Genomic DNA, 72089 nt, shown 5'->3' with positions numbered 1-72089 from the left:
GTCATGTCAATTTTTCTTGCAATATTAAAAGTTCCATGATAAACGAAAGGAAAATCTAGATGAAAAGTTTTATGATCAAAATTAAAACTTTCCTTGCGAAATGTTTACACATTAAGGTAAGGTCTCTTCCTTAAATTTCATTCTAATGGACCTTAACCTCACATTTGCAACTTGTATTTCCCTATAGCCAACTACAACGCGGGAAAAAAATATGCATAATAAGTTAGAACAATTAATGGATAAATTTTATTTTCGTCCTCCAAAATCAGATTTTACTTAGGTAATAAGAATGAGCAAATTTACAACGTGTGTTGTAAGTATATCATCAACTCTCAATGTTCCAGAATTTTACTAATAAACGTTATTAGAGAGGGAGTGAGTGTGTGTGTTTTAATTATGTAAAAATTAATTCGAGATATTTATAGAGAAGTTACATGCATGACCTCTTGAAAGATTAACCAAATGTTCTTGAAATATCCAAACCTAGATTAACAAATATTATTTACTTCCACAATTTGGGGAGGAATGTTCATTCATTACAAAAATGAAGACTAGCAAATATTTGCAATTGTGATTACATCACCATCACCAACAACTACTAAGCTCTACAATGAAATTCATCAGCAATGCCAATATAGATATGACAATTTGTGCTCAATTCACGATCAACTAAATGTTCTCTAAATATCTAAGCCTAGATTAAATTTGGGAAGATATTATGATTCCTTCCAAACATGAGTTTAATTGCAATTGTTATTACAGCACAATCATCAACGACTACTAAGCTTTACAAAAAAATTCATCAACAATGCCAATACATATTGAAATGACCATTTGTGATCAAATTCATACTTTTTTAAACTTGAGATGAATACATAAGTTTTCTGCATTCCAAGCCAAAGAAAAAGCATGCACACACAGTCAGTTGCCCGTTGTTTTTGACAGCACATTATGATCACCTCCGTTTTTCCATATCATGCTAAAATATGTAAATTCATATTCTTTGAATCAAGACCCATGAAAATTGCAACTAATTTCTAGGACTCGCTTTTCGCATTAAACAAAGTCCAAACATCAGAAGAACAAAATAATCTCTTACCGAGCACTGGCAATCAAATCCATTTGTCGATTCATCCACCAGTTGGTTTTCCAACCCCAGACAAAACACGCCACTTTACATCAGGGCGCTTTCGCACTGAATAAGATTTGATTCCATCTCAAAATAAACCGTCCACCTTTACGGCAGCACTGATAATAACAAATCAAAAAATTGCTAAAAGAAGAAAATTTTAATAATAACTGTCCTTTCCTAGGTGGTTGGGCCCTCAAAATGTCCCATTTTTTCTATTTTTCTTTCTTTTTCTGTTAGTTTTTGTGGAATAGCCAACAAAACAGAATGGCCGGCTCGGAGAATCCAAAAACACGCAACGAAACCGATCCAATGGACCCAAGAATGCCATGATCAATATATCAGCTCTCTAGCCACTTGTAGAATCATTGTTGTTGATACTATCATCATCTAAAGGACTCTCTTTTACCAATCGGTGAACCCATGATACATCAGGCTCCTCGGCTTTGACACCAATCGAGGACACCTTTCTAAATTTGGATAGATCATCTCTTTGGACACCCCATTCAGGTTTTCCAGTGGGAGAACCCCAACCAGATAATGAAAAACCCAAACCCAAATCACGCGGACTATTATGGTAGCTTTTCTCATGTTGTGCAAAGGCTGATGATGCTTGTGCTGCTGCTGATACCATTGATGGTGACAAAGCAACCATAGAAGGAGATAATGAAACCAGTTTCTGATTGTTTTGTCTCTCAGAATCTGATACCCCGAGAGAGGCCATTCGACCAAGAGACCCAAGGCTAAAGGGGGTTGAAGTATGAATCCGGGGAGAGCTTTGCAATTGTGTCTCCAAGGCAGCTTGTTGCATTTGCAATGCCATTTGATCAACCATGGGTGAAAAAACTTGAGAGTTTATCTGATTTTGCAACTGAGAATGCATTTGCGAGGATCGGCGCAGTTGTTCCATTTGAAGCATCCTCGGTGAATCATGAACCATGGATCTTGGAGAAGACACAATGTCTGGAGCAAATAACTCATCATGGTTAGTAATGGAAGCCTCGTTAAGCCCCATATTCCTATACTTTCCACTTCTGGATACCGCCGCATTTAAACAAGCTTGTGTGGAAAGTGTTCGAGGTGAAAGGCATGAAAGCTCATTAACTAGTTGACAGTCAAAATCGGGCACTTCTAATGATATATCCCGAGCATTCAAAGCCGCTCTCAATCGGCTCGCATGAAAACCCCCTCCAGGAAGATGCAAAGCAGGCACATTCGATGGAGACCAAGTACCAGGCGATGATGGAGACATTGGAGGAGTTGATAGATTCACTTGATTGGGATTATGACCTGAATTTGATGAGAAAAATGAGTTCATCATTAATGTTGATGGAGATCCTGATGCAAGAGGTGGGCTCATTGTTGCCATATCCATTGAAGATGCTGGAGTCCTTGGAGAAGGAATGCTCGATCCACTAGAAATGTACAAAGGACGGAGCTCTTCGGTAGTGTGGGCAAAAAAGCATACTCTCCGAGCACAATCAAGGCCATCTTTACAAAGCCGAGTTCGATATTGAGCAGGATGAAGCCAACATTCAAACACCCCATGTGCATATTCACACGCATCACCTCGACGGCAGGAACCCTTCCGAAAATCTGGACAAGGTACACAGCTGTAATGATACCTTCTTGGATCTCTCCTCCTAGCATTTTCTCCCGGATGGGCAAATGGGCACTCAGTCCAATCATGCGAATATGCCCTTGAACAAGGGCGAATCTTGAAGGAGAACATCCGGAACTCATCTGTCATATAAATGCTATTCTTAATATCAGGAAGTGAAGGATCATTGTTATGCCATTCCTTGTCTTTCTCATTATGCTCAGCTAAGACCTTCATCGCAGCCATATTCAATGCTTCACGAGAGGATGATGAAGAGGGTGAAGATGACCGGGGTGATCCTCTGGCCTCTGGCGAAGATAAAGATGATGAGGACATATGAATAGGTAGAATTTCTCCATCGACCATTGCATCAGAAACCTCATCTAGGAAAAGAGGGAAATCTGACTCTATTCCTTCAGGCACATCTATGTGTATGGGCCGTCGAATAGACTTCACTGCTTTGAGAATGCTTTCCATTTCTACTTGAATATGCCCAAGTCTAGGATGAGTTGCAATTACATCAGCTGGCCTTCTACCCATTGCATCGGGCAAATTCAAGTCTGCTCCAAATTTAAGTAGCAACTTTACAGTCTCTAAAGCTCTGGTAGACCCACCAGCAGCAGCACAATGCAAAGCAGTGCTTCCATCAAAACCACATGTCCTGTTGATATCTTGTGGACTATCAAAAAGATTCAAAATGCATTCGAGAACGCCTAAACTCCCATATAAAGCTGCAATCATGACCGGCGTCCTTTGCTCTAATACCATTTGAGTTTTTCCATTCTGCCTACAGTACCAAGCTCCTACACCATACACCTTGGTTTTATCTTCTTTTATGGCTTGTTCAAAGCCCTCTAAATCATCATTGGCAGCCAATTCAAGTAAAACGGATATGCAATCAGTTCCATCTCGACCCAAAACTTCCATTTCCTTACTCACACAATTGCTTGAGTTTGTACAAGTTGGTGGAGGCATTACATCTTGAACATTAGAATCAGTACTTGTGCTTGACTTCTCTGGCACTACACACATTTCCTTTCCCTCCCACTTGTAGCAAATAGTTCTGAAAGATGAAACAAAATCACTAGCGTGAGATGCATATGGTAAACTTCAGAATTTGAGGCATCCAATCAATACTTATACATAAATAAGAGTAATCCAAGGGGAGCAAAAACACAATTCTTCTAATGCCCCAGGCCCATCCTAGTGTAAGACACATGGCCTTATTGGAAATTTCAAAGGCATAATATCGTAACCAAGTGACCAAGTTACTCAACCTCAAGACCTCTTGTACTCTACTGTACTGAGAGAATAACTCAGCCACTTACCTAGTAACATTTCCCTGTCTTTGAATTGTTCTACGTAAATCTTATGTCCATTTCGATGGCATTTCTTCCCAATTTAAGACTCTCTTCATCCTTCCTCCGCCATTATTTTGTGGTTTATAGACTGTTACTGCAGCAGGGGCATGCCTTCAAATCTTCTGCTCTGATATAATTGTAAAGCACATGGACTTACTTTAACTCAGACTCAAACCCCCCTACCCTGAGTTGACTATTTTCACCCACCAAATGGGACAGTCCTAACTCGAGTCTATCACATAATGATCTGAAAATTGGTTCCTTTTCATGAAATCTCGAGTCTCAATGCTGCCCAGACAGCCCCAGTGGCCAACCATTTAGTCACCCACTTTCAAATGGAGGACAGCCTCATTGCCCTATCTCTGGTTCCATTAATATATGATTAGGTGTATGGTAATAAAGTAAATGTTTTTCCTCGGGCTAGTGGGCCTATGTCTAGTGTAACTGTCTTCATTAGCATGAACTTATATGCACGCTCATAGCATAAATGACATTTGACAAGGTAATGGACCTACCTATGGCCTAATGGAATGCAATAATGTATAATTAGCCGTATGATCATAAAATAAGGGACATCTATAAGCTAACCCGAAATAGATTTCCACTAATTTATATTTATGCATATTCTGGAACATATGGTGGATTTTCTTGGATAGTTAAAAAGCACAGGGTCAAAATAAATTTAATTAAAGTCAATAATTATCTGACTCCGATTTGCACAGATGGAAATTATTCTCCTTAAGATCAAATAAAAATATCCGTAAATTAAAGGACAGTGAAACTAAAGAATCTGTGTAGGACGAAAATGTGAATTTTTTTTCTCCAGAAACATTTTTCCAGTTTCCATGAATGATGTCAAACTACAAACTTGGATAAAATGTGAACGTCTTAACTATCAGAACATTGCGAAGTATGGAAGACCAAGACAACAGATCAGAGAATGAAGAAAATGCAGAAATCAGAAAAGGGGGGAAAAGAACCTCCTTTCTACTTCTATATTTTCTTTTCGTTTTTTCCCCCTTTCTACCCAAAAATTTCCACTCGATCTCTCGTAAAAATGAAGCCTCGCTTTACGTGGGAGAGAAAACACGGAAGGCAAGTCGATTCTTTAGGGTTTATGGCAAGAAATTAAGAAGGAAGAAAATGGAAACAAACATAGAGAAGAAGAGGATGATGATGATGATGATGAGGGGGGAAAAGAAATGGGGGTAAAGAGACAGTGGGAGAGAGGGAGAGAGAAGAGGAGGAGGAGGAGGAGAAGAAGAAGAAGAAGAAGAAGAAGAAGAAGACTAACCTGAAGAAATGGCACAGCTTGAGCTAGATTTCCTTCTCTGTTTCTTCTTTCGGTCCTTCTACGCTGCTTATCTCTGTCCGTCTTTTCGTTCTTCTCCGTTACTGGTCTGCTTTTCCTTCTTCCTCCTTTCAGTCTGTCTGTCCTCCTTCTCCCGCCCTAAATTGCAGCAGCAGAACAGAGCAGAGCAGAGACACAGAGACACAGAGAGGATCGGAATGAAATGAAATGAGATGAAGCCAAATAAAAAAACAATGTATATATTATTTATTATGTATGGAGGGGAAAAGGGGGCCGCTAAAACTAACGATTCTCGGGCCGTCTTCTTTGACGGCGCCCCGATTCAATACATTCTACAGGATAAATAAACTAAGGCAGGCAGGCAGGCGGACGGACAAAAGCGCTACCCCACAAACCCATTCTCCACGTTATTTTTGAGATTCAAGAGGAGAAGGTGGGGAAATAAATTGGAATAGCCTGGCCAAAATAAACTAAAGGCAGGCGATGGACGATGGACGGGACGGACAAATGCTGGTTATAAAACACCATTCTCCTCGTCGTTTTGAGATTCAAAGGAGAAGGAGGGCTAGGCCGGCCAGCCAACCAACCAAGGCATTACACTCCCGTTGCGTGCTCCTCGAAACCTTTTTATCGGGTGCTTTGCACAGTTTCTCCATGTTGTAATATATCCGATCTAACTGTTCGCTCGCGCATTTGGCCATTGGGTTGCTACGTTTTGTAACTGGTGTATGAATCGATCATAGTGACTACAATTAGTTTTTTATAGCCAAGTACGGTAGTGATTATCGCCCAGATTCTGATTGTCTAGGAATAGCCCTTCCACACACTCCCTCACTCAAAATCGTTTGTCCATCTCTTATTGTTTTTTCGTCTCCTCGAGTGGGCCTTGCAAGGCTATGCGTCAATGAGATTTGCTTAATTGGAAAAGCTCCCCCCTATCTTTAGCTTTGAATGACATTTTTTGCTTCTTGTCCATGGTTTTTGAGAGCTTATGAGGGTATTGGAGTTTTTCCAACAATATGCCCGTCTCTATGGTGGCTTTTGTAGTAAACAAGCCTTGTCATCCTCGAACCATACTATATGTAACTCCATGTTATTGTGTGTTTTGGAATGGATCAAAAAGCTCTGCATCAAGTAGGCTTATTAATCCCAAAAAGCTACAATTTTTAGCTTGAGTGATCTTTCTAGCTTACCATCCAAGGTAACCCCTCCTTGTCCATGTAAATCATTGTTAACATTGCCTTTTAGAGATGTAATCAATGTGTTGTTTTGAAATCTTAGTTTGACGAATAACATGTCCAACATTAAAGGTAGGATAGGGAACAGTCAAGTTCCCTTGAGGAGATGCTAATAAGTACAATTAATCTTTTACGTGCCTAATCTCTCATTAGGCAAGGTCTATGTCAATATTTATAGCTTCTCTTTCCTTTGATAGCCTAGATTAGTGGTAGGCTATATTTTTTATTACCCACAAAGCTTAGATTCAAATTCGCATATTCACTTCAAAACCTTTATCAATTCCTCTACACAAAAAGAAAAGTTATAAATATATCTCCACATAGTGGTTCTTTTGTGTATTGGGGGTTACACCCTAAGGGTCCAATCTCAGTGTGTCCACTACTTTACTAGATGCCACTTTGTAGTTTAGAGGCTGAACACGTGCCCTTTGGGTCAATTCTACCAACTAAGCTATAATTGTTGGGACATCTCTCTCTCTCTCTCTCTCTCTTTTATTATTATTGTAATTACCTACCTTACCCTGGTGGTAAGTTGTTAGCACTACAAGCATTGCGTTTTGGGTTCGAAACCCAACTTCCTCGCCTCTCTAATATATACTTCTTATATATCTCTTAATTCACTAGATGCCACTGTGGAATGTACGGGTTGAACCCATGACCACCTGGTCTCCATCGGGCAACCTTACCAACAGAGCTCTCTCATTGTGTTGAATATCTAAATGAGCACATTAGGGAAAGGCAAGGACGACAAAACAAGAATTCATGTTGTACTCAACCATATTGGAAGCCCCCCTAATGGACAACAACCTAACATTGATCCAATTTGATCTATTATTGTGACCAAATTAATATTCAAAATTTCCAAGGTGGTTGATAGAGGCCCATTCGAACATTCAAACATCCATGTAGAAATTGGCGAGACAAACCAACACTCACGCTCATGCACACTGAAAATAGAAATTTGTGCAAAAAAGGTGAATATGTGAGTTGCGAAAAAAGCATGCCCCTCTAGAACGTGTCACAAATGAAGACACCATGGATGATTCACAAGAATGCTTGCAAGGTTGTACTACCTTTCAAGGGCAAAAATATTGTCTACAACATTAGGATGCTCTTTTCTCGTTCCCTCGTCTCTCACTCTCTCTTCCACGCACACGCACACACTGCCCCCCCCCCCCCCCCCCCCAAAAAAAAAAAAAAAAAAAGTTTTCTGAGTATTAATTTATTGCTACACCTCCAAGGAAGAGGTAATGCATTACAATGGCTAGTTTGCTTTGCTTTTCAAGTGGGTTTAAGGAGACTACTAGAAAGTAAGAATAGCTATTACATTGTTCAATTGTAGGGTTGTGGGGAGTGTCACAAGCACTATTGCGATTTTTGTTGAAAAGTGGCTTGCATTGTGTCCAACATCTTAGTAACCCCCTGGACTTCTCAAATTGATAATTCTAAAATTGTTTTGAGTAGGAGATAGGAAATGACAAAATAAGGTTCCATTTAACTTGTTTGCTCGAATTTCGTGTTTTCTTGGTCAAGGTTGGGAAGGGACAAATGGAGATGTATATGAAGAAGCTTAACTAATGAAAAGGCACGTTTTCCTATTAATGAGGTGATTCAAAAGAGGTAAATGAAGTATTTGTAAAAAGTGTGGCAGTTTCTTGGTGACTTACCTATAAACGTTTATCACACATTAATATGGGGCCCCCTAATCAACTTGAATGATAAGTTGTGGTTTGGTTCTTCGAGATGGGAAGGGGAGGGGAGGGTCACAAAGTTCTGTCCAAGGTAGACTTTCCTAGTAAAGGAGGGGTTCAGATATTGATACTAATAGATTTGTCTGAAAGTAGTTGTCATAGTTTATATAATGTTTACTGCCAAAGTAACCTCCCAAAATGCCTTTTTGTTCTCTTGTTATCCTCGTGGATTTTGATTGTTGTCAATATAATAAATAACAAGACTAGATTTCCTCCTTTTCTAGCAAAACCCTATTTTCCATACCTTTGTTCATTTTACCTTTTACTTTTCTTTTAAATCAAAAATTTTAACTATAGAAAAGCTAAGGTTTTTTTTCAAAAACAAAACTCCTTGCGTTAGTTATAAAATTTTACACATGAGAATGTTTACATATACAAATCCAAGTAGGGACGCAATAGTTCCATCTTATGTGGAGGCCCACTGACTCAAGAAAGGGAGAGGGAGAGGACGACCATTGTTGGATGAAGGCTAATGGTTGTTTTTCGACTCCACCGGTTCCACATGTGAGGCCATCCCTCACTAATCATATTTTCTAGCAAAGACATCTCAAGAACATATTGTTAAAGAGCGTGTAACATTCATGCAAAATAAAGCACAACTTATCAATTTGATAAAATTTTACCCCAAGGATCCAATGCCATTGCATTCGACCTCTTCTGGAAAGAGAATTTGTAAAGCCAACTTTTTAGGAGAAAAATATTTGTTATAATCATTCTAATTATCATGCCAATCTGGTCTACTTGTATAATTTCTATTAGCATTTTATGTGCCAATACTATCATTTCCATCGCTCCAGTTGTGGAAAGAGAAATTTTTAAAGCCATTTGTATGAGAAAAATGTTGCTATTTGTTAGTGTATTGATCTCCTATAGTAATCCACTAACAAACCCCAACTTGTCCAGCAGAACTATATTTAAAATTGTCTTTTACGAGGCAATGTTATTGTTTTAAACCTTGTAAAGTGAATGTCTAAAGCGATTGTTTCAAGAGTAAAAGGAGTGGCACTTACTTGTTCTATGTAAGGATCTTCCAAAGTAACACCAAAGTTGTTGAATTGTTTTTATAAGCCCATCGTATAATTTGTTGACTCTTGGGTCATGGAAAGCAAAACTATAATCCAATTTTTTCAAAGGGGAAGTTGTCAGGGGCAAAACAACGTAGATGACTTTGACTAGATTACAAGGTTCCTTTTCTTTTTGTTTAAGAATAAGGATTTGTGATGTTAATTGTGGCACAAATATATTACCCAAACAACATAGTTTCATATTTCATATTGTTCTAAACCCCACAACGAGAAGATAAAGTTAAGTACTCTTTTTTTAAGATTGAAAACAAAAGCAAAAGTAGAGGAACAAAAAAAATGGCATAACTTCTCCTTCAAAAGAGGAAGAGACACAGAGAAAGATGATGAAAAAGCTTACGGGCTAGAAACCCAATTTTGTGATTGAGAGTGAGATTGATATTAAGGGTGGAACTCATCATTCAAAAGAGTTTGCTTGTAATCAACTATTTCATAATCAAACATTACCTTCTATTCTTACTTTTTTTTAAATTTCTCTTATTTCTTTGTGAATGAATGTGAGAGAGGACACACATTGTTGGCATGTTGTACGCATGAAAGTCTCAGGAGTACCTTAATACCACAACAAATTAAAAAATTAGCCAAGACATTTAGGAAGCCCTCCAAACATATTGAAAGGCATATACTTTTTTGGGGATTGACATTTATATTCATGGCATTTACAATTTTAATGTATCTAACAACTTCTTGCACATCCTAGGCACTCGAACTTGGTAGTATCAACATCAAATCCTTTTCTTTGCATCTTCCCCTTAAATAAAGATGTTATGATTAAGACTTTATATAATCTCTATAACACTACTTTACGAACAAGCAATACAAGGTGTTCCAACAAATGTTATGAACCTAATTTGAATAACTAAAACCAAATAGGCATATGTACACACACACACACACACACACACACAAACACACATGTATGTAACTATGCATCTTTGCACACTTGTGCATAGATATATATGTTTGTGTACGTGTATTGCTTATGCATGCACATACACATCCATAGCATCAAATATTTGTATGCATATATTTCATGCATGAATGTGGATATACCATACATAAATGCTTATTTATACATGTACATATGAACATGCTTTGTGTGTGTAGTGGCTAGTCAATAACGTGGTGCTTGTGCAGGTTGAATGTCATGACAATTGTATAATGATTTATACATAATGTGGTTCTACATCCTTGAGGATGAACATCACAGCAAGGTTGAAAAGTAAATAACAAGCCCCTCAGGATTCAAATCTAAGATGAACTTTGTGTAGATTTTTTACGGATTGAAGTTTGAATTCTATCGAAAAACAACTATGTACATGCTTTGTCTACTATGAAGAGCCGTGGGCCTCAAGAATTAAAATAGTCTCACAATTTACTTCCATTTGTCCATAAATAATAGATTTCATAATACTTATATCGCTCATAAATTAGGATCCAATGATCATGACACTATCAACATGATTGACAAATATCTATCAAATACATCAATAAACATGGATACACCATATTGTTGAAGGAAAATGTTTGTTCAGTGATCAATCAAATGTATTTATATGCACTAAGCAATGAATGTGGAGAGTTTTATTGATGAACATTGTGCCTATCATACTCATTGGAATAGCACAAAAGACGTCATATTTCTTGAAGATTCCAAAAAACAAAATTATATTTAAAACAAGAAATGCTCAAAATTTTATGAGGAGTTGCCATCATAACCTTGTATAGTCTTATTACAATATTTATCACATAATTTAACTCAAATTAAAATCCATAATTATATTAATAAGACAAACCTTGTGTTGCAAAATTGCAATGCTATGTGGTTCCCTCTCTTGCTTGTTACAAACACATGTGGCAAAGATATAATTTACAATATTTGAGGATATCGGTTACAAATGTCCCATCCAAAATGGCACAATTTACTATCTAGAGAGAGAGGAACATTTTAATATCTCAATGACACATTTGAGCAAAAACCTTGAAAGAATATAGTTTGGGAGATATGATTACAAATGCAACTTGACACCTCACTATACATAGGTGTCACGAGTAAGGCCCACATCTTAGGAGAAAATAGCATCTACAAACAAGATAAGGGAACCCTTGAAAATGTTCAATTTTTCGAATGTTCTTTGTTGAGGTGGTTGAAAGCACAATATGTTGTCGAGTACTATGAAATGATTGTACAATAGGACAAGCCTTTAAAATGTGAAATGGTTCACTTGAATTGACATTTCTAGGGCTTTTCTATGCAGAGTTATGGAACCTTACCATTATCGTATAAGTTCAACTTTTGTTGTAGAGTGGAGGGCAAGTGATTCAATGTTTGGAATTAAATGTGAAACGGTTCACTTAAATTGAAATTTCTAGGGCTTTTCTATGTAGAGATGGAATCTTACCATTATCGTATAAGTTCAACTTTTGTTGTAGAGTGGGTGTTTTATTTATGAGATCTAGACATTAGAAGAACTTGGAAAGTTGTGATCCCCAAAATCTACAATTGGAGAAAATGTTTAATATTGATAATCGACCCTTCATCCAAATTCTACAAGGGCATGAAAGGCATTGAATGTTGTATGTCTAAATTTACGATACGTTTAGGAAAGTGATGTACATTTTCAATGTTTCATGAGTTCATACACATTCAATAATATGTTATAGTGCACAATCCCAATACTTCATCCCCCGTCATTGCCACCACCTTCCCACCTACCCCACCTCTATTGGAACCGTTAGAACAAAGGTGGAAAAAAAATAAAGAAACAAAGTTAAGTTGTGGAGAGAGAGAGAGAGAGAGAGAGAGAGAGAGAGAGAGTAGAAAACTACTTTAAGTTATTCTAGCTATGAAAGAATTTACAAAAAAAATAAGGATGTTTTCAACTCAAAGGTTGCCCAATGGAGACCCGAAAGTTATGAGTTCAACTCCTACATTCCACAATGACATCTAGTAAATCAAGAGACATGTATGGAATAATAGAAAGGTGAAATTTAAGTTAGGTTTTGAACCCCCAAGATGTAGTGCTAGTAGTGTAACATCTTACCACTAGGGTAAGCTAATTATAATAAAAAATAGAGAGAGAGAGAGAGAGAGAGAGAGAGAGAGAGAGAGAGAGAGAGAGTCATATAAATAAATAAACGAATATGTAACATGTTGTGTGTTGTGCTATGGTCATTGCACGTGTGTGCGTGCTCACAACACACGTCCTACCCCATACAATTCCAACACATCAACAATTACATTCATTAAGAAAAACAATGTGTGCATGTGCATACTTTTTGTATCATTTTAATGGAACTTCACCTATACACTTGTTGGTTCACCAACCCATATTTACATTTTAATTTTGCATTTAAAAGTGCCTTTTACTGTGCATATTCTGCTTTCATATTGCATGAGTATGCTTGTAAATTACAAAAGCATTTGCTCATACAGAAATTAGTTAGCTTTTACGCTTAATGCGTATGGTGCATAAGGTAATCATGGTTTTGTATATTTTGTCCATAGAAAATCATTATCTCATATAATTGGATATATGACATATAGCATTTGAATATACATGACACATTACTTTAATGATATGGCAATTCATGTTTGCATACAAATTGACTAACTAGCATAATGTCGTAACATATTATTAATATGAGCTATATTGTACACATCCATAAACAATGCTAAACATGCATGTGTACAAACATTTCATGTTAAATTGTACCTTCGTATTTAATCAAGTAATGCATCATAACAGTAAACAATATTGGAGAACATATTTGATGGTTCAAAGACTAAATGGGAGTTTGCTTGTTGGTCTTGAGTATGATTTACATATCATTCACCCTCAAAGGCATACCATTTGCTTTACCTCCATGAAAGTCTCAACAAACTTCCAATATGGCAATGTTTATATGTTATGGTGTGCTAATGATGTAACGAATTTTAATCATTTTGTTATGTTGGTCTTCATATCTCCATTACCTATTACTCTTATTAACTTTGGTTAAGTTAAAAAAACAAGATGTTATGTGCAAATCACAAATGACGTGCACTCATTATTATGCTTCTTGAATTAGGAGATGTCATTGTTCAATTGATAGACACTAGAGTGGCATAACAATAAGACTTGCGACGAGCTCTATCCTAACATGTGTCCACCATGTTCACATGGTTGAACATGTTTATTTGCACATAGTAGATAATACACCTAGGATTAAGATTATTATTGTTGAGTTTGGTTGAGTTGGTTTACTAAATCTACTTCCTAACAAAGATTTGAACTAATAGTAAGTGATGCACATGGTAAGTGGTGCATAATTGACCAATTATCACATTATTTTATGGGAATATTTGTTTGGAACAATCCTTCTCTTTGTAACGTAAGTACTAAGAATTGTGAAACATTGTTCATTAAGAATATCATGAACATCTATATGTAGATTATCATAGATTGTGCACTACCATGGTAACTATAGATTTTTTGAATGGATCACACTGTTTAGTATAGGAATATGTTTTAAAATGCATGTTTTATCATCGTCAAAGTTGTTATTAAGAGCGCATATAACAAGTATCCTTCTCAATCACTTTCGTCCCTTAAAAGTGTAATTGAGAAGGGCAAATCCAATGCCTACATGTATGTGCGCGAGGAATGAAAGTAATTGAGAAAGATAACTTGTCACACGTGCCCTCATTACCAACTTTGACGATAAAAAATGTACATTCTAAACAATACTCCTATACTAAAGAGTCTGATCCATTAAAAATATCTATAATTACCATGGCCACGCACAAATCTATAATAATATATAAATACGTGCACACACACACACACACACATACATATGTTCATGAGATTCTTAATGAACAATGATTCACAATTCTTACATTATGAAAAGGATTGTTGTGAATTGATGAGGATCCTCCCATAAAATAGTGTGATAATTTGTCTAATATGTACTACTTACCATGTGCATAATTTGCTATTTGATGAATCTTTGTTAGAATGTAGATTCACTAACCCGACTTAACCAAATTTGATAATAATAATCTTAATCCTATGTGCGTTATCTATTGTTTGCAAATAAACATATTCAACCATTAGTACATGGTATACATATGTTAGGATAGAATTGTTATGCCACTCTAGTGTCTATCAATTGAAACATAACATCTCCCAATTCATGACATTTGTGATTTGCACTTAACGTCTTGTTTTTTTTAAATTGAAACAAAATAAGAGTGTATCATGTAGTGGAGATATGAAGACCAACATAACAAAAAAGATCAATCTTCTTTACATCATTAGTAAACCATAATATATCATTGCGACTTCGCCAATTGGAAGTTCATCAAGGTTTTCAAGGAGATAAAGCACATTAAAACAATTTGTAGTTGTGCTTCAATTGTCAAATTCTATATAGGCAGGTGATTTCCACAATGATGGTATCCAAACGAGTCAACAAGTAATTTAGTGAGAGTTTAACAATGAAGTATTTTTGGTGCTATGAAAAAGACTAATGACCCCACACTTTAATATTCCAACTATTTCTATAGTGTGCTACCCCTTCTTGAGCATAAGGATGTTTCGGGGGGAGATGTTTCCATCCATCCTCATAATCTGCTTGGAGTAGTGTCCTTAATGAATTGAATATAGAAGACCTAGTTGATCGAGTTGAAGAAGTATTTCCTCATCAACCATGAATCTTTTGATTTTTCTTCATCAATTGGACGAATAGAGAGGTTTCCACGTTTTCCATCAGAGGATTGTTCATTAAAACCTTATAATGTAAGATTTGCCAAACTTAATGAATATACCGGGTGATTTCCTACCCAATTGCTGATCCTACTCCATTGCTTCAAGTTCCTTCAACTTCCTATGTACAATACCAATGAGAATGGTGCACAAGAGCATGAGTGTGTTATACCCTTTTTTAGCCAATGTATCAAGATAATTGTGCTCCACATCTTTATATTTTTGGAAGTTGGTTTCATTATTCATATTTCAATAGTCCATCTTGCTGCATCCACAATTGTCATTGGAAGATGCTACCTTTAAGATGTACCCTCACCTCAAGAGGTTGAGCTTCATGCTTCATGCTCGTGACTATGATGCCCTCACTATGCCTATTTTGCTCTTCCGCTTATTTTCTGTTTTCGGTAGGTCATCTTAGTTTTCTTTTCCCGATTTCTTGATTGCAATGGAACATTGCTTCAAAAGCTAACTTTTATAACATCTTGTCCTTCCACTTCCTTGACATACTTTGAAGGGTACTATTTAGTCTTCATCTGTACTGAGCTCCAATGAAGCATCCAATTAGGTCAATTTGTGTAGTAATTGACATGGACATGGTCATTGAATGCGATCTGATCAACATACATATGGGGGAAAGGGGTGCTCAATTTGGCCACACCTCAAATTATGGTAGAAGCACTATTCTAGATAGTGTATCGCATAACCCGGATCCAGATCATGACACCTCAAAGAATTAAATATAAAACATTTGAAGCATGGAAGGAAATGGGACAATACAAGTGGTACTCAAACAAGTGATGTAGTTCAATAAAATAGACCTTGACATCAAGACCTTGCCACCCTTAAGATATAACACACCTCCAAAGATGAAGGAAGATATCTCGCAACTCTTTACCCAAAAGATCTACCCTTACGATATCAAACACCTCCCAAGATAAAAGGATCAAGGTATTGTGGCAAGATCTCTAGCAATTCTTTACCCAAAAGATCTACGATTCAGATGTGACGTTAACAATAATGTACAGGTTGTACAAAAGCATCCTTTGATTAATCTCTTTATCTGTTAATGAATGTTATCCAGATTTTAAGCCAACAATAATACTTTACATAGCAATCCAACGAAAATGGATGATCCAATTCATGTACCACACTCCAGAAGCATTATATCAGTTGTTTTTTATGTCTCTATGAGGAAGCTACTACAATTCTCAAAAATAATACAACCCATGAAATACTTTTTTACTCACATAGTGAGCTGGTATGGGAACAAATATTTACTGATGAGCATATAAAGCTCCACTCTCATGAAATCTTGTGCCCCTTTGCTGATGGTCCAACCGAAAAAGTTGAAGTCTTTCTTGAAAGAAGTGCATTACATAGATGAAGTAGATCAGATTTCAAGACGATCAAGTTCATCAAGGACACTAAGCACTTTAAGTTTCTGCGAGGCAAATGAAGGTACTTTTATGATTAGTAGAATCAGTCATGGATTTGATTTAGCTAGGCATGAGTTTTGTCAAATACTTACTGTAAGATATTCATGAGGTTCATCGAGACTAGTGGTACCAAGGACAACCTCCCTCTTGAGATTAGCTGTAAGTTTGTGCACTGCTCGCAACTGACAAGTATATAATATTGTTATGTTTTAGAAAATGATTACCTACAACCCTATCTACACAATTCATAAGCATATGCTCTCCTTAATTTAGAGATAAACCGTATGTACTTCATCATATCAATACACCCAATATGCAATCCACCAATTATAACAATACCATCAATTTTCAGAAAGTGCTTGTATAGATTTCAAAATTATAAAGACCCTCTCCTTATTGGATTTCCCACAAATTGCAATCTAGATTTCTAAATCCATGCTTTTATGACAACAATCCACCAATTATAACAATACCATCAATTTTCAGAAAGCGCTTGTATAGATTTCAAAATTATAAAGACCCTCTCCTTATTGGATTTCCCACAAATTGTAATCTAGATTTCTAAATCCATGCTTTTATGACAATGCCCTGGACAACTAGCCAATGTCAACCCTGTTAGGTCTATAAATGATTACCTACAACCCAATCTATATCTTTTGCAATGCTAACTGGTAAACTGCTCAATAGGCAACAGTAAAAAAATGCAGTCTCCACGTTTATATTGTCAGAAAGCGGTGATGCAGATTTTTAGAAAACTGCAAATTAGATTTCCAGAAGAGTGGAAATATAAAGCACCAAATAGGCAGAACAGCAAAATACCTCAGAACGTGTAGCTCCACCGATCATAAAAACAAATATACGCTTTCCTGTTATTCTGGGATCACTATGAGCATGTTTCAAAGTTGACTCACTGTCATAAATCAAGAATCAACTGTTGAGAAGCTGATGTGTACATTCTTATAGTGTGAACCAAAGAACTGTGTTTATACATTTATATCGATATATCTTGCTTTTCATCATCAGAAGATTATATATCCATACATATATATGGATGAATGGATGCATACCTTGTGTTTCCATCATCAGAAGACTTTATCCTAGTTGCCCATGTCGATGTAGGTTTTGCAGTTCTCATGGACTGTGCTGGCCTTGAGTTTGTGTTAGTCCTCACAGAACCACTCTCACATGACATAGAACGCAGAACTGCAGCTGTAGGTTCTCTCATATAAGGATATTCATCCTTGGACAGTTCTCCCTTTCCTAAATCCTCAATCACCTCCTGTTAAAGGACATGCCCATTACAACTACAACATGCCACACTTCACCTGCATACAAACAATCATTGGGGGCTTGCTCTACCTGGATCATAGGACAAAATCGAGCAAGATCATACTGTTCATCGTCCTGATTCCTTTCCTTTCTGATACCCCGTTTCTTCAATGCCATAAATTGATATTAGATTCACCATAAAACTTAAAAGAGGAAATTTTAAGTTTTAAGGATCACTCATACTTTCTTTCCCCCAATTTTCAAATGGAAACCAGCTGACTGCTTCTTTGATACAGAAACGCCCATATACTCCATATTTACAACAGGTCGCATATCATCCTCAGATAGCATTGCCAGCTGCAGTAAGTACAGAATTTGTGACAAAATGAATTTAGACTCATCTATGCCCACTATCGTTCTAAATCAAGTGATGTTCGACCAGACAGAAACAACGAACCACGATATAGCAGCACAATGCTGAACTATGACATTGACATAAGGTAGAAAATGCTTGTCTACATATGTGTGCATATTGTACAGTGGTGCATGTGCAAAAATCTTAGATCAGAGTTTTCAAAATTTACTAGAAATATCTATAAAACCAATATCAAAAATAAATAAAAACCTTCATCCACTGGAGTCTTTTAGCTGACTCTAGCTTTTCAGGATGAGAGGCAGCATATATCATGAGAAGACGTAGTTTGCATTCTTTTGTTATGTTCTGCACATAAAGACATCATCAACTATCTGTTTGAATCTTTTCAAGGCAGTGGATATAAGCAACTTTAGCAGCCACATTCAGTCTGTGCACCTGATTTGTTGTTAGTAAATTAATTAGTTCCTTGCTGCTAGCATCACCGAATACCAAGTTTTGTTCAAGTGTGCCAACATCACGCAAAGACCATTCTGAAATCTTGGCATTTATCTTAGTTGCTATCTGCAGAAAAGAAAGGAAATATATAAACAAACAACAGTGTGCCCTGTAACATCTCTGTTGACTCTTGCATCCTGCTTCAAATTAGATTTTGAAATAAAATGTAGCTGCCACTTTAGGACTTACTATGCAGGTCAATACAAATGCTAAAAACAGTGTCAGACTATGTCATACACACAGTATACATATCATTGGTATGTCATATATGAATCTCCCTAAAGACTAGGTACACCCAAGAGTAGAGTAGAAGTACCAGAAATTCAATAAAAAAGAAGTCTGCAAGTCGAGAAGTGAAAATTGGGAGTGTGAATGTGATTAAGAACTAGCTTAAGTACATCTAGCACAGCAGTGGTCCAAATGTTTGAACTCCTGGAAGGATTGACTCATTCATCATCAAAATCAGCATCTCAACCTTCTCCAATAAATTCTTGAGGCCCAGGGATTGAGAGTGAGCATGCATCCTAGGTGTATTTTAACAGACGCAAAAGCCCTTTCAGATGTTTTTGGCTATAAAATATCATCATCAATCATCCGTGTTTCTATACCGTGTCAGAGTATAGAGACCAAATGTCAATCATTCTCCTGTCTCTATGCAGTGTTGAAGATCCCGTAATGTGAGATGCTCAGTTTTTTTGGCCTTCTCAGGATGATAAAATATCATCATCAATCATCCCTGTCTCACTACGGTGTCAGAGATGCACTCCTCGTCAATCATCCTCCTGTCTCTATATGGCATTGGAGATCATCTCTCTGAAGCTTAGTATCTTTGGCCTTCTAGGGTGATAAAATATCATCATCAATCATCCCCCTGTCCCTATATGGTGTCAAGTTACCCAACGAACATTACATATTGGATCGCCCCAATGGAAGAATATTTATGGGGCCTTGCTTCACCCTTAGGGAGATGCCTGTTTTTGACTCTCTCATAGATATGCAGCCCTCAGTTCCTTTGAAAGATAATGTTTACCTATACAGTTCCAAGAACTAGGACCAAAACTTTGGCTGTTGGAAACATTGTGACACCAACTATTCTTTCAAGGTAGAAACTTGGGGACCAAGCCTTCATACCTTTATAGAACAAATAGCTGAAGAGATTTGTGAGGCCTATAGTCTCAATGATTGCCTGCAAAATAATTCCTATCAGTGACTTTGCATTCGACAGATTCGGGGGCTCCCAAAACTAAGGTACTCAAGATTTGCGATGTGTCATCAAAACAGCTGGCAGAACAGGGAGACAATGATTGTTGGCATGCTGAAATGCAATAACTACCTTCATTCCAATATAGTTTGGATTGTACACACTTAGACACGATCAAAGTGGATTGAATAATAAAAGAATGTGGGTCAACTCCACAATTCCTCTTGGTAAGAAGAGGGCTCACTATAAGCCCTCTTCTAAGACTTGTCACAGAATGGATTTATCATTAGGCCCTCTTACATGGATACACACTCTGTAATGCAATAGGGCAGCTCCTGGCCTCTCAAGTAGTTAACATGTAGACATGCACACAAGCTATGGGAAGACAGATCTGCAAATTGTGACATCAGGATGCGGAATGAGGTGAACACTGTAGTGTTTTCTACAAGCTGAAATGGAGATTCTACTACACCTTGAAACAATACTTTGGTCCATCTGCAAGGTAACAAAATATGAAAACCAACAATGCTTGGGACTGGTCTGGCTATAAATCAAGAGATATATGGAAAGAACAAAAGATAACATCTTTTCAAGAGGCCAAAATGGACTGTAAGACCAAACAAGAGATTGCATCTTAAAATGTTGTCTCATCTTTGAGAACAAAACAAAATAAATGTAACTAGGTAAAAAAGTCAATAAAATAAAACGTGACTAAAGAATATTGTGGTCTATAGATGTAAGATTCTCAAGACAAATAGATTGAAAATTTCCTTCAAGAAAACTCTCACATAGGTTTATCGAGAATGGAGAGATCTCCAATGCAAGCGAAACACTTGCGATGAAGGAAGATAATGGCCTTTATCAGTCATGGGGTCATGGCGTACATGAATGATAAATTGCTATTGCCCGATTGTAACCCCTTTGCAATTTCCTAGTTGGGAGCCAACTGTGTAGACCTTGATTGTAGCATGAGTAGGAGTGATGTGGCTAAAGAAAGTGTGTCTGATTGTTCTTTGTTGATGAGCTTGTATGGTTGTCCTCGTATCTTTTGAGTTCTAGCAAGAATAGTTCCAGGCACTGTTGGTCTTCATATCCCATTATGTTGTGTAATGGGCCAAAGCCTTGGTTACAGAGGCAATCGTATCTCCCTCTTATTTCATAAAAAACAATACGATGACAAAAATAGTATTCTTCATATCCTACACCTTGATGACACAATTAGCCAATTCTTTCTTCTAGAGGTATGCATGCATACTTGCCTACCTCAATTTCTAACTGATGTAAAGAGGTTCACGGTTTCCGTATCACATTGTGTTGCAATGCAGAGCAATGTCCACATAAGAGGGCCAGGTGATGAATCCAATCTCCAATGTGTGTAAAAAGTGTGCCTTAATATGGGCTATCTTCCTACCAAGAGATTTTGTGAGGCTGATCCATGTTCTTTCATTATCCAAGTTGATAATATCAGTTTGGATTACCGTATTCTTTTCCAATTTGATTGTGTTTAGATCGGGACAGTCCAAGCTATTTTGGAACAGGGGTGGCGCATTTATGATTATGCCATGTGGCTTGAACAATTTTGCGTTTCAGCACATGAACAAGGATTATTTCTGTGTTCAGCTAGTCGTTTTGATATCGGAGACTGGCTGGAATAATGCCTCAGTGATGATTGGGGGTGCTCTTATCTCCTCCCAGATTATTTTGTTGATGGATAATGATATAGCTACAAAACCTTATCAGCAAAGAACCATCAAAACTTTATTTGGCAGCATCACCAAAACTTTACTTCATGCTACAAGAGTTACAACAGATTGGGAAGTAGCAATGTGTCATGCATCGAGGCCACAACCCAATCAATCCTGTTTTCAGCAAATTAAGGCCATAATCACCCAAATTTGAAGGTGCTTTCCTTGCATCAGAGACTTCATCTTCAATCAGCTTATGCTGAAGATTATTTGAATGCAGAAGGTTCAGTCCATCTAAGCTCGTCATGATAGTTGAATTTATTGTATCTTAGACAGTTCCACTAATCTACTTACATTTGTTTTGGTTTGTTGTTTTCAAAGATGATAAAACATTCTAAGATGTAATCTCCCATTTGGTCTCATGGGACATTTTGGCCTCTTAAAAGTTGTTAATATATCTTTCTTTCTGACTTAATCTATTGTAAGAACAACTATTATCAGTATAATGCTGAATAAACACTAAGTTAGCTAAATGAAAGAAATTATGATGTTAGACGGTTGTTTTACATCAATATGCAGACTCAATTTTTCAATTTGATCGCGATATTGTGGCAATGCTTGCACCATTTTTTGCATGTCCCGAGTTGAAAGTTCCTGTCCATCCCTGTAGTCAACCAATTTTATAGGAATCAGCTTCTAACTGTTAAACAAAAATATTACAGCAAGAGCTGCTATAAACAAATTCAACAATAAATTGGAAAACCAGTGTACATATTTCTAGAAGTCCAAGAACAATGTCAATAACAAACAACACACACAATATGTATTCCCAACTAGGAGGCAATACCTATTGGCACTGGCACACATGAAACACCACATGTGTCTATTTTCCGCCCTCTTGGAATAACCGATGTTGAGAACATCAGACATGAGTATCAGGAATTCCTACAAGACTGTCATAACCAGGATGGAACCATTGCTAACAATTCTTGGAATTCTCTTTGCTCATCTACTCGACCACAGACGCAAACAAATGCAAGATCCAAGCAGCGAAATAAGGAAATAAACTTAGTTTTTCATTTCAGCCTTTGCTTTTTGTTATACCACAGATCATTGGTGACAATTATTGGTCCCATGGATCATTAACATACCATTTTCTAGTCCTAATCCTTCTCTTTGGCATATCATCATTTGCTGTATTCATCAGTTTAGCTTGCTAGACTGCCTGATCTTCAATGTTATATACCCTTGTAGATTAGTCCTAATCCTCCGTATTCAACTTCTATATCTGGAATCTTCCAACAAAGTCATGAAGCCTGCACATCATCAACGACCACTTGCATGTTTGAGTTCCGTGTAGCTAGAGATTACACTTTGATTATACCTACAACTCGTACTCCCACTGCGTGCATGAGATTAGTATCTGGTAGCCCCGCCGTTTGAGATTATGGTAGGGGTCAAGTCTCCGTTGCACAAAAGGAGTGGTTTTTTAAATGTAAGGCCTATGATTCATCTGCGTGCCTTAAGATATGGAAGGGCTCAAATCTCAGTTTTTTGAATATAAGGCCTATGATTAATCTCTGTGTATATATTACTAGGCATCAGCTGTGTTCATCCTAGTGCCCATCATCAATATTATTCATATCAGATCTCAAGATGCCTTAATTATCGCTAATAAAGGTGAAAAGGGTTACATCTAGTGGTCATCTAAGTAATGTTAAGAGAGTTACAAGCTAAAAGCCTGGTCAAACAACACTAAGAACAATCACCAAACTCCAAAAAATAATATCCTTGGCAATTCAGCCTTCCACATCAGAATTTATGTCAACAATATCCAAAATTTCCTGTACTGAAACTCGTCCTGGGGAAGTTGACACTTAAACACCTTCCAGTATGTCTACAATTAGCAAATAATGGGAAATTTTAGTGTCTGTGCATGGAATCTGGATGGATTTAGCATGAAATGGAAGGAAAATCCTGAACAGCACCACACAACTCCTGAAACTTGTTTGAAAATCCATTTGTCACAAGCCACATATTAAAAAACTATGAGAGCTGTTCCAGTCTAGTCTCGATCCATTCTTAAACATCCTTGTAACTGCCACACGTGAATTTCCATCCAATGAACGCAAATTTCCCCATTTGTTGCAACTTGAAATGGCTTATTATCTACTCACTAATAGGAACCCAATCTTCAAATTTGCATAAGAAAATGTGTCACTTTTCTAGCTATAACAGACTAAACAAGAAACTGATCTTTTCGTAATTGTTATTCGAGGGCATAAAACAAAAAAAGGAAGATGGCTGCATACTTGGCCCCAAGTTTTAATTGAGCAGCCTTATTCTTTTCCTTCAAATTTCCCATTTTTTCATCAAGCTTCTTATTAACCTGTAGTTCCACAACATGAACTGGGTTTTAGTTTTAAGTTTCATAAAGAACCCAACTATTTATAAACTATTGAAGTTCCATCCTTACAGCAGCAATATGAAGATGCCGTAACTCAACCCAGACAGGATCATGTTCTTGAAGTAAAACTTCCTTCCGGTCAGTCCTCCCTGCATTTGTTGTAACCTGAGCTCAGAGAGTTAAAAATGTTAAATCAAAGGAGTAAATCCACCTTCACTGAGACCAGAAATAGGAATAGCAAAAATAAATAAATAAATTTCTTTTCTACCTCATACACGTACTTGTTCCCTTCCATATTTAGTAAATCATGGCACATGGCATCATAAGTCCACTCATGGATAATGGGTGCAATCTGCCAATCAGACAAAACAATCAACGAATACATTGAAAACCTTAGATTCATCCAATATATGTGCATATATTACTCAGAAGTTAGAACACACCGGATCAACTGAGCGATCAACAATCAAAAGTTCACAAGTTTCTACATCTGGGTATTGAGGCAAAGTGTTCTTGTATCTTTGAAGTTTATCCCAAAGAGCTGCTGCTAACTTTGTTGGTACAAGATCTCTAAAAGTAGTTGGAGTATTTGTATCTACTGCTGATCGTGCAGCCCTGAACCTAACTATTGGAAATTCCTATATCATTTGACCGAACATTAGTCAAAAAAAACAATTTAACTGACAGAAATAAACAAAGGACAGAATGTAAATCAGAAATTGACAAACCTTTAATGATGCAAAGACAGTTCCAAGTCGAGTCGCAATTGTCCCAAGACATTCATCATAAATTTGGCTACCCTCACTATGCTCCCCAAAAAGTTGTTCTAAAGCTCTTGGGGTGTCGGTTGAAAATGCCTGCAGAGTCACAATAAAACTTGAAATTTTGTTTGATCATGTCATATACCCTCGTCCTAATAGTTTCATTTGTCAGGATATAGAGTCAGCTATTACCTGAGAATCAATTGTCAAGTATTCCAAGTTTACCTGGTTTTGCACAAAGAGAAACAGAATTATGCACTTTTATTCACTCATAAATCTTCACTTCACTGAAATTTTTCTTTAATAACTAACCTCTTGTAGATTGGCGATTCGAGAAAGAACTGCACTATCACTTTTGATTGTCTGAAGCACATCCCTGGATACTGGAGAGCTAAAAAACACATGTGCCCTGTAATAAAATAAATAAATTTATTCACTTTTCTATCTGGGACATTTCAGATCTCATTAAAGGTATTATGTCTCCAATCTTACTTTCTGTAAAGTGGACTCTTTCCAGACAAGTCCGTCTTGAGCTTCTGCACACTAGAGAATAATATGCTTCCATTAATCTGGGATCATTCAGCAATGTCCAAAACATGCAAATTCTTGCAGGTAAAAACACAGTAGTATCACTGAACTACGAAATATATTCTTTAAACCATGCAAAATTCCAACTAGAAATGTTTACATTTTATAAGTACTTCTAGAATATAGAACATGGACATAATATGTTAAGTCTTTCTGTCTCCTGTGTAGAGCCTACATCATCATCGTCAACATCTCTCTCCAAAATCTTCAAGTTCAGTTATTTTTGTTCACACATCTTAAGTTATATTCATAATGTCAATTTGGGTAATGAGAAAAAAATAGCAATAAAATGTGCAACAAGAAGAACCTTTTGGATTATAAGCATATTATATGGAACCTTCATAAACAGCCAAGGAAGTTTTAATATGCATACATGTCATATAAATAAAATCAAGATATTACCTTTCTCTTTTAGGCTGAATGAAGTATACAGCATCAAACGCAGGTAATGGTTGTCTACGTTTGTTTAAATCCTCTACCACTACAGACATAGCAAAATCTCTCTATATAAAACGTAGATGTAACAAAGTCTGCATCAAAGGTCTCTCTGACCTTTTGAAAACATTAATTAACATCTCCCTCTAAGAACAAGCATTTCCTCCTCTCTCTGATGCACTACTAGACATCCCTCTCTTGTCAATGGTCTCAATCAATATTAGACCAGCCTATGTTAGACATCTTTTAAAGACAGAATTATTAGTCTATCTAAACTTCATTTTAATATGCTTAGGTAATGGAAATCTCAATAGACTTTCACTTCACATTTTTCAGGATATAATACACTTTTAAGAAACATGAATAAAATTTTGATTATTTGACACACTTGTAATACTGACATTTCCCTATAGGATGCAAACTTGGGGACCAAACCTTCATAGGACACATTTCATATTGATGATTTCCCGCGTGATAATTAAGCAGCATGCCCTATATAACCAGGGCTGAGATGGGAGCAGATCCAATTGCAACAAAAAGACTATTCCAATCAGTGACTTGTGTATCTAACAGACTTGATACTTACAAAGCAAAATGTATTCAGAATTGGTACTTATGTCATCCAAACAGCTGGCAGAACAGTGAGATATTCATTGTTGGTATGTTAAGCAGATGCTAGCCTCTCTTTGGCATCTTACAATTACATCATCCTAGTTGCAAGATTCCATTCTATTTCCCATCGATGGCAAAGTGAAGACCATTTTCTTGCTTATGGGGGTGGTTTGATGCTTGGTCATCTCATTATCAAATAGCCTCAATCTTACATTTGATGATGTTAGGGGGTCAGCCCTAAACGAAAATTCAGGCGAAAAGCAAGTGGTGAAACGAATCTCTCATATGATCAGAAGAAGAGAAATGTAAGCAGAGAAACAGGAGCAAAAGCAAGGGTAAGTAGTCTGATGTAACATGCTATTAGTGTGGCACGAATGGCCACAATAATCCACATTGTAGGTAATACAAACAGGAGCAAGAAAGAAAGAAGAAGAACAATAGCAAGAAGGAGAACAATCCAAATGAATGAAAAAACAACTCCAAAGGCAAGGAGAAGACTACTATCGTCTCCACTGTTATAAAAAGACATGCTTTGTGCCACTTCATCTGATGATGCCTTTGGTATCCATGCTTAAGGCATGAAAATCAACAAGGGTGATGCCATTGATCTACTATTGACCATACAAGATGCTCTCACATACACTTGGATTGTGGATTCAAGTGCATCCTTTCATGTGCCTCCTATAAAGGAACTTTTTCATCATTTCATGCAGGCACTTATGGAAACATTTTTCTCAACAATAATCATGCCCATTATTGGTGGAATTGGTATTGTGCATTTGACCTTGCACATAGCCAAGAGCTTGCATTGCATGATGTCACCACATATGTACCTACATCAAGAAAAGACTTTTATCTACCAGAAAGCTAGATATGCATGGATATAGTATTGCATTCAGTGGTTATTCTTAAAAATGGATCTGGTTGTAGATGGCAGAAAAGAAGGCAATCTCTATTGTTTTCATTGGAAAAGCTTTGTCGTAAAGTTTTTTGTTGAAGAGATACACTATAAAGCAGCCATATGAGCCAAAAAGAGCACAAAAAACTTTTGTAATGATTGTCAATATGGAAAGCAAGTAAAGAGTTCTTTACTATTCTAACATGTCTCACAAGTAGAATCTCATTGGCCTTCTTCATTATGATGTATGTATCATACTTTTTACCTTCTCATATGTTGATGATTTCCCTAGAAAACTTTGGATTTACTTGTTGAAAAATAGATGTGATAGACAGCCTTCCAGCCTTTCAAAAACTTCATGCATTTGTGAACATTCAGGTAGGTAGAAATTTGAAATGTCTGCAAACTGACAATGGTGGGGAATTCACAAACACTAAATTCCAGAAATTTTGTGATTCTCATGGTATTACGAAGGAGCTGATAGTTCTCTGTACACCCTCTTGTTATGGTGTGGCTGAACGTACAAGACTGTGAGAGAAAGTGAGATGCATGTTATCCACAACTTATCTTTCTTGCAAGATTTGGGAAGAGGCTATAAACTCTGATTCATCTTTGCAATCAATCTCTTCACATAGCACTAAAAGTAGCATCCGAAGGCATTTGCTCTCGCAAATGCTTCACATGACCAACTATGCATTGATTGTCATTTTTTTATGCAAATCAAGCAAGACTTAAGAAATAGGCATGATGCTAAGTCCATCAAAGGCACTTTATGGTATGTGGTGATGAAGGTGAAATGGATTACAGAATTTGGTTACGTCAGTTTATGAAAGTAGCACACAGCTAGGAAGTTTTTAATTAGGCAAAGCGACTTAAAGATAATGTAGCCTCAAAAGGTGACTATAAAAGAGTCAAATTTTCAGCATGTACATCCACCCATAAGTGTTGAAAACATGTCCCAGGATGCACCACAAAGAGCTGAAAATAACTTTGAGCATGTTGTAATTGTGCCAGAATATGTTGGACAACCATTGAATGCCCTTGATGACAATGAGTAGCCTATATCGTATGATGAAAATAGGGCTGTAAATGATCGACAGCAGCTCTAAAATGATGATCTCATGGTTCCTCCTGATTTAGAACCTGCACCTGAGAATGTAGATCATTGAGCCAGAAGGTCTACAAGAGTTGGAAGGCATGTATAGAGCTTTGATCTGTCATTGCAATATATCATGTTGACTGATGAGGATGGGCCTCCACTTTTAGAGAGGCAATATCTAAAATGATGATGTCATGGTTCCTCTTGATTTAGACCCTGTGCCTGAGAATGTAGATCGTTGAACCAGAAGGTCTACAAGAGTTGGAAGGCATGTACAGAGCTTCAATCTGTCATTGCAATATATCATGTTGACTGATGAGGGTGAGCCTCTACTTTTAGAGAGCACAAAAGCAAGTGGGAGCTGGCAATGCAAGAATACGAGTGCTTTGAATGAAAATGATACTTGGGATTTGGTTGAGTTGCCCAAAGTTAGGAAATCCATTCCATTACTTTTCTATTGGAGCGTGAACTCTTTAATTCAGTCATTTCAACTTTCAGCTGTATATTTCACATCACTTAAAAATTGTCTTGAAATTTCAGAAATTCATTTATGTTATTAGAATTTACAAAGTGCCATAGAGACATTTCTTTTTATTTCATAGCTAAATAAAAGTTTAGATATTTTACATTTATATATTAGTAAATTCTAGACTAAATATGGCAATATGTTTGAAAACATTTCTGAAACATACTTCCCTGACTGTATAAATAATTTTTTTCTGGCCAAAAAGATGGATTGTTAATTTGTTTGTATCCTGGCACAAGGTGTTTGCATTTCCCCACAAACGTGATACAGGATTATCATAATCGCATAGTTAACCACCATATTTATAAACACACAACTGAGCTCGCTATATTTTTCAATTTGTTAACTTAAATTTATTGTGAAGCAACAAATCACCAGCTTACATGAGATGCCTTCATCTGTTATATCTGCCATCTTGCAAGAATAAGACATCACTTTCACAGTCACCTCATCCATAATAAGAACCTGTGAAGTAGGAATACTTACTTCAATCTGATAATAACATATCATGAGAAGATAGTACATTGAATTATCAACTTATTTAACATTGGTTTAGCAACTAATAGATCAAGTCATATGTTAGATCACTTAATATCCTTCCATATTGGCACTTAAAAGTCGTATTAAATAATATAATCATAATACAGAAAATGCCAAATAAAAAAACTCAACCCACATATATTTAATATGATATTATTTTCCTGCTTATATGAAGGTGTAGTACATTGAAATCAGCCTGTGGAATTTCAAGACATGCTAAACCACAGAATAAACCACTAGTAACAATTTCACCACCAAAAAAGTCTTTCTAAACGGAGAAACACCTTAAGATTGTGTACCTATTGAACTTCATTTCACATCCAAGAAGCTAAATTGCTTCTAAACAAGGAAGTTGACACCATGCTGGCTCCAAGAAAGGCAGACCTATCAGTTTTCTTTGTTGATAATTAGTAACAGAGGGTAAAACAAGATAAAGACCAAAACCTATAAAACAGCAAGCATTTTAAGCCTATTTCAGCAACTCAAACCCATGAGAAGAGTTTCCAAGGTACTCTCCACTGAGCAAATAGAGAAGGGAGCAAGTCAGCTTTGGTAATCTCTCTCCATTAGCTCTAAAACTGAATTTTGAGTTAAGGCAACTCAAGCTCATTCTACCAAGAGCACCTCTTCAAAAGATTATCTTACCTACTCACATATAACTTTTAGGTGACTTTATATAGGGCCTAGTCTAAACTGACTATTTGAGGCACTACTTCACAATTACACACGCACACATTTCCCCCAATGATAGCTGAACTAGGAGCATATCAGCCTAGCTCCTCCCGTTTAGGCACCATCAACTCTTAGCCATTCACACTGGCCATGCAATGTTCTCTTGCCTGAATTCAAAAGTTCCCGTGAAGCAAGTAAATAAATAAATAATGTCATAAAAGCAGAAGACATTTAACACCTCAGGCAAAATAAGTTTTCAATACAACATTTTTCGATGTTATTAACCATCACAATGATGATTTCTTCAAGAGGCTTCAAAACGTAATACTCCTGTATATGAATCAGGTTACGTGATGCTCCAATCTTCTTAAAGTGTACGTCGACATTTTGACCCACAACAACCAAAACATCAGGTTCTTTTTTTCGATGAGGCACTATAAAACATCATAAAGCTCTTTTGATTTTCTATTTTGCATTACAAGGAAGAGTCTCTATAGAGGGATCTTGTATGATTGACAGTTCTCTTTTCCTAAAGGCTAACATCCCACCTCAAAGTTGAGAATGCTGAGCATCATATTGGATTAACTTTCAATCAGAGTACCCCTTCAATGAAATCCTTGTTTCTTCCAAATTTTCAGTTGTATCCAACTAAGGTGGATCTTTGCCCTGCCTTTCAATCAGAAGAATCCTTCAATCAAATTTCTTCATCTTTTTCAATGGTATAATTAATTTCAGGTAAATATTAGTATTCTCTATAAAAAGATCTTCTTTGAGTCAAACCTTTTCTTTCCATTACTTCAGTGGACATAGGAGAGCATAAGTTAGCATATATCTTCACGAGATCAAATTCCATCATCATGTATATTTATTCCTTCACAATTTTATTTATGCCTACAAAACCTTCTCATAAGGCTAAGCTTTTCTTTTAATTGCTTCTATAAACATGAACTGCTATTTTCTTAACATAACTTCTATGGACATAAGCTAACATTTTTTTTCCATAACTTTTATGGACATAAATTGTGCATGGCATGTGTAGCCTACCTTCCAATCAGAAGAATCCTTCGATCTTGCTGCCCTCAGCATCTCGTGAAGTAGGCCTGCATAAAAACAGTAGTATAAGAAAAACGAGAAATGTTTTGAAAAACAATATCAAACTAGAAATAGGATAAAAATGTGAAGCAAGAAAGAGAAAAAAAAGGATGCTTATGAATTAGAAAGATAATAGAAAGGCAAAAAATACACAATTGATACATGAAAAGACGATAATGAATCTGGTCAACCTATGATGGATGAAAATGGGATAAAAAAGTAGAAGAAAAATTGCAAAACTACCCAAGAAAACGTGTTGATGAATCAGTCAAACTGTGACGGATGAGTTACAGTAAAATAAAAGAGGAAATGCAAAAAAAAAATTGAACAATATGTTTACGAATTAGGTCCAACTGCGATGTATGAAGTTAGGATGAAAGACACCGCAAAAGAAGTTCTAAAAGGAAGTCATTTCTGTGTGTATGTATGCTAGCTGAGAAATGAGAAATTGTATCTCTATGTTACGTGTGTTTTTGTGTGTGTGATCTGAAAAATAAAGAAATTGTTTTAATCATTATAGAAACTCACGTTCCCGACTAGCTTGGCGGAAAGACTTGTAGCCGTTCTGGTATGAAGAAGACGAAGAACCGTCAGAATCCGCCATGAATCGCAGAAAGGATGATATGAATGCTGATCTTGAAGAACAAGAAGAAGACGGCGACGAGAAAGGAAACGCGAGGAGTAAAGGAAATGAAAGATCTGCAGGTATGACGTTCCGTTGGAGGAGGAGGAATACTCAGAGAAACGAAGACGAAGACGAAGGCGAAGATGATGAGTACCTCTGACTGCTTATGGAATTGAGCGCACTCTCTGAGCGTTATGTATGTATGATATGTGTGTATGTCTCTATGCATGCATACATCTATGTATGTATATCATATGTATATGTGTGTGTATGTATGTATATCATATGTATATGTGTGTCTTTCTCCTAAACAAATACATACACATATTACCAAATTTACCCACAAATGCCCCCCCCCCCACACACACACACATACATGTCCATACATACACACATTCTACACAAGATTCCCCATGTTTGGACTGTCATTTCCGAATCTTATTGATATCTCTAATGGGATGGATGATTGGATGGATGGATGGATAGATAGATAGATATTTTTACCGTCCATAGAGAGGCCAATATTGACCCACACGACCTAAAGTACAAAAGCTTTCTTGATGTGTATCTCCTTCCTTTGAACCGAATGAAAGAATTTTGTTCTCGCTTGATTCTTCCCGTAGTTTACATCCAACATTCCAAGCAATGATGTGATAATCTATGATTTGCCATATTCTTGGCTTTTTGTAATGTATTTATATGCTCTTTGTAGCTCCAATATCTCTATAGGTTGAACACATGTTTCCAAGAGCATAACGTGATAGGAGGTGGTGGACTTTCTTCCATAATTACTCTTAAATGTAATCATATGATCTACCATCGAATGTTTTGGTCATCTCAATCGGTAGATAAAGATATGCGAGTATAAGGATGTCCCTCTTTAATATAGAACATGGTTTCATGCCATACAGAGCTAGGATTTCACGAAAACTTTCTATGTCGTTGCTCAATTTACTATGACATCTAAGGGCTCTTCCATTGCCTCATTGAAGATGGATTTGGACCATTCTCTCGAGTCATGAACTCAGATTATTTCTTCTTGAGGTAGAAGCCCAACAAGGCATGTGCAAAGGCGGGTACTAAACTTCTTTAGAAGACCATGGCCATGCGAATAAGTTATAGAGCAACCACAACCCGACAACTCATAAATGGATGTTGCTTGATTGAGCAAGTAACGAGTCAATCAAGGTGCTCAAGGGCACATGTATTATCACAAAGAAAACGTATATTGCATTGAAGGATACATTGTACTTTGGTCATGGCCTAGATACACGAGGAAACTACATAGTTCTAAAGGAAGCAATGTGTCTGTTTTAGGAGTGATGATGGTGGGGGGGATCGAAGCAGCTCATGAGGGGATGAGGAATTTTTTTACTTATTTGGTTGTTAATTCCACAGGACATTGGTAGCATTCGGCGAGATGGTGGAGGTGGATTGAATGAAGCAATTTGGTTGTTTTTAGGAGTGATGATGGTGAGGGGGCCGAAGCACATCATGAAGGGAGAGTGAATAAGTTGTGGGGATCGAAGCAAATGGGGTGAGAGGTGGAGATTAGTATAGTACATTTCATTTTCATGGTCTGGTTTTTTCTCCCCAACAGTTTTTACAAATGCTGGAATCAGTTCAGATCTATTTGCAACTGTTTCTGTTGGGATGGTGAATCTTCTTACAGCTCCACACCTGACACATATGATTGGAAAGACGGAGGACATGGAATATCATGTGAAATATAAGTTTTATATGGAGTTCTGTTCTAAGAGCCCGAAATTTTGTTTTCTGCAGCAAATCACTGGAATCAATGTTGTGTTTTATGGCTGTTTTTTTCCCAACAGTTTTTACAAATGCTAGAATCAGTTCAGATATACTGGTGGAGATGAAACAATATTATGTACTATTTGTATACTGCCTTCGGGCTTTTTATTAATACCAATGGAGCATATGTTTTATGAAAAAAAAGAAAAAGGAAACTACATAGTTTAGGTGTGTTATGACTTTTCCCATTTTTAAGACAAACGATGCAACAAGTGTAGAGGAAGGTCCTTTGTTAGCCACTAGAATATTATATTTTTATCGATTGATATTGATTGATTGCAAATACAAGCTCACAAACATATGGCAAAATGGAGATCCATTGACTAACGTATTGAATAATTAATTTCATCACACCAATTAATGCCTTTATAATGATTCATGGTGTTCCATATTAATTTTCATCTATGTGACCTATCATTGGACACATGTATTATTCTCCCTTCTTATGTTATTATCTACGTGGGTATTAGGGGCCACAATCACACACACATGCATGTATACATCTCATGATACACAAATTTCTTTTACCAATGCACGACATAAATATCAAAAGAGGTGAAAGGTATGACTATTCGTGAATTTATTGGATTGTAACTTGAAGTTTCCTACTAGAAATCAACAATGTCTTGTTTTTTAGCAACTTATGCCAATTTACTATGAAGAAACCTCAAAATGAAACGTGTATACACAAAATTTTGAAAAGTAAAGCACAAAATGTTCATCAATATCATAAGAGCTCTAACAAACCCAAAGGGATTGTCATGTTGACAAAGGAGAAACATGGCATTGATTGCATGATTCCTACTCATAACAAATAATCAATTGATAGTTTCTACACAATCCACTATTAAACCAAACAAAAAAAAGGACAACTAAAGGGCTCAAGGTATTGGTTGTAAGAAAGCCAAAGAGTCAAATTACTTTCGGAATCGATAAGCAAGGAATTAGAACTACATGTGGTGGGCACTAGGTAGGTTGTTGACAGTTGTATGAAGATAAACTAGTGAGTGGACGAAAGGAGGGTTTCATTGGTGTGTCGAGCATGGCCAAAGTCTGATATAGGCACAACACAACAAAACAAGCAAAGTACGCACAAAACACAAACACACAACACTCATCGATTGATGACATGTAAAAGTATGCATACACAGATACAAGATACAAGATATATATTGTTAATACATAATACATAATACATAATACATAATACATAATACATAATACATAATACATAATACATAATACATAATACATAATACATAATACACACATACACACATTCTCACTCTCTCATTTTACTTTCGATGAATGGGTAAATATCCCATTTTTTTGTAAACCATTTGTCTCATGGGTCAATTTTGGCCTTAGAAGACATTAATATATCTTTCTTTCTTTCTTTCTCTCTCACTCTTAGTGAAAACACACAATTATACTAATAAATGTGTGTAAAAAACACTACTTACAATGGGTGTGACAATGGAGCATGGTTACCCATGGGCAGTGGAACATGTTGAATTGCCAAAAGGCAAGACGAACACTCCATTGAGGAAAGAATTTCCACTTGCTCCAATAAAGGAAATTGTCACATTAGTACTCCCTTCAACTTTCGTAGATATGCTTTCACTCCATGACTACCATCGAATACAAAAGTGTTGCGCATGTTCCAATTATGACGCAATCCCCAATATCTCAAAAATAGAAAAACGATCTCCATCTCTGATTTTGGGTCAACTTGTGTAAATTGTGCAAACGCCCACTGTCTAGGTGTCAAATAACATCGTGATAAAACTTGCCAAATTTGAGAAATGTAACTCCAAATCTAACAAGCAATTGAACATTGTATAAATCGATGAGTACTATCTTCCATTTGAATAGTGCAAAAGAAGCAATTACACGTTGCTAGTCCATGATGCTTTACAACTAATCCCACAGGCAATCCTCCAATCAAAACTCTCCAAATGAAGACCTTTGCTACAAGTGACAATTTAGAATGCCAACTATGTTGTAAGATTTGCTACCATCCATGATCAGATTTGTGTATTTTCCATTCTTCTTCAGCCTTAGATGATAACCATCCAAGAGACTCAACAAAACAATGATACAAAAGATTAGTAGTCACTCGTAACAACGACGTTTACCCCGTAAACACCAATAAATCCACGGTTGTTCTCCAATTTATAGAGGTAAGGGACCTTGCATCAATGTAATATTTTGTAGTTGTTGCCAAATAAACCCATAATTAGGCGGGATGTGTAATAATTGTCGTGCTTCAACAAACTCCAAAATTCTTTGAGATGGAGCCTCAACTATATCTCCCACCTCTTTGACCCCTAAACAAAACAAACGATTAAATTGAGAGTGCAATCTCTCCTTGCCTGGGCAACATAATAACGGAGAAGACACAAGTAACTCTTTTTGCAAAGAATTACAATGCTCTCTACTAGAGGATGGTTTCCATACACATAACAAGAGTGCTTATTGCCATGAGGTAACCAAGTGTTGAACACATGAAGAGCCCAAAATCCTAAGTGAAATACATCCATTTAGTAATTGCCACCATGAAGCGTTAATGATTGTCCTCCCATGTGTTAAACCCTTGTTCTCAATGAAATATCGAACAATAGATATCCATGGTTGTGAGTTTGATCACATGTCTTGTAATAATAAAAATCTACAAGCCATCATATGCATAAATAAGTTCAATATTCTAGCTCCCCCCCAAACACTTAGGGGTTGCTAGATAATTCCACGCAACCCAAGTGATTACCATCTTACCCCTCTTCTTCCACAACAAATATCGAAGAGGTTGCAAAACATAATGCAAAGCCTTCTTTGTCCATGGCAACAATGGCAAGTAATATAATATCATGGGTTCCGTAATACATTGTTCAACCTTCAAGCATATATGAAATGTCCAAGATTGTGACTTCCAATACATGAACTTATCCCTCAATTTACCAGACATCCATTCAATCAATTGACCATTTGTAACATTCATCCCTAATGGATAACCTAAGTGTCGAAAATAGAGCCTTTCTTCACCATAGATCCTTGCCATCCTAAACATTCCAAATCCCTTTCAGTACATTATATGAGACTAGACTTCCTCCAATTAATATGTAATCCGGAAGCCAATGCAAACTGATTCCATACAAGCATCCCCTTCTCAAGATTATTCCGTGAGGCTTGTAAAAACATGAAAGAATCATCCGCCAAAACTTGTGCTACTATTTGCCCTCCGGACGGAAGGTGTAAACCCACAATGTCACCATTTATTGCAAGTCTTGATAGCATCACTAACAAAGGATGAGTAACAATAGCAAACAACAATGGGCTAAGAGGGCATCCTTGACGAACGGATCTTGTGAGGGCAATATCTGATGTAACTCTTCCATTAAGCATTACTCGAGACACTGCATCTCGTTCTAATAAAAATATGAGGCGAGACATACGAGGTCCAAAGCCCATTGTATGCATTAACCCAGAAACAAAGGACCAATTAACATGATCATGAGCTTTCTCCGAATCTAATTGCACAATAATCAATTCTTGATGAGTGTTTCGAGCATAATCCATGGCCATTTGAACATTCAACACATTATGCAATATATTCCTACTTGCAATAAAACCATATTGGGCGAGATGTATCAACTTTGGAAAATAATTTTGTAATCTATTTGCCAAGACCTTTGTAAATATATTATACAACCCCCCCATCAAAGAAACATGCCTCCATTGATGAAATGACTTGGTAGATGCCACCTTTGGAACTAATTTAATTAAACCAATCTTCCAAGCTTGAGGCATATGACTAGAATCCCAAGAATATCTTGAAACATAAAAGTTAAGGCCCCATTAAAATGTTCGAATATCGCTTAAAAACTTCATTTGTCAAGCCATCCCAACCAAGACCCTTACCACTAGGAAGATGCTCTAAAACCGTGCCCACCTCATCCTCAATGAAATCTGCATCCAATTCATGACTAATGAGGTCATGCACAATACATCCAACCACATCATAAAACTCATGACGTGCTCTACTCACCTCAGTTGTCATTAACAATCGTGGGTCAATCAACTCCTTAAAGTAAAGAACACATATATCAATTATTGTAGTAGGATCCACTATCAATTCATCCCCTTGCTGCACATGTACCACATTAGAGCGAGCATAAGTAGGATGTAATGCTTGGAAAAACAAATGAGATTGACATTGATTATATATGAGCCCATCCTTGAGTTTTCGCATCAATGTTTCCTAACGTGTTATCCCATGCTTTAACTCCATTAAGATTCACTTGTGAAAAATTTACCAAAATTTGCTCCATGAGAGAATCAAAGTGAGGTTGAAGCAAAAGAGAAGAGTTAAAGCATAATGGAGGCTTTCCAAGTAAGGATGTATACATGTCAATTGCATGACTACAAACTTCCAAACAAATAGGAAAGTGATATGAAGTTCCTACATATTGTAGAACTTTCATAGGAAGTGATGTCGTTAAAAATGAATCATTGTGCATCACATACATTCTATCTAACTTGTCATAGACATGATGGAATGTAGGGGGTTGAACCCATAACCTCTTGGTCTTATTGGGAAACCTTACCAATTGAGCTACATTCCATCTGTGCATTATTGTATTGTATAAGTTTCAACTTATTACATTGTAAGTTAATCATTAGAGCTTTCAAGAAACTCCCAGAGAATGCATAGACATGCACTCTCTAGAAGTTTCCATGCATTCTCTAGATGTTTCCTAGCTTACATGCATACCACCACATTCTTGTATAAATACTTCGGTGCACCTTGATTACAATCAAGGTGAACAACACCAGTTACGGAAGCATAATTTAGTTCTCGCTCTTTTGTCTTCTCTCTCTCTCTCTCTCTCTCTCTCTCTCTCTCTCTCTCTTGTTCTCTTGTCTATGCTCCTCTCTATCTATATATCTATCTTTCGCTCTTTGTTAATATTGAGGTTGCCTACTTGTACTTGCTTGTCTACGTCCGTGACATAATCGACTCCATGTTTGTATATGTTGAGTGGATTGGAAGGTAAAACCTAGATCGTTCCCATGCAACCATGTCCAAACATCCAACTTCAGAACCTCCATAGCTAATGAATCCCAAGCCAGTTGCTCAGGACCATCCATGATTAAATGTTCAGACGTAGATTGAGATGCATCAACACACATGTTTAAATCACCCATAAGTAATCCTGGACAACCCACACATAGACTTTGAAGGAGTGAACCCCATAATGCAATACGTTGAGTGACTTGGTTAGGGGCATAAATCGCAACCACCCACACAACCTCGCCAAAAAATGTGATTTCTAGAACCAAAAACTGACCATAAGGATAATTATGCATCACTTGAGGATAATATTTATCCGCCATGATTAATACCACACATGAATAATGATTATTAAGATGTCCTGCATAAAATGATGAATATCCATGCAAATGAACTATGGATCTTGCTAACTCATGACACTTATGCTCAACTGCACATAATACATCCCATTATCGACATAACAAAGTTTTCCATAATATATACTTCTTATGAGGAGAACATGCCCCTCTCACATTCCATGTTACCACTTTCATTCAATCAACAATGTTATGGGTGCACTTGCTACTTTAGAGCAACTGATGTCATGAAACTAGTCAAAGCATGTTCAAATGCTGCATATGGATTTTCATGCACCACATCCTTAGGTTGTCTATCGAAATCTTTTGTTTCGGTCCTCTCGATTGACGAAAATCTCGAGAATTCGATGAATTTACAACCCGTCCCAATGAATCAAATTGAAGGTGAAGGGGTAATCCCTTATCCCTAAATTGTCATTGCTAAGGAACTTTTCGAGGACCCTCCTTAGTTCTTGAATTACCTTGCCAAGTAGTCTCACGAGTAGTGGGCAAACTATTACGTTGCATATTCATTGATTTCCACTTCGACTCGCCCTTAACCTAATGCCAATCTTTGTCAACAACAACATCACTACTAGTTCTATCCAATGGGTTTTCCCCATTATTTATAACCACTAAACTTTGTTTTTCCATATCCATATATTGAGTTCCCTTATTCTTAGGGTCCAAACCTTGAAGTGAGCCCTCTTTATAACTTGCTCTAGACGATGCTCCTTTATCCACAATAACCACAATATCTAACACACCAACATCTCTCCCAACTCCTTCCTTACCATTCCCTTCATTAAGAACATCTATAGTTGAAGGACAGTGACAGTGGCATTCCACCATAAAGTGACCCCATTCACCACATCCAAAACAATGACCTGCAAATGTCTCCCACTTCAATTTAAAACAAAGTCTTTTCATACCAGGTGTGTTCATACACACCCATTCGGGCCTCTTACGACTTGTATCTCATAACACACAAAATTTGCACTTATTTGTAGCATTTGCATGTGGAGATACCAACACTTTACCCATTTGACTCATCAACTTTGGTAAAAGTGGCCATAAAAAATTATGCTTACAATCCACTACTACCCAAACATGGCATTCTTGTTTTAACAAAGCATGATAGTCCACTATGGGGGACCATTGCATTACATGCACCAATCGTTTATCAAAAAACACAGGAACTTTAGCCAACAATTCACTTTGATGTTCTGGTGAACGAATAAACCCTTGTGGTCATGCATATATATTTTCAACACAATTTGGTGACACGATTGTGTTCAACCATTGTTTAATCCAATTAATGTATGGGAGTTTCCCGGTAAAAAATAATATAACAACACGATCATAGAATACATCAAAAGATTGTAACACTGCCTTAACATCAACTTCCAAATCATGCACATCCTCATCAATGCATTCTTTCATTGTATTTTCATTTTCTTCCACAATATCATATATCAAGGTATTGGCAATTCCCAGTAAATTATCCCAATTATAATGAATCTTGTAAACCTCATATACATGTATTCCTTCGGCATATGTCAATTTTTTCTCATTAATTTCCTCAATACCCTTAAACTTCTTAGAGCTTCCAATGTCTTCCCTTTCACGATTACAATCAACCATCACATTACTCTTTTTTGGATCAATTGTTTCCATATCGATGTCCCTCACAATTTGTGAGGAAATCATGTTTATATCCATTATTCTTGATATGATATCAATCCGGGATAAAAACAATTTTCCATGAACAAGAGAGACAGCCGGAACTCACTCGATTGAAGAGGTCGAAGATGATGAAGACAATTGAAGACCCACAATATGTTGAGTATGTGGATGCCGACAACACAAGATTCCTTATTTCTATCGCTGCTTCTCGTACAAACCACCAAATTTAACTTGTCATATATCGTTAGAAAACTCTAATCGAGGGCTTTCTAACACTTGCCTTTGTGCCCAATTCCGTTTCTGATAGAGAGCGTAGCGCAGCAACAAAAAACAAATTCGCTTCTTCTTCTTCCCCTCTCTCTCTCTCTCTCTCTCTCTCTCTCTCTTTCAGACATCGCTTATTAGTTTAAAAGAGTTAAATTATGCAAGGAAGTAAAGAAACCATTACAAGGGAACTCTTCCAGACTCCGGCTTTCAAGTTTCTACATAACTCAGTTACTTGGCCACCATCACTATAGAAGCTTGAAGCTTTCCAGGTAGCGAAAAGTAATGTCTACTGTTTGTTTGTTAGTACTTCTTGAACAGAATGTCTATCTATCTAATCTGCACACACAGATAGATTTTTAACGCTCACAGGGGACCGATTGTGATCCATGAGACGGGGCCTAGCCCATGGGGAAGGTCGAACTGATTTATTTGTCGCATTAATCAATAAGATCAGGAATAAATGATTATGATGATGAATGTGCAACTCCTTATTTTTACAGGTTACTTTCTTTTTCTGTAGGTTTGTTTTTTACATTTTGGTTATATTCATAGACATGGGAAGTCATTCTTTTCTCCGAGATTTGATGAAAATTTTCATTATCTAGGCTTTCCTTTTTATTTTACGTATGAATTTCCACAGGGAAGATGATCTAAAGTTTATTGTTTTTGTCGGTATATCAGCTTAGATCATTCATGTTGATATATGATGCATTTTCTCAAAATTACCATAAGAGGAAGAAATTTGTGCATATTGGTACAGCTCTTAATATTTAATTGTGCATATTGGTACAGGTCTTAGATCTATTTAATGGTTCTTGAATTCTCACAAAATTGGGGTTTTTCTTTCTTGTGTTTCATTTTTTTCTCCATATCCATGAAGGGAATTTCCAAAATCTGGGCATTTCCCCCCTTAGGTTTCATTGTCTTTTATGCTATTGAGGACAGAAAATAATCTAAATCTCACTTAAACCATGGAGGCACTCATCACACTATCACGCTTATATTATGCTAGCTATATTTGATCAAACATTGTTTGTTAGTTGTATTTGACCTCAAGAGTCAATACACTATCCCACATAAATCATGCTAAAGATAGCCAAACAAGTTATTGCTGATTATATTCGATCACACTTAAATTAAGTCAAAGGATAGCCTAATCAATCACAGCAAATGTTTTGCCATGATTTAAATTCTCAATCTCACAAATGGTATCTCAATGCCCACCACTAAAGTAGTCTTAATCTCATGAAAGCTTGAAGAGATGGTAATGATGATGCTAATGAAGTATGATCATAGGTGCACATACTTACTCAAGCACACTGATATGTACTCACAAACCAATATAAAATTTCATTCTTGAACCAAAATTGAGGAAATGATAAGGAAAGCTTTCTCCCTTTGCTTTGTAGGGTAAGATGTTAACACCGGTGATAACCAAGAGAGAAGAGTTGTGCAGATGAAGAGAAGTGGAATTGTTGATTCATCCCCTGTAAAATGAATAGAGTTTGAGCTGCGTGAGTCTAGAGCCTATGTTTATCAACTGCGTGAGTCTAGTGGATGTTTTCTCTATTGAGGATTTGTAGAAAATTGCATGGGAAATCATCATTTTGCATAGTTTTTTGCAAATTGAAAGATCATCTGGACAGTGGACAAGCATAGGCAAGACCCACCCAGCTCGAGCTCTGTTCATTTTACAGGGGATGAATCAACAACTCCACTTCTCTTCACCTGCACAAGTGTGAGTCTAGTGGATGTTTTCTCTATTGAGGGTTTGTAGAAAATTGCATGGTAAATCATCATTTTTCTTAGTTTCTTGCAAATTGAAAGATCATTTGGACAGTAGACATAGGCATTAGCTCTGTTCATTTTACAGGGGATAAATCAACAACTCCATTTCTCTTCATCTTCACAACTCTTCTCTCTTGGTTGTCACCAGTATTAATATCTTATCCTGCAAAGCAAAGGGAGAAACATTTTCTTAGCATTACCTCAATTTTGGTTCAAGGATGAAATTTTATAGGGTTTGTAAGTACATATCAGGTGTAAGTACATATGTGCACCTGTGATCATATCCATTCTCCATTTCTCTTCATCTTCACAACTCTTCTCTCTTGGTTGTCACCAGTATTAATATCTTATCCTGCAAAGCAAAGGGAGAAACATTTTCTTAGCATTACCTCAATTTTGGTTCAAGGATGAAATTTTATAGGGTTTGTAAGTACATATCAGGTGTAAGTACATATGTGCACCTGTGATCATATCCATTAGCATCTCTTTAAACTTGCAAGAGATTAAGACTACCTTAGTAGTGGGCATTGAGAATCCCATTTGGGAGATTGAGAGTTTAAATCATTTACTGTGATTGGTTTAGCTATCATTTGACTGAATTTAAGTGTGATCAAATATAATCAGCAATTACGTGTTTGGCCATCCTTTGCATAATTTACATGTGATAGTGTGAGACCAAATATAACTAACAATTTCTTGTTTGACTAAAGATGCAAAGAGTCCATTGGCCTAGCCACTGACATTAGGTTGGTTATCATGCCAAAAGGAAACAACAAGAAAGGGTGAACTCAGAAGCATTGGGTGCTATATGTGAAAGGGTGGTTCTGCCATCAGTGCCAATACCATGGCCCCTAGGAAGCAACTTGGGAAACCACCCTAGAGCCATCAATAAAGGGCTCTCTAAGTTATTTCCTGAAGTCATCAAGGTCTAGAGGGCAATGCTTGCCAGATCAGAGATTTCTTAATGAAAGGTGCAATGACTTGAAGGCATGTGACCCAATATCCAGGAAGTTCTTTTAGTGAAAAAGAGTTTTGAGACCTGAACTCTGACAACTCAAGTGGTGTTGATAATTCCAAAGAAAAGTATCCCATCAAAGATAATGATGTGAAGGATGATTATGATGATGACAATGATTGCAATGATGAGTGGATGAAGACCAGACATGGAATGGGAGTTTAAAGCCATATGAAGCAAGATGGAGGAGTCACTTAATGAGAGATTCTTTGAAACAAGAGCTGGAAAAAGAAAGAAAACGCGGAAGAAGCTAAGAGACACCATCTTACTTGTAAAAAGAGCTTCAGTTGTTTAATATAAGGTTTCAATCAGTTTAATCCTCACTCGCACACACACACACATATAGTACAGGCATGGAACTTGGTGTTCTCATATCCACAGTGACAAGCATCGGAAGGGGTGATCAATAAATGATGAAAATTGAATGATATAATTATAAATGTACATAGTTGAATCTGGGGGAGATTGAATATATGACCTCTTCAAGAGTAAGGTCTACAGTTTGCAAACAAATGTGTACAAGATGTAACATGTCGGTCTTTCTGTATAAGATGTCTTTGAGAGATTAACAAATGCTAACTTATGGGACTCACATGATGCTGAATGAGCCTTTATATACATTAGTGGTAACAATGTTATATTATGCTACTCCTAATTTTGATGGAAGTGGTATCCAGCTACTGTATGTATATATATATATATATATAGATGGTGAATATGGTCAACCTAGTTTCTGTGTTGTGATCAAAGAAATAAATGCATTTTGTAAATTGGAGGATGTTGTATGACATAATAATTGGTTATATCTAAATTGTAATGCCAAATTTGATATTTCAGATTCCTATATAAAGAGTTTGTTATACATGGTATGGATGATAGGAATTCCTTAAAACCACAAACATGTGCTGATATCAGACAAATCATGGTTATGCTATGGATGCGGACCTGTTCACCCACAAAAGCATATTTAATAGACTCAGCAATTCAATAAAATCTACATTGAAGATGTTGATTCCTAAAATTTAGCAAGAGTGCTGTGGAAGTTTGATTCAAGTTCCCATGTACACTCAATATTGCCTCTTCCAATGAATTAGGCATTTGAACTTTGATTACAAGAACCTAGAGTGAAAAATCTTCTCGACCTTAAATTCTTTGTGATTATTTACCTTGATTGGGGAAGTAGCCCACATGAAAGATGTATGTAAAGTTTCAAGGGCATAAGCATAAAATATGCGATGAATTTGTGACAATTTGAAACAGGATTCATGTGATAACCCAACTTTTGAGAAGACCATGATGGTTCCAAAATATGATGGGAATGCCTCAATCTCTAGTATGTGCACACTTAAGGAAACAATGATTTGTATTGTGCTTGTTGAGGTGGTTGGATGTGAGCTATACATCAATAACATATAGGTTTAAACTGTAGTAAAATATTTTCTGGTATCGAAAAGGCTAGAAATATCACAAATGGCAAATTCTAAATTTTCATAGAGCCACTGCACATAGATATTACCAATTGATTTCTATAGGAGGAACAATAATAACAGTATTAAAAGAAAGCCATGCATTGATAGTGAGAAGTTTTGTACCCACTAATAAAAAAGGTCAATCAAAATTGTCTACATATAATAATAAATTGTCTCCCACCCAAGATAATCCCACTTACTCGTTATTATTAAGCATTTATACGCATAGTTGGTCCTGCTAAATTCTAATCCAATAAACCCAACAACTTATCAAACTTTGGTAATTGATTTTTTTCCTCAAACTCACATGTGCCAAGTGTTCTAAAGGCGACAAAAAATAGCTCTCCACAATCTTCCATCCAATAGCATAATAATTTATGTCTTTCTCTCACACTCCTTAGTAGTGAATTCCTCCTTCATTGTTTGATGAGCTTTGAGAACTATAACCACCCAAACTAGCAATATCTCTCTTCTCCAAGATATCAGTTCTCTGAAATTTGAAAACATATCATAGTTCCCTCTCCTCTTGGGTACACTTGCCTAATGATACATAACTACAAATGGACATTGCAACAATCATATTGACAAGGTCACGATGGAAAATAGAAGAAGGAAATCTCAACGTGTACGCAACATTGAGATATAAATAAAACAAGCTCAAGGGGTCAATTGGATTGGTTTAGTGTGCTATTCAAGCTTGAGTATATACACAAGGGACCTAGGGCTTGGAGGGTGCATAGGAGCATTTTGTTGAAATAGCAAAATCGTAGAAGCATTTTGGTAATGGTCCATTCAGTCCCTTATGGATATTAAACATAGACATAATAAAGAAATCTATCACTATCCTTAGAAACATGATGTCGTCATTCACAAGCTTGAAATTTCATGCAAATACATGAATGCATGCCTTTATGTACATATTGGCTTAGATCAAGATGTCATATACATCCATGAATGTATTATTTACATGTATATCCATAAATATATGCATACATGTATGTACAATACATGAATGCATGTATGTATACAAGAAAACTACACAATCTCTTTCATCTCTGTGTTTGTGTAGCCCTAACCAGATATATCTCCAGTAGAATGATACACACACACACGCACACAGATCATCAAACCCTAAGTTTTAGCCTTCGTCTTTGATCTTTTCCAGTACTTTGGCTGCGATCCTTCTGATGGTTTTGTTGAGACGTAGCCCAACAAAGAGGCCGAAGAAGAAACTCAGTAGGGAGATCTTTGCAGAGCTCCAAGCAGAGATCATGTATCTCGCCATAGCTCTCTTCCTCTGTTTCTCTCTCTCTCTCTCTCTCTCTCGATAAGGCTTTTTGTACATACATATATGTATGTATTTCAAAATTCACATAACTTTTGATTCTGCGGAATTTTCCTTTATTTCTCCGACTGTCCCTCCAAAACTTTGCCTTATTTCCACAAAATGCCCATGACCCCAAAGGTGCGAAGAATTAGACCATGTCATTTGGCTGCACTAACTTGTATGATTGATTCCTCGCGAAGGGTGGCCCAAGCGCATTACCGCAAAACAGCAAACATTTAGACTTACAATGCGGATTACCAAATTCTGTTCTTGCTTTTCGCCCATGAGCCACTTGATATGCCCACAAAGTCCATCCTTCTCTAGACACTATTTTCTTTTTTCAATGTTGAGGAGGCTCCATCCGTCTCTGGACACTATTTGCTTTTATCAATGTTGAGGGGAGCCTCATGTAAACTTATAGAGCTTGGAGGGTGTAAATTAATCCACTTTTGATAGATTGATTTTTTGCAAATTTCCAAAACTTACTATGCAATTGTGGGGTCAATGCATTAAAGGGAAGCCAACTTTGCTTCAAATGCTCTTACCTTACTGTTATTGAGACAACCTTAAAGAATGATGTTAATATTTTAATGGACTTAAGAGTAGGATAAGTGTCAATGATAAATTGGTTATCCTTAGGAGTTGGGACAACACATAAGAACCTGTAGACAAGTCAAAACTTGGGACAATCTAGGAGCCTAAAGGAGTTCAGCTATGTGAAGGAGATATTCACCACCCCTTTGGACACAACATCTTAGTGTCATTGTTGAGACTCTATTTGTTACATGCATAACCATAACTAAAGTTTTCTGTAGTTTCCCCTGATCTCATGATGAGTATATGTGGGTTAATTTTGAAAGGAATGAGGGTATGAACTCTAATATTCAATTCTACGGTGTAGGATAACTATTAAGTGTGTTATCATTTGACCACTTCAAATAAAACAGCCAAATGTGAACACACTACGGCATAGGGTTTCTGCCCATATAAGGAGGCTAGGTACCTTCTTATCAAGGGAGGCTTCACTTATGTTGAAATTATGATACTGTGGTTATGGCTCTTGTTAACTACGCACGTGTGATCATCGCAGGATCCAAGGTAGGACTCACATCAACCCTTGATGGTATGGGACATCGAGGAGGTTTGGGTCCATCTTACGTTGTTGTTAGGGCGTGGTCGAATGGTTTGGCACCCCTCTTTCCTTTCTTTGTTCTATACCTCCTTATGTTTTGCTTAATTAATTAGTTAGACTCTAACACTATTGGTGAGGCAAAGTTCTTGTATTTCGATTTGTGGTATGCTAGAATTTCGCTATGTAACACAAGGTTCTATTTGCATTCATGTCTTTTCCTTTGGTTGGGAGTGGTTAGCAATTAAGTTCTCTCAATCCATTACTTTCATTAATATTTTAATTAACTGGTTATTATAAACATTGATCATCATACTTATGCAAGATAGTATGTTGTAATCCCCCTATCACCATAGATCATTAGCTATTATAACATATTGAACACAACATTGCAATTCAATATGGCTTTGAGTTTAATTAATGACACAAAAATAAGTGATCTCAAAGTTGGTTTTCAAACACTTCTAATTGTTCAACTAGCATGGTAAAAACACACTAAACTTCTTTCACGTGGACAAGGCATGGTAATGGAAAGATCGAATAAATACATTAATGATCCATACATCAAATTGCTTTTAACAACAAAGGTGGACAAATGAAGGCCATATTTTATATGTAAATAACGGCTCAATCCACATTTGTCATGCATATTTAGATTGAACTTGAGGGATCAAGACATTACTAGGATTACCTTAATATGCAATTGATTGTTTTCTTTGTTTTTTATTAGAAAGCCAAAAGTTTCTCTTCAAATGCCATGATTGAGACATAGAATGTAATAGCAAAGTGAGATGGTTCTAGAAACCATGATCTACCTCCAATTTTCTGGATGGCAATGCAAAATAGAATGTGTTACAATAATTGAAAACTAAGATAACATCTCAAACCTTTAGAGTTGTGCAAACATTCAAATTCATGGATATTATAGGTAATAAAAATCATGCAATATTAGTATTCTCAACTATACACCTTCCAAGATTTTTGGACGAGAATGTGAACAATATAGTTTACTAGACGTCTTTAAAACATGACCGGTTGAATTCTCTGTCTCACCCCTTTCTCACACATCATCATTATTCGTCGCATCATTTGTTATGTGTACTCCACTACCCACATGGTCGAGAGAGAGAGAGAGAGAGAGAGAGAGACCATATGGATGTGGCTCAGTTGGTAAGGTTGCCCAACGGAGACCAGGTGGTCATGGGTTCATTAGAGGTTCAACCCCTACATTCCACGGTGGCCCCAGATGGATGTAGCTCAGTTGGTAAGGTTACCCAATGGAGACCATATGGTCATGGGTTCATTAGAGGTTTAACCCCTCATCCTACAGTGACATCTAGTAGTGAAATAAGAGATCTCTATGGAGTAATAGAGAAGTAAGAAAATTTGGTTTCGAACCCAAGGTGTAGTGCTAGTAGTGTAAACGACTTACCACTAGGGTAAGCTAATTACGATAAGAGAGAGAGTGAGAATGAGTGAGCACGAGAGCCATTTTACTTGATTGTTTATTGCCCAACTTATTTGCCATATCAATTTTGGTGCAAGGATATTATACCGCACTTTCATGTGGGAAAATAAAGAAAGATATAAATGTCTTGTAAGGCTAAATTTGGCCCATGCAACAATTGGTTACAACAAAATGGGATGTGTACCCAATCATCGAAAATAAAAATAAAATTTAACATAGATAAAAATGTTCTAGTATTGTACAAAAGATGTTATGGTGTAACATATTCTACAAAGGAAATGACTATGTGCTAGGCCTAGTTTCATTTCCATCCGAGTCTCTCGAAAAGGAGCGGGAGGTTAAAGGGTTTCGATGTGGGTGTGACCCGTGGTTCCGATGTAAAAGGTATCTCGACCATAGCTTCTAGGCAGTGTAACTCACGTTCCCCTATCTTCTTAATTACTTCTACACAACGAGTAACTTTGGGCCCTAGTATCCGAGGGCGTTTGGTTGTTCTTTTGGTTTTTCTACTTTAGCAAGGGAGAGGGCAAGTGGTGCAGGTGTGTCCACACTCATCATTCCCTCTTGTCATTGAAAACTTTCATTTGTTACATGTTCGGAGATAGGTGCAATGTCGCACATTATCCTACACGGTGGAGTGATGAAATTAATACCTTTGACACAATTAGTGCAACACGGGTACTCATTGAGCCCATTATTTGTTTGTTAGTTGAACTTGTTTTCCCATATAGGAAATGATGGTACCTACACAAGATGCTGGAGAATCTTGGATTTTCTAATGTATTTGGATCTTCATTAGCTATACATCAATTGAATACCATTCTACCTGTCCTCTTGACATTGGTGGAAGTACATAATTTGCTCAAGTGTTGGACATTTGCTAAGGGACACGTATTGTCCAACAAAAAAACATGTATTAATAATGGATGAAGCCAAGCTTGTCGAGTCAATGGGGCATGCTAATGTCTATGATACGAATGTGTCCTAATGCTAAATAATAGCTCATCTCCTCGTAGTAAGTAACCAACGAAGACATGTTATTCCCATGGATAACATCCAGAATTGATTGTGTCCGGAAGAGAGTAAGAGATTATCTCAGCGCCGCCGGTTCGGGGGGAGGCGTGTTATTCAAAAGAAAGCTGAAGAAGGACTTAACCCACTTACAAATGATTGAAGAGAAAGAGTCATACTAAAACAAACATAAAGAAGTTGCAATTCTGTAGGTCTCTCTCTCTCTCTCTGTCTCTCCGTGTAAAGGTCAGCCCTGCAATTGATTCCTTCAGGAAACGTGTTCGATTCCGGCCAAGCCCCCCCTCCTTGCACGTTTTAAAACACAGAGAGAAAATATCTCTCTGCTCAATACAGTTAAGGAAAACGCAGATCAATCATTAACTTCTTCTTCTTCCTCCTCCTCCTCTTCACCTCTCAGATTCCCAGTTGCCATGGCGTCTTCCTCTTCTTCTCCTCTCAGCAACTCCCTTCCTCTCTGCGCACAAAAGATCCCGCCCATCGTCAGATCGCATTCGGAACACCCCTCTTTCCTCCCCAGGTAATCAAAAGTTTATGCAATTAATCTCTGCATTGTTGTGATGTCTGCTGATAGATGCTTATCTTCTCGGAAGGAATGGATGGCTGAAAATCTCGCCTTTTCTTTTTTTAGGTCTAGCTGTGGTGTAAAACTCGCAAGATTGACGATTGCAGCTGCCACAATGGCTAGTTTGCCATTCTTTTCTACTGATTCGATGGCCATGGCATCCATGACAAGCTTCAGTGATGTGGCCATGGAAGCGTCCACATCAGATCTTGTCGATTACTCAAGAAACCCACCGAATCCAAACATTTTCCTTAGCACTAAATCTACCTCTGATGTCTACCTTACCAATGATCCCAACCTTAATATTTACTCTAGCGCTAACCCTAGGCTTATTAGTTTGGCGTTACCATTGGCATATGAAGGAATGACGAGTACAGTGAATTCAAACCATGGGAAGTGCCCCAAATGGTCCCGGAGTGAGTTCGAGATGGTGATGCCTGATTTCCATGGCGCCCCAAAGGCCTCCCCAAGGAAAGGCCATCAATGGGAAGCTGCTATGGCAGTGCCCAATGATCAGATTCACAACAAAAGAAATGCCATCATCATCGTCATCATCATGCCGCCCCATCACAATGATCTTTTCTTACTTCATGATCATCATCATCATGAAGGAGAGGGAGAAGTAGAAGTAGAAGTAGAAGTAGAAACTATGGAGACCACCATAACCACAGCCGAGAGGAACCCAAGTTTGTTGCCACGAAACAGAGTGTGGCAAAACAAGGTCATGACATGTTTCAACATGTGATCTTTTTTTTTGGCCAAACACACAGACAGGCACACAAGATGAAAGGATGCAGAGGACCCCATTTTAGGTTATATATTAGATACAATTCAAGTGGCCATTTGTTTCATGGGGGTGCATGATTTGTAATGTTCATGCCTAGCTCATGCCACATGGACAACACCCCAATCCATCATCATCCCCATGTCTATATATGTATATTGCCTACTTAGCACATGCCATGAATGTATCAATCCATTGTAATTCTCATTGTTCATGTATGTACATATGCCATGGATATGTATATCCATGCCTTTACACATTATATAATTGCCCTTATACACATCCCATGGATGTATCCATGTGATTTGTTCATGTAAACATTACACAGTTAGGATGGATCGACGTGTCCATGCCTGACCAATTATGTATATATTGCTTAGCACACATAGCTTTGACTTCATACATTTGACTATGCATATATAGTGTAGCGTGAATGTATATATAGTTGATCAACACACATTACAAGGATGATTATATATTTAGGAGACACTTATATAGTAGCATTGATTGTTCTATTTTCATTCCATGTGATTCCTACATACATCGCGTGATTCGTGTGTATAAATCAATGTTTGATGCCTAAACAAAATATTCCTAGCACATTGTAGGAATTGTATTATCGATATGATTTGCCATGTACATATAACATACCATATGATTCATCACGAATGACAACAATGGATTTGTTGAGATGACTTGTTGTGCATTTATGGAATATCCAAGAACTTCGGAATATACAACAAAGGTTTAGTTCGTTGTACTTAGTCAATATTATTCATTGCCATGTATTGTAGATATGTAGTAGTACATGGTGGGATTTATTGATGCACAAATTATTACCTTGTAGATGTTCAAAGCAGCGTAATGAGGCAAAAGAGCCAAAGAACATGTTTGTATGTTCATATCTTTGATAGAAAGGCTGCATTTTTTATTTTCTAGCGCATGTTTAGCCACCAATTAGATTGACATGGTATGGTTCATTGTACATATAGGTAAATTCTAAATTCATGAGTCGTGAACATTCAAAAGAAATAAATGTTAGACCAAGTCATAAACCAAATGTGAAACTCGTCAACTCAAGATTTGACTTTAAGAGAACTTCAATAATATTACCACCTTGCATTAGGCGGGTAATAGTGTTCTCATGGTTGACCTTAGTAAAAAAAGAAAGTAGGTACACTCCCACTTGCTCAATCACACCGACTTGGAAAGTAATATCTTGCTCTTGGTCCGAAGGACCCCCTCCCCCTCCAAGATTCATCCTCGTATCCTAGGGTCATCAATGACAAAATAAAATATCAGTGTCCTTTAAAAATCACACAACCAATTAATTTATTCTATTGTGACTAACTACATATGTTGTGGAGTTGAAATGTTTGTCCTTATAACACACATACAAGTAAAAAGGAAGAGACGCATACAATGAGGTATGTGTTGACCTCCCTTTTGTGGATCTACAAGCAAAGAGGAGAACATGCACATAAAGCAAATAAAAAAAGGAATTAAATTCTGGAATATTCGGTTGCCATTAATTTGATTAGCCGACCGAGTGTTGTTTGTGTGCTGGTTGTGAGTGCATGTATCATGGTCCTATTTTGGCAAACTCTTTGATAATATGTTAACACATGACACCCAAGAAGGGTCTCACTCAGCAAGTATATCACATTATAAGTAAAAACACCAATTTGTTGAATGAAACCCACCAATTTCAAGTAGGCTCCAACCTCCAAACATCATCGTCATCGTTTTGTTGGTTTAAGTTTGATACATTATACAATAAAATATAAAAAAGAAAAAAAAAATACAATAATTGTAGTCAACCCAATTAATAAAATACAAAGATTTTTTACCTACGAAGAAGTGTACATATGAAATTAATTTATTTACAAAGAGCTTTTTTACTTACATGCTATGAACATAAAACCACTTTGTCTAGACACTAAAGTGGTGATGCGTCATGACAAATCATACCACGATGTACTATCCTTCCTGACCACCCCAACCCTACCACATCTTGCTCTGTACATGAAATGAGGACAAATTTATGCATATTAATTCCAACCTTGATGCATTTGAAAACAATCCACACATATATTATCTTGCTAATATTTTCTTGATTAGGTGCCAAAAACATGACATGGTCATTTGCGAGAGCTTGAACAATACATGGCTTCCTTGATGGCAACTGTAGTCCAAGCAATTCTTCCTCCATAGCCATATTGTGTAATTTAACAATAATAGGACATGTCACAATAATGAATAGTAAAGGACCATGCATCATGGTCGACTATGCACACTTTGATACAATGCTCTGCCTTTAATAATTTTCGACCATCCTTTCCACACATCTTCGACCAAGCCCAATCCTTGCACGAATTTCTCTCACAACCGTAATGTGCCCTCTCGATTGCAACATTCATTAGTAAAGTTCTTGAACATCGAGATTCACTACACTTCACATGTATCACGTGAAATATTTTTGGTCTCATAGGTCATATTTGACCTCTGAAGACGATAATAGAATCTCTCTCTCTCTCTCTCTCTCTCTCTCTCTCTCTCTCTCTCTTATTATTATTATTATTTTGGGTGAAAACACACAATTATGTATATTAATAAATGTGTGTGAAAAACACTACTTACAATACGTGTGACAATGGAGTATAGTCACACACTAACCACACTACACTACATGGGTAGTGGAACATATTGAATTGCCAATAGGCAAGACGAACACTCCATCGAGGAAAGAATTTCCACTTGTTCCAATAAAGAAAATTGCCACATTAGTACCCCCTTCAACTTTCGTAGATATGTTTTCACTCCATGTTTACCATCGAATACAAAAGCGTTACGCATGTTCCAATTATGACGCAATCCCCAATATCTCAAAAATAGGAAAACAATCTCCATCTTTGATTTTGGGTTAGCCTGTGTAAATTGTGCAAACACCCATTGTCTAGGTGTCAAATAACTCCGTGATAAAACTTGCCAAATTTGAGAAATGTAACTCCAAATTTGACAAGCAATTGGACATTGTATAAATCGATGAGTACTATCTTCTATCTGAACTGTGCAAAAGAAGCAGGTACCTGTTGCTAGTCCACGACGCTTTAAAGCTAATCCCAAAGGCAATCCTTCGATGAAAACTCTCCAAATGAATAACTTTGCAACAAGTGGCAATTTAGAATGCCAACTACGTTGTAAGATCTGCCACCACCCATGATCAGATTTGTGTATTTTCCATTCTTCTTCAGCCTTAGATGATAACCATCCAAGAGACTCAACGGAACAATGATACAAAAGATTAGTAGTCACTTGTAACAATGGTGTTTAACCCCTTAAACTCCAATCAATCCACGATTGTTCTCTTGTTTGTAGAGGTAAGGGACCTTGCATCAATGCAATATTCTGTAGTTGTTGCCAAATAAACCCATAATTAGGTGGGATGCGTAATAATTGTCGTGCTTCAGTAAACTCCAAAATCCTTTGAGATGGAACCTCAACTATATCTCCCACCTCTTTGACCCCCAAACGAAACAAACGATTAAATTGAGAACACAATCTCTCCTTTCCTGGCCAACATAATAACTGAGAAGACACAAGTAACTCTTTTTGCAAAGAGTTACAATGCTCTCTAGAAGATGATGGTTTCCATACACATAACAAGAGTGCTTCTTGCCATGAGGTAACTAAGTGTTGAACACATGAAGAACCCGGAATCCTAAGTGAAATACATCCATTTAGTAATTGCCACCATGAAGCCTTAATCGTTATCCTCCCATGTGTTAAACCCTTGTTCTCAATGAAAATATCGAACAATAGATATCCATGGTTGTGAGTTTGAACACATGTCTTCTAATAATGAAAATCTACGAGCCATCATATGCATAGATAAGTTCAATATTCCAATCCCCCCCAATCTCTTAGGGGTTGCTAGATGATTCCAAGCAATCCATGTGATTCCCATCTTATCCCTCTTCTTCCACAACAAATATCGAAGAGGTTGCAAAATAGAATTCAACGCCTTCTTTGTCCATGGCAATGATGGCAAGTAATATAATATCATGGGTTCCATAATACATTGTACAACCTTCAAGCAAACATGAAATGGCCAAGATTGTGACTTCCAATACATGAATTTATCCCTCAACTTACTAGACATCCATTCAATCAATTGACCATTTGTAACATTCATTCCTAATGGATAGCCCAAGTGTCGAAAAATAGAGCCTTTCTTCACCACGGATCCTTGCCATCCTAAACATTCCAAATCCCTTTCAGTGCATGATATGAGACTAGACTTCCTCCAATTAATATGTAATCCGGAAGCCAATGCAAATTGATTCCATACAAGCATCCCCTTCTCAAGATTATTCCGTGAGGCTTGTGAAAACATGAAAGAATCATCCGCCAAAACTTGTGCTACTATTTGCCCTCCGGACGGAAGGTGTAAACCCACAATGTCACCATTTATTGCAAGTCTTGATAACATCACTAACAAAGGATGAGTAACAATAGCAAACAACAATGGGCTAAGAGGGCATCCTTGACGAAAGAATCTTGTGAGGGCAATATCTGATGTAACTCCTCCATTAAGCATTACTCGAGACACTGCATCTCGTTCTAATAAAAATATGAGGCGAGACATACGAGGTCCAAAGCCCATTGTATGCATTAACCCAGAAACAAAAGACCAATTAACATGATCATAAGCTTTCTCCAAATCTAATTGCACCATAATCAATTCTTGATGAGTGTTCCGAGCATAATCCATGGCCATTTGAACATTCAACACATTATGCAATATATTTCTACCTGCAATAAAACCATATTGGGCGGGGTGTATCAACTTTGGCAAATACTTTTTTAATCTATTTGCCAAGACCTTCGTAAATATCTTGTACAACCCCCCCATCAAAGAAATAGGTCTCCATTGATGAAATGACTTAGGAGATGCCACCTTTGGAACTAGTTTAATTAGACCAATCTTCCAAGCTTGAGGCATACAACCAGAATCCCAAGACTGTTGAAACATCAAAGTCAAGGGCCCCTTTAAAATGTAGGAATATCTCTTAAAAACTTCATTTGTCAAGCCATCCCAACCAAGGCTCTTACCAATAGGAAGATGCCTTAAAACTACAACCACCTCATCCTTAGTGAAATCCGCATCCAATTCATGACTAATGAGATCATGCACAATACATCCAACCACATCATAAAACTCATGACGTGCTCTACTCACCTCATCTGTCATTAACAATTGTGGACCAATCAACTCCTTAAAGTAATGAAGACATATGTCAATTATTGTTGTAGGATGTAATGCTTGGAAAAACAAATGAGATTGACATTGATTATCAATTAGTCCTTCCTTGAGTTGTCGCATCTTAGCATAACGATAACTTTGGCATTGCAATTGAGAAAAAATAACATGCAATTGACTCTGAATATCCAAAAGCTCCTCATCTAATGGTGTATGTATCAATAATGCATTACACCTAGAGAGAACTTGTGAGAATTGTCGAATAAGACCTCTTCTTTTTTGAGCATTGGTTACTTCATACATATGATGAATGATGTTAATGTTTCGTAATGTGATATACCATGCTTTAACTCCTTTAAGATTCACTTGTTGAGAAAACTCTACCAAAATTTGCTCGATGAGAGAATCAAAGTGAGGTTGAAGCAAAAGAGAAGAGTTAAAGCGTAGTGGAGGCTTTCCAAGTAAAAATTTATACATGTCAATTGCATGATTACACACCTCCAAGCAAATAGGAAAGTGATCTGAAGTTCCAACATCTTGTAGAACGTTCATACGAAGTGATGTCGGTAAAAAAGAATCATAATCCATCACATACTTTCTATCTAACCGACTCCATGTTTGTCTATGTTGAGCAGATTGGAAGGTAAAACCTGGATCATTCCCTTGCAACCATGTCCAAACATCCAACTTCAGAACCTCCATAGCAATTGAGTCCCAAGCAAGTTGCTCAGGATCATCCATGATTGAATGTTCAGACGTGGATTGAAATGCATCAACACACATGTTAAAATCGCCCATAAGTAATCCTGGACGTCCAATAGATAGGGTTTGAAGGAGTGAACACCATAATGCAATATGTTGAGTGGCTTGGTTAGGGGCATAAATCCCAACCACCCACACAACCTCGCCAAAAAAAGTGATTTCTAGAACCAAAAACCGACCATAAGGATCATTATGCACCACTTGAGGATAATACTTATCCCTCACGATTAATACCACACCTGAATAATGATTATTAAGATGTCCTGCATAAAATGATGAATATCCACGCAAATGCATTGTGGATCCCGCTAACTCATGACACTTATGCTCAACTGCACATACTACATCCCATTCTCTACTTAACAAAGTTTCCCATAGTATATACTTCTTATGAGGAGAACATGCCCCTCTCACATTCCATGTTACCACTTTCATTCAATAAAAAAATGTTATGGGAGCACTTGCTCCTTTAGAGCAACCAATGTCATGAAACTAGTCAAAGCATGCTCCAATGCTGCATATGGATTTTCATGCATCACATCCTTAGGGTTGTCTATCGAAACCTTTTTTTTAGGTCCTCCCGCTTGACGAAAACCTCGAGAATTCGATGAATTTATAACTCGTCCTAATGAATCAAATTGAAGGTGAAGGGGTAATCCCTTATCCCTAGATTATCGTTGCCAAGGAACTTTTCGAGGGCCCTCCCTAGTTCTTGAATTACCTTGCCAAGTAGTCACAGGAGTAGTGGGCAAGCTACTACGTTGCATATTCATTGATTTCCCTTTCGACTTGCCCTTAACTTCATGCCAATCTTTGTCAATAACATCACTACTAGCTCTATCCAATGGTTTTTTCCCCTTATCTTTAACCACTAAACTTTGTTTTTCCATATCCATAGATTCAATTCCCTTATTCTTAGGGCCCAAACCTTGAAGTGAGACCTCTTTATAACCTGCTCTAGGTGATGTTCCTTCATCCACAAAATCTGACACACCAACATCTCTCCCAACTCCTTCCTTATCGTTCCCTTCAATAGGAACCTCTATAGTTGAAGGACAATGACCATGGTATTCCGCCATAAAGTGACCCAGCTTGACGTCATTCTATGTGGTAGTACATAAACGGAGCATCCCGTACTACCTACAAGCCAACGGATTAGCGGAGTCAACAAACAAAACGCTACAGAATATCCTGTGCAAGATCGTCAATGAAAATCGGACAGATTGGGACACGAAGCTGCACAGTGCGCTCTGGGCTTACAGGACAACGTACAAAACAAGCATCCAAACAACACCGTTCCGGTTAGCATTCGGATTAGAGGCAGTCATGCCCGTTGAATTCCAGGTACCGAGCTTACGGATTCAGATTCGGGAACGACTCAATGAAAAGGAATCAGAGGCAATTCGGTTAAAGGCTCTGTGTGAACTAGAAGAACACCGACTGGTCAGCATTATGCACCTGGAATTGGAACAACGACGACGGAAAGAGTTTGTAGATCGGCACCGGAAAGGAAATGAAAAGATGTTTGAAGTTGGCAAGCCGGTACTAGTGTTCCAGACCCGGATGGGTAAAATGCCAAGCAAACTACGGTTTAGATGGACCGGACCATACTGGATCACACGCGGGTTTAATGGGTCTTACCAGTTAGGGACACTTGTCGGCGAGGTGCTGGGTAAATGGGTCAACGGATTTAGACTAAAACCATACAAAGGACCTATGCCCAAGAACCCATTTGAACGAAGGGCCGCCGGCAGCCCAACCACGACGGCAACCCGTGAGGAAAACGACTACTACCAAGCCGGTGAGGGGGAAAGAGAGATGACAAGAGAGAGAGAGATTGAGAGAGAAAATGATCATTCATCTTTCATTCATTCCCCATAAGGGGTTAAATAGTACAAGAGGGGGTAGATACAAAGGGGTGTAAGCCCCCTAGAGCATTCATACTGGACACTCACTTACACCTCCTCGTATCCATCCACATGCACACACGTGTGCATGTGTTCACATACGTATCGACTCACAATTACATTTATGCCCCCTACACACACACAACAATCATCATGATAACATCATTCACCACATCCAAAACAATGACCTGCAAATGTCTCCCACTTCAGTTTAAAACAAAGACTTCTCATACCAGGAGCATTCATTCGCACCCATCCTGGCCTCTTGTGACTTGTATCCCATAACACACAAAATCTGCACTTATTTGCAGCATTTGCATGTGGAGATACCAACACTTTACCCATTTGACTCATCAACTCTGGTAAAAGTGGCCATAAAAAAGCATGCTTACAATCCACTCTAACCCAAACAGGACATTCTTGTTTTAACAAAGCATGATAGTCCACTACGGGGGACCATTGCATAACATGCACCAATCGTTTATCAAAAAACACAGGAACTTTACCCAACAATGCACTTCGATACTCCGGTGAACAAAATACCACATCATAAAACCCTTGTGGTCATGCATATATATTTTCAACACAATTTGGTGACATGATTGTGTTCAACCATTGTTTAATCCAATTAACATATGGGAGTTTGCCGGTAAAAAATAATATAACAACACGATCGTAGAATACATCAAATGATTGCAAAACTGCCTTAGTCTCAACTTCCAAATCATGCACATCCTCTTCAATGCATTCTTTCGCTGCATTTTCATTTTCTTCCACAATATCCGACAATAAGGTATTGGCAATTCCCCATAAATTATCCCAATTACAGTGATCCTTGTCAACTTCATCTACATGTATTATTTTGGAATATGTTAATTTTTTCTTATTAATTTCTTCAATTCCCTTAAACCTCTTAGAGCTTCCAATGTCTTCCCTTTCACGATTACATTCAACCATCACATTACTCGTTTTTGGATCGATTGTTTCCATATCAATATCCCCCACAATTTGTGAGGAATTCATGTTTATGTCCATCATTATATCGATCCGGGATAAAAACAATTTTCCATGAACAAGAGAGAAAATCAGAACTCACCCAATTGAAGAGGTCGAAGATTTTGAAAGCAATCGAAGACCCACAATGAGTTTTGAGTATGTGGATGCCGACAACACAAGATTCCTTATTGCTATCGCTGTTTCTCGTACAAACCGCCAAATTCAACTTGCTATATCTCGTTGCGAAGCTCTACTCGAGGGCTTTCCAATGCTTGTCTTTGTGCTCAATTCCGTTACCGATAGAGAGCACAATAATAAAACCAAATTCGCTTCTTCTTCCCTTCTCCACTATTGGGTTTTTTCCTCCGTCCCTCTGTCTCTGTCTCTGTCTCTCTCTCTCTCGACAATCTTTAGTTTATCCATGGATATTGGTGTCCTAAAGAAGAAACAAAGGACAAATATGAAGAAAGACAACATGAAGGAGTGTTTTCTACCACATTGAGGTAGAAAACAATGTTTATCATGTGTACATACTTTGAGGGGATTAATGTGATATGAAAGCCTCCTTAGAAACCAAATTTGAATTGTTTCAATTGCTAGGGTTCCCATATGTACCTACTTTGAGGGGATCAATGTGATATGAAAGCCTCCTTAGAAACCAAATTTGAATTGTCTCAATTGCTAGGGTTCCCATATGTACCTACTTTGAGGGGATCAACGTGATATGAAAGCCTCCTTAGAAACCAAATTTGAATTGTCTCAATTGCTAAGGTTCCCATATGGTAAGTCAATGTTTGAATAAACATAAGTATTACAGTTAGGGATGGCATGAGGCAAAGGTAAGACCATGCAACAACCCCACGAAATACAAACCATCCACATTTGGAGATAAACAAAACTAGGACCTCATGGTATGATTTCATAGAGAGGCCACTTGTCAAAGGTGTGGAAGGGATCATTGTTCTAGGAAAAACAATATTAAGGACCAATTTAATTTTAATGGAAAGGTATGACACTTTGGAAACCAGTTATTCTAGCAACTGGAACAAACCCTAAGGATTTATGACACATAGGAACATGCGTTGGCTTGGGAACCTATGGTGTTGGGCTATATGCAATGGACCAACTACCCCCTTCATTATGATAGTTGGAGACGTCGTTTTTTTTCCATAAAAAATATCCTTCATTTGTATTAAAGTTAAAGTAAAGAATATACATATATTGTCTTGCATATGTTCAAAACTAATATTGCACCTCCTTGGCATATCCATGGTCTCTATAGAGTTGGCGACGTTGTTGAGACTTTACGAGTAAGGTAAGCTCCTTTCTTCAGATTCGTTATACAACTACCAAGGTCTAACATAAGGTAATATTCTATGGCATGGTACAATGATGATGATATTTTATGTTTGTCTCATCTCCTTTGATTGGGAATGGTCGATGAGGTTAAGCACACTTAATCCTTTTTTCCCTTAATATATTATTATATTGTTCATCATTAATTTGATATGTAATACTTGCTCACCAAAAAGAGCCTAATCTCTACTCCCCTACCAAAGACGGGAAAGATTTTGATTTGAAAGATTTGTCCCTTTAATATGTATCCAATGTTTGATGAGGTTAAGCACACTTAATCCTTTTTCCTCCTAATGTTTTATTTTATTGTTCATCATTAATTTGATATGTAGTACTTGCTCACCAAAAAGAGCCTAATCTTCAATACCATAACCTACCAAAGACAACAATGATGAGAAAGATTTTGATTTGAAAGATTTGTCCTTTTAATATGTATCCAATGTTGGTGAAATGCAATGCTCCGAAGGTTGCACTTGAATTGTAGCCAACACCAATATCTTGATTATGTGCAATCAAATATTATCACCTTAATGTAGTGGAAAGGTTTAATGTGATGTGACTTGCAAGCAAATCGTTGATTTTTGGTAGCATGCCTTGCTTTTAAGGTTTGTACGTTATGCCTTTTTTTGATACGAGCTTGTGCTATAGATTCCTATAACAAGGCAAAATTTTCGGGGGGCATTTTTGTGTGTGTTTGATTTGGGGTTACAAAGATGATATTAGTATTTTCTTTGTTCTTATTCTTCTTGAACTAGGGGATTTTGGGTAGGGGAATTTACTTTGATGACTACTTTTTGGTGCGTAGAGGAGATCGTCTCTCAATATAAGGGGATTATAGGCTACAAAGGAGCATCAATGTGTACATGCCCTTTTTCCTTCAATCTTGTTGAATTCATTTTGTTCCACCTAGCTCTTCTTAATTAAAAGCTTATTTTTAATTGCGGGCTTTATTGTGTCCTTCCATTCTCTGTTCCTTTTTTGATTTGGACTAATCTTGAGCTCTGTGAGTGCTCAAGTTGAAATTATGTTGTGAGTTTTAAGTGCCTTCATCATTTCGAGAGACCACATTATAAGTACACTTCCCATAGAGCGCCCATAGTGTCACAAGAGCCCTGACTCCATCTCTTCAACTTTTACACCAACAAAGTCTAATATTAAATAAGGCTACATATGTAGCCAACCAAGCCTACCTATTATGCCTACATATAGAACCAATTGAGCCTATCTATAAAGTGTAATAATGAAACTTTCAACACAAAGTTAACGAAGCCAACCAAGCCAAACAAGGAAGCCTACATCCAAACCCATTAGTCAACCTAGACTTGCTCCAACCTTCACCAACCTTCAAAAGAACTTGACAAAGCTCAATTTGGCGAACTTGACAGATCTTCTTCCTTTGTACAAGACCCTCATGGACTTGCTCCCCGCTCCATTTTTCACACCTAATAATGTGTGACATTGTCCACATCGAGTGTAAAAAGAAGCTCGGTGCGGCACATACAATGTGCATTAATAAACATTTCCTCTCTTAAGAAAGTAACTTCCCTTATCATATGTAGGAATATTTGATGTAAAGGGACTAGCTCCCACGGTCCACCCACTCTCATCTAGCTAAGTAATGAGAAGGCAGAATTATACAAAGCATGACCTTGGGCCCTATTGTATATTGGTGTGGATTAGCACTTGAATGGGCTTCCTTATCACTTATTTTAGCTATATATAACTTCTAGACACTTAACAATACCCAAGAGTTTGATGGCTCTCATAATATACACTCTCTTTAATCTTATTAGCGCTATTTGGTGGGACATATATTATCCAATTTCTTATCTCGTGTCGAAAACAAAATGTACATGAGGTAGAGAGATCTGCAAGAAAGCTCTAGGATCACATGGTGCGACATTGCTAATGTAATGTTAAACGATCATGCTTAAAAATGACATAATTGATTATGGAATATGATGGATTGTCTTGTTATATGTACAATGAAAACAACGTGTAATGGACGATTCTCATCATTGCAATGGAAAAGATAAGGATTGATGGTTAATGCATAGTTTTGAAGCATCCACAAAAAAATTTAAGTTCCATTATTTAAAAATAACTAAAAAGAACTACACCCTTCCTAGAAGTAGGTCCACAACACAAACATAGGAAAACAAGGATGTTATGCCCACCAAAGGTCGGTTCGGTAAAAGTTAGTGACTTTAGCTGTAGAGTTGGCTGTGGGTGGAATGAACCTGAAGTTGACAGCGGTGGTGTAGCCAAAGACGCCCCGGAAGTCGCCAGTCCCACCCGTCACAGCTAGCTCGAAAGCCCCGGTGCCAAAGTTAGCCTCCCCTTGTGTGGTGAAGGTGCCATTGAGGCCTCCTTTCTTGGGGTCAGCATAATGCACCACGGTGTTGACAACAAAGAATGTGGCTTGGGCGGTGTTGGACACGACGACAGACGTGCCGCGGATGGTGCCCAACACTTGGGACGTAGGGTCACCGGTCCTTGTCACCGTGTAGTTATAGACTACCTCGAGGCCGACACCGGTGAATGTGCCATTCACTGGGGGAATGGCTGCCGGCACACTCCCGAATTCATTCACTCCGAGCTGTTGTTGTGTGTAGTATTTGAGTACGATGCTCTTCCTCGCAACTACGGACATGGCCATTAGAAGCATCATCACTACTACCAATGTAGTTGAGCTATATCTAGTTGCCATTGTTAGTATGGATATGAACTCTACTAATGATGTTTACTAGAGAGAGAGAGATGGATGAGCTTTGCATGGCATTGGCGAGCTTTAAATAGGGAACATTAGAACCTTGATTTGTTATTCTAGCATGGGGTGTTTACTTTTTTTGTAACTGAAATCATATTTAATTCTGTCGTGATATGAACATGGAGTAAAGTTAAGCTTCGAAGGCGTGCATGATTTTAATTGCGAGGAATTTCATGTGATCTAATTTGGACTATTTGCACATGCAAACCACAACATGTTTTAGGCACTTGTAGCAAGGCTTTTCCTTGTCAATCCCACACATTAAAGTGAACCTACTTTTACCTTTAGAAGCTCACTTCCCCATAAATCAGTCACCCCATGTTATCCCAAAGAATAAAATTTTCAATGCGAAACGATTTTCTCCTATAGAGCTTTTCAGGATATTAAAAGGGCATCGATTTGCAAGCTAATTCCTCCGAGCAAAATATAGTATTATTCCCCAACGTTTAAACACAATGAAATTCTTTCATGTCTATCTTTGTAGGCAAGTTGGTCCTTCGATTTTGGCAATCTAATTTGCATCCCCTCCCCCTTCTCTTTGTGTCTCATGTTTCATGAAAGAAGCTTAGATTTTCTTTTTGGTGTACCGTTAAAAAAATCCCAAACCTACAGGGATTGTGACACGTTAATAATATTGGGATACTCTCGCCCTGCCTCACTTTGGTTTGTAGTCATCTCTTTGTGTCTCCTGTCACAAGTTTTAGTTCCCCACCCTCTCTAAAGTTCATGTTCAACTTATACCTCTTCCACTCTTAAAAAATGAGAACAAGTTCTCCCTCTATTTACGACATTCAAGTGAGATAATGGTAATATTATAGCATAAGAGAGATATCACAGATGGTTGTAGCTCAATGGTAGATTTGTTCGGTGAAGACTAGAAGGTCATGCATCCAACCTCTACACTCCGTACATGTAATAAAAAGGTGTGAAAGTTAAGTATTGAATACAAAGGCCTTGTGTTGGTAATCTAACAACTTGTTTTTGCTACTAGAGAGAGAGTGTGCGTGTGTCATTTAACAATTATTAAACAACATTACATATATTGCCTAAACCGGTGAAATAAAAGATCTTCCTAACCCCAAGTTGATCTCGGGTCAACCAATAACAATGATGCATTAATTGCCAAACATCAATGTACTATTTATTCAATATCAAAATGGGATGCATCGTGCCTAACTTTGGTATAGTAATGGTGTTTTGAACACGAAGTTGGCAAAACATTGACCTAAGATTATTGCCATTGCAACAATATTGATGAAGGTATGATTTTTTATACCGTTCTCCTAATTTTTATATTTACTCTCAAGGCTCAAACAAAGATAAAAAATGGGTATACAAAACAAATTTCAAACTCCATAGTGACATTAAGAGCAACTACAAGCACATTAGAAATTTTATTTATAAATGAAATGTATAAAGATGATGTTGTAAGGGTCAAGGTTAGGATGTATGTGTGTTTTACAACCTTACAATCATTTATAAACCAAGGGGTCCAATGTGTAGCTCATGGTAGACATCGTTAATATATTTAACTTTGATATTATCACTTACATTATGACTTAAAAGTCAGATTTTTCTCCCTCGAACATTTTGTAATGTTCATGTTCCACAACAATTTACACATTGCTAATTTAATTTTAGCTATATGGATTACATATTGTGAAATGCAGATAAGGAACACATGCACACCACAATATAATAGTCTTGCTTTTGCTCAAGAACATAAAACCTATGCCCTTGGAGCGATGGCGGGAGCGCGAGTAGCAGAACAGGGTGCGCAGACATGGCGAGCAGGAGCAGGAGCAGGTGCACGATGAAGAATGCACGCGTTGTCCAACAGAGCAGGAGCAGGAGCACAACGCTAGTTGTTGTCCAAGTACTCCCACACCCACAATCCTCCCTCCCTCTCCCAACCAGAAAACACACAATAACACATTAAAAACACACACACACACACACACACACACACACACACACACACACACACACACACACACACACACACACACACACACACACACACACACACACACACACACACACAAAACAAAGGGGGAAGGGAAGAACAACACAGACAACCTCGCAAGACACATAACTCGCAATGGTGGGAGGAATCGAGCTTCCACCAGCGCCCATTTTGCTCGATGAAGAAGGTGGATCAGATCTCGACATTACCTTGTCCCCTGAGGCCAACCGTTTCTTAGCGGAGGAAATCGAATGCCTACGGCGTACCTCCTTCGTATGTAGGTTTCTGGCAGGTAGACCAAGTCGGGGTATGGTTCGGGACATGTTCTAGGTGGCTGTGTTGGAGAACATGCCTGTGATCAAGAGTGTCAGGGGTTTAGGGAAAAAATTCTTCCACATTGACTTAGGTAATGGCTCGCTGGCACAACCATTGGTCGAGCTCAAGGTACTCAAACTGAAGTACGACAAGGTGTTGCTCCAGCCATGGTCACCAGGGTTCAATCCGATTGAAGAGTTACGGAAACTCAACAACCCTAGGGTGATCATCGCAACATTTCCTGGCCTCCCTCCCCATTTGTGCCATCTGCTCCCTCTTTTTGGCGAACAAATAGGGATGATATGTCCTCAAAAAGCGTCAATGGAAGACACAATTGTGGAGGTGCCCAAGGTGCGCATCTTGGTGCCTTCCCTCCATGGACTTCCATCAAGGATTAGACTCTACTTTGAGGAGCTAGGTCTCACAGTGGTGAAAGTGGTTTATGCGGGACTCCCGGGGTAGTGTTTCATTTGCAAACAGATAGGACACCTAGCTAAGGCATGTCCTCGCAAGACTGGAAAGGGAAGCTCGGGACCTTGACCCTCGGGCAAAGTCGGGACAACCAAGGGTGACGAGGCTCCTTGGCTACCCATTAAGAAGAAGGGGAAACTTGGAGGCCTAGGTGCATCCTCTTCCGCCCTTTTTCATGACCACCCCTTCGAAAGAAGTCCTGCTACCTTGTCACCAGCAAGCGCGAACGAGCAACCCTTGAAATGGGTAAAGATCCTCTCTGGGAGTGCCGAGACACCTGACCTACAGGTGAGAGCTACCAACAGATTTACACTTCTTCAAGGGTTAGGGGATGGCGACCCAGAAGCGTTGGCAGAAATGTTGTCCCCATGCGACTCCTCATGCCTTCCCCCACGAGAGCCTGAACTCGTGTTCTCTACCTCGATGGAGATGCAACCCCAACTTGTACCGTCCACACCGGAAGAGAAGTTGGGAAAGGCCCCCCTCCCGTTGGAACATGAATGTGGTAGTGGCCTCAGATTAGTGAAATCATGGATCTGGACGGGCAAGCTCAAGGACAAAGGAAAGGGTAAGATAGGCAGGTCAACACCTGGTTTGGCGACGACTCTCTTAGATAGAGGGATGCAAGATGTGCCACTGCTTCGGAGCACAAATGTATCCCGGGATCTATTTGAAGCGGGTCGGGAACGACCGGCTGAGAATCCCGCAGGGGATTTGCAGTCTTCTGTGGAGACCATACCCCCCGAAACAGGGGTTAGTTTGCCCCATAACATGGGGATCGGCCCGAACATGGGCGTCAACGTCATCGTTTTCGGATGAGGATCCTAACGTGAAATGTACAGGGCGTTGGTGGAGGCCGACAACACCAAGAGTGCAGAAGAGTTCAGGAGGAGCTGAATCCCATTAATATAGGGGGCCATATTGACATATTGCTTTTGCAGGAACACCACCTCTCGCAAGAGCAAACTCAGAGCTTAGTAAACCCCTTGTCGGGTGGGTGGACCACATGGTGGTCGGCTGCGCAGGGTGACCTCCACCGAAGAGGAGGGGTCTGCATCTCGATCAGCGATAAGGCCCGATACGAAGTAACATTATCTGGCACGCTGGTGGAGGGTCAGGCCTTATACGTGCTTCTGAAATGGAATCGCCTACAGATTGGGGTGCTAAACATTTATGCCCCTAACTTAGCCCCCGAGAGAGCAATCTTTTGGAGGATGTTAGTGACAACATTACCTGATGCCGAGGCTTGGGTAATGGCAGGTGATTTAAACATGACTGAACACCTGAGAGATAGAAAAGGAGGGACCCAGAGGCCTATTTATGGTGCGGAGCTGGATTCATGGGCTTTCCTAATTGGAAAAATCGGGGTGAAGGATACATGGGGCTCTTCCCTTAGGAGAAGCTCACATTCGCTACACTTTTCCAGAGCCGCCGGGAATGCTAGGGAGGGTAGTCTTGCACGGCTAGATCGCATATACATCAGCTCATCCCTCGAAGAGCTTGGGGGCTCCTTTGCTATCTTGGAAGGTCTTACCTTTTCAGATCATCCGGTGAGACTAGACCTTAACCCACCCAACGATAGCAAGCGCAGTCTCAATGTGAAGATCCCCACAAAGATCATGAAGAGTGAAGAGGTGAAGGCCGGTTTACAGAGTATATGGCAGGACACCATGGGGGGCTCCTTTGCTATCTTGGAAGGTCTTACCTTTTCAGATCATCCGGTGAGACTAGACCTTAACCCACCCAACGATAGCAAGCGCAGTCTCAATGTGAAGATCCCCACAAAGATCATGAAGAGTGAAGAGGTGAAGGCCGGTTACAGAGTATATGGCAGGACACCATGGGCAGTGAATCAACCAGCGAAGATTTGCAGAAAAAATTGGCCCTCTCCTCCTCCTTTTTACAACAAGAGACCAAGCACGCCCTCCAACAAGTTAGAGCCATTGAAACAAAATTAAGGAAGGCCGTTGCGGCAGCGCAACAACTGCGACAGGTAGAGCCTGGTTGCAATTGGTCTAGAGCTAAGCTGGAGGAAGCAAAGATGAAGGTACAGGAAAGGACTTTGGAGAAGAACCGAATGCTGTTTCGAAGAAACTCAACATGGTGGGCTAGAAAAGACGACAAGGTCAATCGACATTTCTTTCACTACTAGGCACCCAAGGGTGGTGGTGGATGTATACAAGGGCTGCGCAAACCAGACGGCTCAATAACGGAGGACAAGACTGAGATTTTGGAAATGGCAACACAATACTATTGTGACCTCTTTGCACCTATGCATGTGAGGCAAAACACGGAGCTGACTGATCGAGTGATGTCTTGCATTCAACCCATGGTAACCCAGGCAATGGAAGTTGTGCTTGATAACCCCATCTCTCGTTTAGAACTCTCAGAGGCGCTTAGGGGATTGCGAAGGGGTGCATGCCCTGGCCCCGATGGTCTCTCACGAGATTTCTTCGAGATTCATTGGGAATGTGTTATCCCGTCTTTGGAAGCCGGAGTTCAAGAGATTTGTTCCTCAGGAAAGATGCCGATTGGTTTGGCTGAGGGGATGATATATCTCATCCTCAAAGTGTCAGAGCGAAGCCTAGAGTTGCGCCAGTGGCGTCCAATCACGATCCTTAACACGACATACAAGATACTCGCTAAAGTCCTAGCTCGGCGGTTAACAAGCTTCTTACTGGACATCATACATGACAATCAAACTGGATTTGTCAAGAACAGGTGTATCTTTGATAATGTGTTGCTTCTTTGGGAAGCCATGGCATTGGCTGGCCGCTCCGTATCGAGCTCGGCTATTCTGATGTTAGACTTCGAGAAGGCCTACGATAGGGTTGTATGGCCCTTTTTGGAAAATGTGATGAGAGCTTTGGGCCTACCTCAAAAATAGAGGAATTGCACTTCTGCACTCTATCGGACAGCTATGAGTAGCGTGCTGATGGCTGGTTCTAGGGGACCCGCCTTCCAACTACAATGCTCAATGAGGCAAGGTTGTCCCCTAGCCCCATATCTCTATCTCTTTGTAACCGAGGCTTTCTCCGCCTACTTACAAGCACCAACCAGTGGGTTGTGGGGATTGCCCATCCCCAATGCGACTGAAGTTTTGCTGTTATTTGAATATGCCGATGATACGGTTCTTTTCTTGCAAGGTGATGAGGAGAATTTGCAGCGAGCTGAACATCTTGTCGAGGACTTTTGTTAGACGGCTGGTGCCAAGATCAATTGGAATAAAACCCAAGGCCTATGGTTCAGCGAACAAGAGAAACCAAGATGGCAACCCCATGCCGATTTTATGTGGGTCTCTGATGGGATGACGTTGTCGTGAAGAAAACCGTCCATAGGCGGAATCGGCGCACCTAGGCGTGGGAACCGGTTCTTCACGCGCGCAAGCTCCAAGTTGTACATAGAAGCGAATTAGGAGGATAATCGGCAGGAACGGGCCCTAACACAAGTGGAGACAAAGACCGCGCGAACAGTCTTTTCGGTCGCGCGCGCGAGCGAAGGAACTGTACGAGTCGGCGGCGTATCTACGCGGACGCGTGAAGGACGGAGCGGATCCCTGTCCAAAAGGGACAAGGAATAAAGCTGACATGACGGCCTGCTCGTTGGGCTATAAAAAGAGGAGGAAAGAGCTGTTGCAGGGATCGCGGGCGGAGAGGACGAAGTGCTGTCGGACCGTTTCTGGACGCTTCTCTCTCTCTGTTTCCTTCCTTCTTGAGCTCCATAGCTTTCTGTGCAGGGTTCCGAGGAGGCTCGCGCTGTTTCGAGGAACGCCCGAGTGCTTCCGGCAGCACCTCCGACCTGCAAACCCCCGTTTCCCCGTTTCCCCTGTTTGTGCGTCGAAGCGAACAGGCATCGGCATCTGCTCGCCGGCCTGTTCGGTTGTAACCAACCTGTGCCCCATCGAGGGTTGTAGTCGTGTTAGCCATTTGTTAATATACATATTTAGTCATCCGCGTCTGTCTGAGTCGGTGTCTGTTCGCGTTCTCCGTGTTGAAGGGCCGTGTCCCTGTGTATCCCCGGTTCTGCGTAGCCTGTTCTCTCTCTTTCTCCTCCCTCGCTTGCTCTTTGGTTCGAGACCCCCGCGGTCCCGCCTCGTTTCCACACGCACTTGCGTAATAACTCGACATCTTTGGTGAACCCGACGTGAAGGAGGCGGCAGAAGAGCAGAAGATGAGGGGGTCGGATCTTGCAGAGGCCATGGCTTCGGCCGTGGATCGGATTGTAAACGCGCGCGAGGGCACCGGTGCCCTCGACAGAGCTATTGAGGCGGTCGTCGGCACGCTCGGCCGGTTCGATGGGAGGGATGCCACGAAGTATCTGGCATCCTACGGTGCAGAAATGCTGATGCGGGACATTCCGGAAGAAAGGCGTCTTGCCGGGTTTCCCCGAGTGGCGATGCCGAGCATCCATGCGGAGGTGCTCGAGGTGCGGGCAGAGAGCCGTACCTGGGAAGAGTTCGAAGGTCGGCTCCTAGAGAAATACGGGCTGGACGACGCGCTCCGGCTTTCGAAGCGAAGGTTCATGGAATGGGTGGAATCCCCGGGGAAGGGAAGAAACGCGTCGGCACTCCTCCGGGAGTTCGAGGAAAACTTTGCGCG

General features: G+C 38.4%; 3 protein-coding genes and 2 long non-coding RNA genes across 6 annotated transcripts; 2 read left to right on the top strand and 3 right to left on the bottom strand.

Moving 5' to 3' along the window:
• Positions 1-833: 833 nt before the first annotated feature.
• On the bottom strand, positions 834-5565 carry LOC147868832 (zinc finger CCCH domain-containing protein 24-like). The gene is made up of 2 exons (XM_087323874.1): positions 5385-5565; positions 834-3792 (listed from the first exon to the last, which is right to left on the bottom strand). The coding sequence occupies exon 2, from the start codon at positions 3759-3761 to the stop codon at positions 1479-1481; it is 2283 nt and encodes a 760-aa protein (XP_087180000.1). The 5' UTR covers positions 3762-3792; positions 5385-5565; the 3' UTR covers positions 834-1478.
• Positions 5566-16249: 10684 nt separating this feature from the next.
• Positions 16250-32067, bottom strand: LOC147868830 (putative protein transport Sec1a). 2 transcript variants are annotated; one of them, XM_087323860.1, is made up of 21 exons: positions 31844-32067; positions 31268-31323; positions 29395-29476; positions 25844-25922; positions 25346-25396; positions 25166-25262; positions 25046-25078; positions 24821-24949; positions 24536-24730; positions 24361-24444; positions 24162-24257; positions 23998-24074; positions 22253-22349; positions 18740-18865; positions 18554-18649; positions 18172-18285; positions 18019-18093; positions 17727-17938; positions 17479-17569; positions 16752-16841; positions 16250-16664 (listed from the first exon to the last, which is right to left on the bottom strand). In XM_087323860.1, the coding sequence occupies exons 1-21, from the start codon at positions 31917-31919 to the stop codon at positions 16614-16616; spliced, it is 2007 nt and encodes a 668-aa protein (XP_087179986.1). In that variant the 5' UTR covers positions 31920-32067; the 3' UTR covers positions 16250-16613. The 2 variants fall into 2 exon arrangements, with proteins under 2 accessions (XP_087179986.1, XP_087179989.1); XM_087323863.1 differs by lacking the exon at positions 31844-32067 and adding an exon at positions 30772-30893 and having other exon boundaries at positions 31268-31308.
• On the bottom strand, positions 19786-20890 carry LOC147868831 (uncharacterized). Its single transcript, XR_015530155.1, has 2 exons — positions 20245-20890; positions 19786-20210 (listed from the first exon to the last, which is right to left on the bottom strand). It is a non-coding gene; the product is annotated as an uncharacterized LOC147868831 (long non-coding RNA).
• Positions 32068-41204: 9137 nt separating the features above from the next.
• LOC147868829 (uncharacterized) lies at positions 41205-44511 on the top strand. Its single transcript, XR_015530152.1, has 2 exons — positions 41205-41631; positions 43610-44511. It is a non-coding gene; the product is annotated as an uncharacterized LOC147868829 (long non-coding RNA).
• A 6132-nt stretch (positions 44512-50643) lies between these two features.
• On the top strand, positions 50644-52069 carry LOC147868828 (uncharacterized). Its single transcript, XM_087323852.1, has 2 exons — positions 50644-50856; positions 50968-52069. The coding sequence occupies exons 1-2, from the start codon at positions 50750-50752 to the stop codon at positions 51644-51646; spliced, it is 786 nt and encodes a 261-aa protein (XP_087179978.1). The 5' UTR covers positions 50644-50749; the 3' UTR covers positions 51647-52069.
• Positions 52070-72089: the final 20020 nt, after the last annotated feature.

The sequence above is a fragment of the Azolla caroliniana genome, unplaced genomic scaffold (assembly GCF_043228905.1).
Source record: "Azolla caroliniana isolate FFs.n. ecotype wild unplaced genomic scaffold, voAzoCaro1.0.p SCAF_1, whole genome shotgun sequence".
NCBI classification, from domain to species: Eukaryota; Viridiplantae; Streptophyta; class Polypodiopsida; order Salviniales; family Salviniaceae; genus Azolla; species Azolla caroliniana.
Note: the sequence above shows the minus strand (reverse complement) of the source record. Positions and strands in the feature narration are given on the sequence as shown.

What these genes read in the sequence shown, in the direction of transcription:
- LOC147868832 (XM_087323874.1), bottom strand. Translation starts at nt 3,761, where the DNA reads ATGTGTGTAGTGCCAGAGAAGTCAAGCACAAGTACTGATTCTAATGTT.
- LOC147868830 (XM_087323860.1), bottom strand. Translation starts at nt 31,919, where the DNA reads ATGGCGGATTCTGACGGTTCTTCGTCTTCTTCATACCAGAACGGCTAC. An exon ending in GGCATCTTCATATTGCTGCT is followed by an intron (nt 24,075 to 24,161) that starts GTAAGGATGGAA and finishes GTGGAACTACAG; the next exon opens with GTTAATAAGAAGCTTGATGA. An exon ending in GATTTTGTCCTATGATCCAG is followed by an intron (nt 17,939 to 18,018) that starts GTAGAGCAAGCC and finishes GTCCTTTAACAG; the next exon opens with GAGGTGATTGAGGATTTAGG.
- LOC147868828 (XM_087323852.1), top strand. Translation starts at nt 50,750, where the DNA reads ATGGCGTCTTCCTCTTCTTCTCCTCTCAGCAACTCCCTTCCTCTCTGC. An exon ending in CACCCCTCTTTCCTCCCCAG is followed by an intron (nt 50,857 to 50,967) that starts GTAATCAAAAGT and finishes TTCTTTTTTTAG; the next exon opens with GTCTAGCTGTGGTGTAAAAC.